The sequence below is a fragment of the Phalacrocorax aristotelis genome, chromosome 23 (assembly GCF_949628215.1).
Source record: "Phalacrocorax aristotelis chromosome 23, bGulAri2.1, whole genome shotgun sequence".
Classification (NCBI taxonomy): domain Eukaryota; kingdom Metazoa; phylum Chordata; class Aves; order Suliformes; family Phalacrocoracidae; genus Phalacrocorax; species Phalacrocorax aristotelis.
Window position 1 is genome coordinate 6,827,553 of NC_134298.1, and position 69,744 is coordinate 6,897,296.

The following is a 69,744-nucleotide window of genomic DNA, read 5'->3' on the forward strand; positions in this document are numbered from 1 at the left end:
CTCCACTACCTGAGAAATAGTTCAATTCTGTAAGTTTTCACGTGCATGTCTGCTGACAATGTTTGGAATTGCTCCGTAACGTAACACCAATGATTTGTTAGCATGGTGGGGCTTTCGGGAAATAGAAACTCTCTAGCAGTCAGCACAGGTACCATCTGCTGTGGAAAGTTCTGTTCTCACTTCTGCCAGCTGCGGCTTTCCTACGGCGCAAAATTTACACCTCTGCTAAGTTTGCTTTCACCTGCATAACAGTGAATAAGTCTCTGAGTCATCGAGCGAGGCCTTGGCTGAAATGACAGGTTTTTTTTCTCGGTTCATCCACGAGAGCGTGGAAGCTAAGGCTCTCCGCTGTTCTGTAGCGACCGGGAAGCAGCACAGCGCGAGGAATTTGGCTCATTGTGGGGTTTTGTAGAAGTTGTGGTGATGCTCCAGCCACTGGTTTTCACAGCGCTGCTGCCGCAGTGCAGGTTCCGGCGCTGCACGTGACGGTGGAAGTTAGAGCTCTCCATGGGTTAGATCGGGGAGTGATTAAAAATCAGAATGAGGCCTCGTGGGGGAAAAAAAAAAAAAGGTGCGTTTGTAAAGTTCAGTTTAAAAAAGCGTCTTTCTTTGGCTGCCTGAAGAATCGCAGCTCCCGCGCTCGGAGGGAGCTGCCCTCCGCTCGCGCCGCGGCTCACGCAGCTGAGCGCCGAGGCAGCCGCAGCGCAGTCTCCCGCAGGGTCGTAAACGGCAGGAGGTGACTGGAAAAGGCCATTTGTGTTTTTTTAAAGTTGTCTAGGAAATCTGGGGACAAAGTTTGTGGAAGGTGATACATGGGAGAGGTCATTTCTCTGGGAAGATGTGGGAAACGTTATGAAGATTAGTGTTCAAAAGGGGTTACTGAAATCACATGGAGAAGGCACAGGCAGTCTGATTCAGAGGTAGAAATAAAGTGAATCAAAGCCATTTTAAAATCACTTCCAGTATATAAGGTTGGAAAAGACCTCTAGGATCATCAAGTCCAACCCTCACCCCAACCCGCCCCGTGGCCTCCTAAGCCATACCCCCGAGTGCCACATCTACACAGTTTTTGAATCCCCCAGGGACGGTGACTCCCCCACCTCTCTGGGCAGCCTGTGCCAGGGCCTGACCGCTCTGGCAGGGAAGGCATTTCCTTAATATCCAACCTAACCCTCCCCTGACGCAGCTTGAGGCCGTTTCCTCTCGTCCTGTCGCTGGTGACTTGGGAGCAGAGACCAGCCCCCCCCTCACTCCAGCCCCTCTCAGGCAGCTGCAGAGAGCGAGAAGGGCTCCCCTCAGCCCCCTCTTCTCCAGGCTAAACCCCCCCAGCTCCCTCAGCCGCCCCCCAGCACACTTGTGCTCCAGACCCTGCCCCAGCCCCGCTGCCCTTCTCTGGACACGCTCCAGCCCCTCAAGGGCCTTCTTGTCCCGAGGGGCCCAAACCTGAGCCCAGCATTCGAGGTGGGGCCTCCCCAGTGCATTAAATTAGACCAAACTAAAATGACTCTACTTTTTAGCCTGATTGCCCACAGAAGACTTTAATATGATTCAACTAATACCGTTTGAACCCATGCCTTTATTTCAGGGGTAAGTTTTCATGAGTTTTTCCCGGAGTCCCGGCTCGGTGGGCACAGGGTGGAGCGTCTGTGGTGGAGCATTTCTCAGCCTTTCCCACACGGTGTCAGCATCTCTCAACGAGAGGACTGTGCTTGGTCCTGTTCGCTTGCGGATTTACGCAGGCCATAACCAGAGAGCAGAGGTTTGGATGGGAGCCTTCTCCCAAGAAGAGCGTGCTTTTTCATCTCCTGGGTGACAGAAGGCAAGAGGAGAGGAGAGCAGCTTGGGGGAGGACGCGGAGGAGATCATGGCGCTGGTCTCTTAAGAAATCACAGCTTTCTCTCTTGGCTCTCTGCCGGTCACTGGCGCTGTGCGATGATCGCAGCCAAAAGGGGACTGTGACCGTGGACTTGTTCTGGCTGTGCCATGGGTCACTTGGAGCACGGGGAGGTTGTGAGGGTGCCTTCTGTTACCTGCTTTTGCAGATAATCTGTACTTTTTTGTGTCTTCAGATGGCTTCCCCTTGCAGGAAGGAGGTGTTTTCATCTTGGTTACTCGTCACTGACGCTTCATTTCATAGTGTGCTTCAGGCAACGTGCCATGACCGGCAAACTTTATGCACATCTGAAGGAGGAAATGCCATGTGAGGAAAGACTCCTTTTGTATTACTGATTATAAATTTTGAAACCGAAGATCACCGTTACTGCTTGGCAAGGAGATACCTCCCTCCTTCCCAGAGGGCCGTACAGAATCTGGAGGGCATGGCCAGTTGTTCGGGCCATGGGGCGTCTCGGACACGTCCAGGCTCCCTCCTGCTTCAGCTTCTCCTGCCCCTCTCCCGTCACACGTGTTTTGCATGGCTGGAGGGAAGCTGTGGTGTTACTCATGTGCAACGGGTCTGAGACACGGCTGGCTTTTGGCTGCTCCTCACGGGCTGGCTAGACCATGATCCCGAGGGAGGAAGACTAAGGCTCCCCAGGGAGACGTTACCGCCGCGCTGTCAGCGGGCCGTGGAGCCGAGAGCTGTCTGCTCGGCGTGAGCTGGTGCAGACCAGGTCACGATGCCCTGCGTGCTCCCCGCCGTAGCTTAGGAGCCGGTCTGCGGGGTGGGCACGTACCAGAAGCCCTAAGTCCCCAGGGAGGAGCCGCAGTTCCTCTCGCTAGCGCATCGTCTCCGCGCCCTCTTGTGCAGGAGCAGCAGTGGGCCTGATGCTGGGGCGGCTGTCACGAGTGGGGGAGAGCTGTGCGGCACGGCCGCGGTGCTGCAGGACGATGCTCCACCACCTCCTCAGGAGCGGGGCAAGCCGGTGCGGCGGGTGCACGTCCAACGGGTGCAGCCCACGTAATGCCCCAGACGGGGTGCCTGGCTGAGGAGGCAGGCTCTGGCAACATTTCAGGTCTTGCTTGTGGTGGCGTGGAGACCTTTTCTGTTGATTGTTATCTGTAGCATGCTTCAAAACAGCCTCCACGTCTCTGGCTACATGCCTCTCGGCTGTTTGCTAGGTGGTGCAGGCAGTACTGGCATGTGAGGGGTTGCTCATTTGTAGATGGGTGTGGAGGCCCGCCAGAAGCTGCTGGCAATAAAGACATTTTGATGAGTCTTGCAAGGACCCGGTTACTCGCCAGGTCTGCTGCAATCGCACCCACGGCCTGGGGGGAGCTGCGGCTGTTGGGGTACAGCTCTGTGACTTTCAGTGACCCTCAGTCTCTGCAGGCGGTCGAGTCGTGGAGTTTGAGCAGAAGCACCGTAGCTACCCGTGACCCTCTGGCAAGGCAGACAAGAATCAACTGCGAAGGTGTTAACCTCTTCAAAGGAGTCTTGTGCAACTCCCTGTTGAAGAGCAGGGCTGAGCTGCAGAGTGGCAATTGCTGCTGGCTGTGTTAGTCATCCAGAAAGAGACTTGTTTTCCCTTCTCCCCCTCCCCGCCCTGGCACAGGGGTAGAGAGTCTTTCTCACTGCTTGGTGCTGCCAAAACTTAGAACAAGAAACGCGTTATCTCCAAGGGAATCGGTCACCTCTCCCCTAAAAACACGAGCTTCTATTTGTGCAGCTCTGGCGGTGAGATTTTGCTCCGGTGGTGCTGAATTTTGCTGCGGTAGTCCCCGGAGCCTGAAACCAGTTCTGCTGGGAGCCGTATGCAAACACGAACACATGTGTGCCTTCACACCTCCTTCCACATTAACGTTCGCGTGTAGCTGGGTGATTCCCTGACAATCAGATGCAAAGCGGTGGGTACGCTATAGAAACCTGCAAGGTTGCGCTGACAACCTGTGCTAGTTACGCCAATCAACCAGGGAGCGGAGGCTTTGTACCCCCCCGTCACCGTCTGCGGCGGGGTAGCGTGCTCCTGCTGCAGGGGGGGGATTTTTACTTTATTTTTCTTCTAATTAAAATTGGTAAACCAGAATGCCTGAATTTCTAGACCACAAGAAGGCCCGCGGGATGAGGATCTGAGGAAGTCACCAGTGGTAGCTTGGTCAGACAAAGGTTTTTTTGGGTGTCCGACCCAGCACCTTCACTTTCAGACAGTTGGGTGGGAAACAGGGTGCCTTTGCCGGGTGTGTGACATGTAAATGCTCTCGTGTCTCTTGGAAATGAAGGCTTGAAAGAGTCTTTCGGAAAGGCACTTGGACCGGTGAGTCACTTCTGCCTGCAAAGATTTTATTTTTTACAACCTGGTTAGTTAAGGTCATTCTTAAAGCACCTTTTTTTCCTTCTCTGGAGCATTCGGCCGCTTGGAGTGTGGTCATTATACGAGTACAAGCCAGGACATCGTCCCAGAGGAGCGCAGCTGTTGAGTTTTACACTGCTGCGTAGCCGCCAGGGCAGGTGGGGACTGAAAAGTAGCTGCATCTGTCACCGTCCTGTCACTGCACGGGGCTTCTGCAGCACGGCCGGGGTCCTTCAAGCCCAAACAGACACCTGCATGAAATCCATCTGCTCTTGCTGCAAATCCAGTAAAACTCTCAGCACCTAGGGGAGAACGCGGTGGTTCCTCTTTCCTCTGTTTTTCAGGGGTGCGCGCGGTTGCGTGCCTGTCGCTGCTGGGGTTTTACCTCCTCCCCTCTCTCATGTGGCATAACAAGAAAAATTCGTCCCAGCTCCCAAGGTAATGCAGGGGCTTTTCACAAAAGGTCCTGTTGCTGTCAGTGGATTTTAGACCGTGCTTCTAGTTAAAGAAGAAGGAACTAGAATCGATGGGAGAAGTTCTGATTTTGGTACAGGGCAGCGCACGCAGACTCTGAATCCTGGAAGGCCTTTTGGACTGTTTATTGCACTGGAAATTACTTGCTCTTTTCCTGTCCTGCAGGATGATTCTAGACATCAGAATTGTCCTTCAGTCACGGAAATTTCCCAATAAAGGCTTAATCACTCAAGAGTTAGGGTTTTGTGCAACAGCGCTCATCAGCAAAGAAAGGAAAGTAAATATCTGCTTGCCATCTTATTTTAGACAATTGAATTAAAAAAAACAAAGCAGCAGGAAGGGAAGTTAAACTTTCGGTTCCTGCAAGCTGAAGATTTGCATGGGTTCAGCAATGACAAATACATGAGATCATGCCTAGATTGGCTTTGCATCTGCCATGCATGTGGTAAAGGTGAACCAAAAGTCTCTGTACTTGTTAGGACCTGAATAAGATTTTTGTGGCAGTGACAGGTGTTTGTGTAATATCAGGAAGATTTGGCTCCCTGCTTTGGGTAACGCTCTTGGCCCTGTAAAGAACTGGGCTCTTACTGAGAGATGGAAGCAAAAAGCAGCTTTCAGTGCAGCTCGAGGATGGGTCAGCCGGCTGCCCAGAGCTGTGCGTGTGCTGCCCTGAAAACTTGCAATTTCTGCAAAATCTAAGCACGTGAGGTCTGCTTTTTTGCTCCAGCGTGAGGGCGGGAAGGCTCCCGCCCATGGCACTGGTAACAGAGCTAGGTACTCCTGTCACTACTTTTGCAAAGCGACATTTTGTCTCTGGTTTAGTGCTTGGGGGAGAAGCGCAGGAGCGACTCGGGTCCCTGCGGAGCAGAGCTAGGGATACGACCCGTATTTCCTAAGTCTTGTCTGAAGTTTTAACCCCTGGATTGGACTGAGCTTCCCTCCCCCTTACAGCACCGCTACCAGGAGCGTGCAAACATTGACGGTACCGCGGCTGCGTGTCCTTTGGGTGGGATCGTGCCGCGCTGGTCCGGAGGGTCATGCCAGCACTGAGCAGGAAAAGGCCTGGTAGAGAGCAAATGCTGCTAGGTAATTTTTTTTTTCTCTAGTCAGCCACCGTCTTTTTTTCATCTTCTTCCACCTTTCTCATCATTACCTTTTTGCACTGCGCATTCAGCTATGAATGCAGATCACCACGAGAACTAAACCGCCCGTTTTGTGAAGTGTGTCGAAGAAGAACTCAGCAAAACCCTGCTAAGATCCCATCCCTGTGTGTATCTTCTGTTTTTATGGTCAGCCACATCCGAAGCTAGAGAGTTACTCGTCATGTTACGCGTCCATTCTCTCCTCCAGCCCCGCCAAGCGTACTCTCATCACACTGGGGGCTGTAAGGGGGGTACGGAGGTCCAGCAGCGGATTTGCTGCTGTCATTAAATGCAGCATGACGCTGTTTATCTAGTTATTTTTCCTTATATTCCAACAGCATGTCCTTGGCCCGTCCTTTGGGCCAACAACAGACTCAGAGCTGGTCCCGCCACCTTCTCATCCATAAAAAGTCTCTGCTTTTCAGTCTGGCCCTTTGATCGACTTGCTTTGAGGTTGCGACGCTGCTTGTGATGGTGCAAACACGGGGCAGCTGAGGTCTCAGCTGGCTTTAATTTCCCCAGATCCATCTTACGGCGACTCAGGTAGGAGGGGAAAAATCCCCTGGAGTGGGGAGAAGGCCCACCCCTCCACCCCTGCCCCTCTGGGGGAGGCAGCCCCCGGGCAGGGCAGCTCTGCTGACGAGCTGGGGAGGAAAGTAGGCGGTTGTGCGAGAAGTTCTCCCCTGAGATCTCACACCTCCACCCCCAGAACAGGAGTTTGGGTTATTTTTCCATATAAAAGAAGGTGTGGGGAGAGGAAACCGTAGCCCACTCTCGGCTATTCTGATTGTTGCAGTATGCCACCACCCTTCCTCAGCAGCCACGTGCGTTATTTCTAGGGTTTCTTTGCCTCATTTAACTCCAGCTTGATCTTTCGTAGGGTGAGGAGGACTTTCCTCCTGCAGCTGCCCAGGTGGCACATCAGAAACCAAAGCCGTGCCTGGAGGAGCTTCTCCCTCACCGTCGTATTAATCAGTTCATTCGCCAGCAAGCGATGGGAAGCAGGGCCTGGGCAGCACCAGAGGGGAGAGGACAAACCAGTGCCTGCTCTGCGATGGGTGGAAGGGAAGCGACCGCCCTCGAGGCTTCGTTTGTTTATCCCCTGCCCAGCCCAGATCTGCTTGGCACGGAGGGCTTTTAAACCGTAGCTTAAAAATAACACTAGCACACTTGCATAGATGAAGGACTGGCGGGGAAGGAGAAATTATTAGCAGCGATACTTTATTTGCTGCAATGAGGAGTCTGGGGCTTCTGAGCGACCAAGAAGAGGGTTGCAGGAACCACCTGGAGTCCACGGGATTATGACTGGGTGGTAGATGCCTCTCCTGCTGCCTGGCCGCTTTCTGTAATGAGGCTTTATTAATTAACTTCTAATTGAGACTGAGATTGGTCCCAGTCCCCCAGTGAACTGTAAAGGGAAACGTCTTTCTCTGTCTTGCTGGTAAAGGGTACTAAAATGGGTTAAATCTGCCCTAGAAATGCACCTTTTTTTTCTGTAATAGAAGCTGTGTGATATGGCTGGGATATTTGTGGCCCAAGCTGAGATCTCGCACGGTTGCTTGGTGGGCTGAGTTTTACTGGTTTAAATCAGGGTTGTAAGTCAGCGTTCCTGATTTCTAAAAATTCAGAAACTTTCCTGTTTAAACATTTTTTTCACGGTCACCTCTGAGAAGCGTAGATAATTGCTAAAAGCTTTCTTTTACCAGAAGTGGCAGCTTTCTGCAAGATGCAAGTTCTGGTTCGTATTCTGTGCGCTCTAGCTCGGAGCTCCTCCTTCGGCAGGCTGCAGCTCTTGCACAAATGAGCTCCTTGGCCGCGGGGCAGTCGTGACCTCTGACCTAGTTGTGGTAAGCGAGACCTAATGTTTATTTAAGAAGCCGGGGAGTTAGACTGTTATTATCTAGAGTTTTACTGTGGTGCCATGGGCTTGAGATGCTCCTTATCGCCACTTGAGCCTCTGGGCTGGATGCTGAAACTAGCCTAATACTTTCTCTCTAGCGAGAAACCGCGAGAGGGGTGTGTTTGGTGAAAGCAGACATGGTCCTTAGTTTGGCACTCAAACGTCAAGCTTCACGTCTTCTGGTTTTCTTTGAGGTTCTTTTCTCTTTGGTTCCATGGCTGCAATTCTAACACGCTTTTTGTAAAGGATATTGATCACTGCCGTGTGCCTTGAGGCATAAATTGTCTGGGGAGGTCAGGAAGAACTGTTCTGTGCACGTTAGTCGTGCCACCTGGGCCTGCTTGAGTTGCAGGGCTGGATTAGACAGACAGCTCCTCTCAACTAGCCTGGCTGCTACTGCTCTGACCGTGTTTGTAGGTGTCCTGGCTGTGGCTGCTGCCTCCCCCCGTGAGCAATTTGCACAGTAACGTGGTATTTCATTACTGACTTTTTAAAATTAAAAGCGAACAATAACATATGACAACATAAAAGCTTCTCCCATACCCATGCACATCAGGTATGTGCAGTGGTGGAGCAGTGATAAGGCAGTTGGGTTAATCATTAAAGTAGATATTACTACTTAATCTATTGATGACTTGTTTACTCTAGAATTCATCAACAGATGAAGTGAACCAACTTTACTCCCAGCTGGTTTATTTTACGCCCTATTTTTCTGCAGGGCAGTACTGAAATGAAGCTAGGATGATCAGCAAACAGCTCTTGGCAGGACCAGAGGGGTGTGACACAAACCGTTATGATCCATACAAGATATATCGTATGGAAGAAATAAAATGGAAAAACAAAGGTATTTTTTTTGAAATTGTTATAATTTATTTTACACAAACAGCAAAATACAGTCAATTTTCAGACTTTAGTGGGGAATCTCAGGTTAGGGTCCTATGCCAATGTTAACAGGATTCATCTAAGTAAGTGGCAGATTTGTCCTGTCCATTAAATAAAAAAAAAAGCCACACACTCTGAAGTCACCACTGTCTCGCTGAGGAAGCATGAGATGCAGCTGTCCCAGGCGATGCTTTCAGTATCTCACTCGCATCGAAGCAGCTGCATGTTTTCCTATTCAGAATGCTTCTAGTCGATAAAGACCTGGAGAATTTTCAGTTTGCAGAAGGGGACTGGCTTTTATCAAATAGGAGACAAATACAATTGCGTGTTCTGGTGAAGCAGTTTTCCTTGCTAGAATAAGTTAGGTGAATGTGTTTTGCATAAACGGTTTTAGTTAAAGCAGTGTATTTTCAGGGTACATTCATGTACATATTTAACTCTTTCTGTGTAAAGCAGCTTTGCATATATGAATACACGTTAGGAATATATTATTACTGATGAAGAAAACTAAAAAGACCCTGTCTTATGGGTGTTCCTTGCTCTGGCAAAGTTCTCGTGAGCCGAGTGTCTTGCCTGGGTAAGGACTGTAGGAACAAACCAAGAACAGATGATTCAGTGTCAGTCGTAACCCCCCATTTCATGTGACAGAGAAGCAGCACTTCTGTACGTGTTACATGGATGTTATAAAAGAATACGCGTTGAACGGCTGGATGGGATTGTGCTTCTGCACAGACAGGTAATGCAGGGCAGAATGTGCTTTCTTCCCGAGTCCCAGCTCTTGGCCAAGTCCCGTACCCCAGAGCCAAATGGCTTATGAAGAAGAATTTATTTAATTATGCTGGCAGCCGGCTATATAACTGGCACCATCATCTCAGAACGAGTTAATTGAATTCTTTCCCTGGAAGGCTGATTTTAATTCTCATGTCTCTAAAGCAATGTTTTCGACCTACGACCCAGAGAGTTCTCTGTATCACACCTAATGGAGCCACGTATGGCATTGCAAAAATATAAATGTCTTTTTAGTAAGTGTGTTTTGCTCTGCGTGGCTCTGTTCGTCCACCGCAACGTGCCTTACAGGTTCCACCAGGCTGCTGCTCTGGAGGGTGAGGCTGTGCGCCTCCGCCTGCTCCTGCCCAGCGCCGAGAGCCGTCCTTGGCCAAGACCCTTCGCGCTGACGTCTGGCTCTGGGGAGAGCTGAGCGCTGTGGGGATTAGAGCAGGCAAGTCAATAACAGATGCAGGAACAATTGCAGCAGCTCCTCCCCAGTGACATTCAGATGTCCCGTGACAGCAGTTCCCAGGGTATTCATCTGTCAGTAGGAATCTTTGCTCTTCCAGTAAATGCACCAACTGGTGCTACGTTCTGGGCTTCTTTTCAAGGTCTTATTTTACATGACAATAATCTGTTGTTCAGCTGCCATGTTCCTTTCAAGTACGTGACCCTGGCAGTAATCTTCAACACGTGACTGTACTTCGCATTTAAATCAAACCACGGTGAATGGCATCCTTATTAGTACTGACGGTATGAATGCAAAACACGTTTTCGATAGCTTATAAGTGAAATGCATATCTGACTCAAAAGCCAGCTGCTAAAGTCCTTCTAGAAAGACACGTTGATTGGGAAGGGAGAAGAAAACCCACATTCTTGTTTATCTTTTGAGGTCAACAAGCAATAGCGGAGAAGGCCCCACACGTATGTGAAAATCAGCAGACTGTGTCCACAGCAGCTGATAAAGCGAGGTACAGGCAAGCTCCGGGTACCGGCAGACTGAAGTGCTTGGAACGTGGGCACAACTACCTCCTGAATTTGAGAGTCGTGCCTTGAGGAATGCGTACGGATTTGCCCTGGTCTGGCACCAGTCCACTAAAGCACGCGCTTTATATCAAGCGAGTGAGCGAACGGTCCCTCAGCACATCAGGAGTAAGGATGACATCGGGACAGGCTGGATGGCTGAGTGTTGGAAACATACATTAAGCACCTGGCTGGATTGGTGTAGAAGCATCTGTTTCTTAGTTTGAGTTTGCATGCTTGGCGACTGGAAAGACATCGGTTATTTGGAGCTTGTAACTGATTTGTTCGTGTGCAAAAAGTTTGACTCTAAACTGTGCTTCCTACCCCTGCGTCAGCCTCATGCAGGCAGGTGCCCTTTCAGAAGCTGAAGGAGACTTTATTTCCAGAGGGGAGCAACCTTTCTAAGCAATTCACGTCAATGTCGGGATGCAATAGCTTGTGCTCCTTAGGATGCGCCTTCTGAGTGGGCGAAACACCAGAAATCATTGCTACAGGCAGAAGCGAGGTGGAATTTGTACCTTTCCTGACAAATGTGTAGTTGCCACACTCATACACCAAGTTATGGAAACGATGTATGCCATGCATATGATTCAGTATGAGCTATGGAAATTTCTCACTTCCCGCGGGGGAAGGCAGAGCAGCGCGCTGTGCCGGGGTGCTTCGCAGCTTACGTTATGTGCTGCATTACGCTTGGCGCTCGAGGCCGGTGGTGCTGCTTGGTCTTGAAGACTGAGCCAGTGCAGCAAGCGTAATTTTTGTAGGTATGGAAGAGCGATAGGTAGTCTTGTTGAAAGCGACGTTCAAAGCAAGGACGATGCTCTCGGAGGTTCAGCTCTGAACCAAGCAATTCCGCTGCACAAACGTCTGTTTCTCTTGGTGTTTGTTGCTTTTAAGGAAAATGTTCTATTCTGAGCATTTCTTATTTTGATAGGAAAGACTAAAATAAAGGTGAAACGGCATGATAAATTCTGGACTCACCGGTCTTCCTGTCCCTTGCTTTGCTGTTAGTCACAGCTTTATTAAGTCTCTTCATCCACGGAGTATTGGCTAGCGGTGCGCGTTGCCTGTAATGTGGGGAGGCTTCTGGGTTTCCCGCTACGGCTGCCTTTCCTACAGTAGTGGCAAGTCTCGCTCTACCAGTAATTCAGAATAGAGGAAGTGTAAAAAACTAGTCCAGCCTCCAGCTTGGTCAAAGCCTGCCTGGAGCTCGGCTTACGGGGAGAAGGTGGTGGTCGTCTCTGTCTCCATGGCAAAGGAAAACCTCTTGCTCTCGCGGCAGGTGGACAGCTGCCAGAGGCGCTCCTGGCTCAGGCAGCCCAGCCCCTTCATAAGCTTGGAGAGGTCGTTGCGGAATTTGACGCCGATGAAGGCGTAGAGAAAAGGATTGAGGCAGCAGCGGAAGCAGGCCAGAGTGTAGGTCACGTCATCCGCCACGTCGAGCTGCTTGCTCTCCTCACACGAGCTGGTGTGGTTGAAGGCTGAGATGGTCTTGGCCAGCATGACACCGTTGTAGGGCAGCTGGAAGACAATGAAGACGATTACCACGGCGATGATGACCTTGATGGCTTTATTCTTCTCAAAGTTGCGGGCCTGGAGTAATGTTTTGATGATGATGAGGTAGCAGACGGACATGACCAGAAGGGGAAATAAGAAGCCAAAAACCATTTGGGAAACTTTGATGCCGGTGTTAAAGGCCTGCAAGTCACTAGCGATGATGGAACAGCGGGGATGGCTGTCTGACTGACTTAGACCACTGTGAACCAGCTCAGGGACTGAGAGGATGAAGGCCATGACCCAAATGAGGATGCAAGTGACCTTGCTAATGAATATCATGCGGGGACGGAAGCGGTGGGCTGAGGCAGCCTGAACGATGGCAAAGTACCTGTCAATGCTGATGGACAGGAGGAGTAGCATCCCGCTGAAGAAACTCATTCTGCAGATGCAATAGACAGCTTTGCAGGCAAACTCCCCAAAAAGCCAGTGCATGGCTGCACTTGTGGCCCAAAAGGGGAGGGTCAGCAGGAAGAGGATGTCTGCCAGAGCCAGGTTCAGCAAATAGATGTCCGTCATGGTCTTGAGCCTCTTGAAGTAGATGTAGGTGAGCATCACCAGCCCGTTCCCCAGCAGCCCCGTGAAGCAGATGAGGGAGTACATGGCTGGGAGGAAGGCAGCGCGGAAGTTACGGACTTCCTCCTTCTCGCATGGGATCTCGAAGAGGGTGTAGTCGATGGTGGTGTTGGAGTCGTAGTCATCGGTGACGTTGTTCCCGGTGCAGAACTAAGAGCAAGGAAGAAAAAAAGAGTGTATTGGGACAGGTACCGTGCCCCACGGGCCCGTGTCAGGAAGGGAGCCTGGTGCCGGCCTGAGAAGCAGGCGAGAGCACGTGGCCACAGAGAAGTCCCGGGGAGTTCCCAAGAGTCGGCGCCTGCCAACATCATGAACAGAGTTGGCAAGGCCTCGTGGCTGAAAACGTTCCCCATCAGTATGTGGGGTTTGGGGGTTTTTGGGGGCTCAGAGTGGGAATTCCACAAGAAATGTTTAGTGCTCAGCCAAAGTAACACCTGCAAACTCTCAAATGTGTGGCTGCTTTCCAGAGTGTTTCAGGACCCACATACAGCTATACGTACATAGCCAGCTGTCGGACGAAATGGGAAAAATAATACGTCCTCCAGCGTTCCCCTTCTCTCAGCAGGGATAACGTTTCCTCTTGACTGGCTCTACTCCTTAGCCATTTTCTACCTTCAGTATTCCCTCCCTTTTCCCATCTGAGCTGTTCCTGTTGCTCATGTCCCCTTCTCACTTGCGACAGGGCTGGAAGAGGGTTGTGTCTGTGAGTGGCAGCAACCTGGCACGGCGAGCGCCAGCGTCCCCCCGCGCCTCCGGGTCCCGCTGCCGTCCTGTCCCCCAGCGTGGGGTGAGCCTGCCGAGTGCCGGAGCGGTGCTGCGAGCAGAGGGCCCCGTGGGAAGACAAAGCTGGAGCCTCCCTGGGCTGTTTGCTCTGCTAAATTAATAGAGGTGTCAATGAAACTGGGAGGAAACACGGAGAATGAAGCAGGAAACTGTTACTCTGCCGGCATGGACACGTTGCCGGTGTCTCATTCAGGCCCCTGCCCCTGATTTAAGTTCTGATTATTCTCATTTCATCTTCCTACACTGCCATAATCTACAGGGCAGAGTGAACTTGTGGTATCTGTGCCCTGCTTTTTTGTGACTTATTAGTCTCCAGTATCTTCTCTCCACTGCACAGAGATGAAAGGTTTCCCCTGGATACCTCTGCTGTTATCACCGAGTATCTTAGCGCGCTCTCCATCTCAGGCAGGCTTGGCTTTCACCACATCCTGCCTGCTATCTGGAGGCATGCCACCAGAAGTGAAAGGGAAAAGAAACAGACTGCAAAGCTCTCCCTGCTCTGCTCATCTCAGAGCCTGGGCTGGGGGCCATGGCATGGCGGAGGCTGCTCCTGTGATGTGGGAGAGCGAGTGCCGGGGCCAGGCCCGTGGTTCCGGAGCAGGTCACGGCGCAGCCCGGTGCTTTGGGTTACTGGTACTCTGAGCAGGAACGGGCGGAGGAAGACGCGGGACTCTTCCTCCCTGGGCATGTGGTCGCTTCAACACCGACCTCCGTTAATGCCCAGCACTGTCCAGGCATTTGCAAAGAGCAGCGAGCTGGCTCTTCACAAGCACTCGGCGTAGGGTGCTCTCGTCTTTCCTGGAAATGATCATTTTGGTGCTAGAAGGGGACTCGGTTGTAACAGTCCAGGCTCTCTTAAAATCTCAGTGTATGTCATTGTTTCTGTTCTCTCCCTGTTTTCACTCCTTTTGTTTGTTTTTTTCTCTGGCTTCTAGCACTGCTCGGCTGTCTCACCGCCCGCCTCCGTACGGGCTGGATCCTCACCGTGAGCAGCCGTGTCCCCACACATCGCTGCAGGGCTGTGGGTGGCTGCTTTTACCCACAACACAAACGCAGCTGGATTTCAACAATGTTGTTTTTAACAGCTTACCTGAAAAATTAGGGGAAGGCTGAAAACAAGGGTGACCTTTAACTGCTTGCCTGTAGAAGAAGGAGACACTGTGTTAGCGTTAGCAGTTGAGTGGGGGTTTCCACACGATGCTCGCTTGGGAAGAGCAGGAGCAGCATACTTGACCATGGCATTCCCAACCCTGCAAAGCTCCCAGCAACTGGGTAACCTAAAACCCGACGAAGATGCTGACGGGATAACCCAGGATCACATAACAAGTTACTCTCAGAGCCCAGATGAAGTCTCAGGAGTCCGGTGCCTCCAGTTCCATCTGTAAAGGCTGACAGCCAGAGACGGTTAACTCTTGCATAGTGTAACAATTTTTATTTTATACATTTTTTTTTCCCTCCAGACGGTCAGCAGCCCATCTCCCGTGCCTTGTTCTGAGCTGTGAGGGTGTAGCATGCTCAGCCCATGTAAAAACATACAGCTGTGAGTGCAATAAATTTGGCCCAGCTGTTCCCTGACAGCGCGGTGACGGGGCAGCAGAACAGGAAAGCTCTGCTCCCTGCAGGATATACAGAACTGAAGCTGGCTGAAATTTATTGCTTGTCTCTAAATGTCAGAGTTGGCTTCTGCTGCCTTTGGATATGGAGATACAGGATGGTGACAGCTGGGAGGAAAAATTAAATTCAGAGCCACATGTGATAATGGTGAGAGCAATCTCAGACAAACAGCTCTTCCTGCTGTGGTTAGCAGAAGCAGAGAGGCCAGTGAAAGCTTTCTCTTTGCTCTATTTAAAGCACATACCAGCACCTACCTCAGGCAGTTGCGACTAAAACTGTTCAGGCTAGAAGGTGATCTGGCAAGTGTAAGAAATCCCTCACCTCCGCTCTGGCGTGAGCAGATGTGCCCTTCCTCGAGGGGGGCTGGCACGGGCTGTTCTGAGCGTGATGCCGCTGGCCCTGGGATGCCTCTCCAGGCACCGGCTGGTGACCCCTGCCGCAGCCCCTCACTTCCCGGCTCCGGGATCACTGCACAAGGCGGGGGCAGAGGCAGGAGATGCCTTTGGCTTCAGCTGCCTCTTTCTTTTTGGGGGTATGGCTTTCTCTCCCTGTGGACAAGCCTGTTTGCTCATAAATTTGGCCGATGCCTTTGCCCCCCTCGTGCTCAGCAGTCTGTTGTACACAGCTCTGTTCTGGTTCTTTGCAGAGCTCCTTTGCAGCCTTTCCTGCTCCGCCAGTCTCCTGCTCAGGTGCTGCACTGGAGCAGGGTGATGGAATTCCACTACATCAGGAAACTGCGACCCTTGTGCCAGTGTCCCCCCTTTAAGTCGCGTGCAATAGCGTCATTAATAACAGAAATAGTTACTTTGGTATCTGTGATAGGAGATGCTTGTTTATATGTGAGCGGTGATGTGTGGGTGAGAGGTCCTCAGCCACGTGTGAAAAAAAACCCTCCTCGCACTTCTGATGCCCAGCGCCCGTATGCGAGCGCCCCACTATGTCTCGCGGAAGTCTGTGCCTCGCCTTCCTCCCTTACGTTCGTCTTTCATACTCGTGCAGCTGGGTGCTTGTGCTCAGACACCCCTCACCTCTGAATCCTCCTGGGGGAACCTGGAAGGTGTAACGGTGCGTTAGTGCAGCTCACAGGCAGGAGCGGAGTACGCCCAGGTTGGGCTGGAGGAGTAACGGGGAGGCTTGACTATGTGCCTCTGTATTTTCTGTGTGTCCGACGTCTTTCACTCTGACCAGTCCCAGACTGCAGGAAGAGGTTTGGTGAGCATCTGGTGTAGTTATCTCTCCCTTCGAGCTGCTGTCTAACTTTTGCATATTACACACAGGAAACACACTGAAAGCCCAAACCACTTAAAACTGCCGGGTGAATTTAAGCAAGCCTAGACTGTAATTGCCCTCGTGGTCTGGGATGCAGGCGTGGGGTCCGTGACCTCTGCAAAAAAAAAACCCAGCCAGTGGAGCCTTCAGTCCGTTCCACCTCCTTAACAGCCTGGTTTCCAGGGGACTCCCTGGTGCTTGTGTGCCCGCCCGTGCCTGTTGGTGGGCAATAACCACCTCTGCCGGCGCAGCTCGGCCGCACCGGGCAGGGGCTGAGGCCTCAAGGGCAATTAACCACTAAGCCGTACAAAAGGAGGCAGGGGAGAAGAGCCACTCGGTGCACAGAGGAAGGGCCCCAACCTCAATCCCACCCCACCAGTGTTTTGCTCTTGGCATCGCTTGGTTTGCATTTTCCTGTCGTCTCACGCAAAGGACGCGGTGCCGCCTAGTGCCAGGCTGCTGCACCAGCACGGCCCGCCCAGGGCACCCGTCCCCCAAGCAGGTACCATCTTGCTCTGCTTTTTGCTTTTCGCATCAACCCTTCAAGCCCCAGGACCAGCCCAGGCCTTGCCTGATCTGAAAAGTCATGAGTGCACAGCCCCGGTGGGTTGCTGGTCTTTTTTTTTTTTTTCGTTTCTGTGAAGCACCTAACGAAATAGGACTGATGAAGTGACTCAACTAACGATCCTGAAACAGTTTAGCTAAGTATCATTCCTTTGAAGATCTAAACGCTCCCCCCACCACCTCCCGGTTGCTGTTTCAAGTGTCTTAAATGTCAAATGATTTTTCAATATAAAAAAAGCTTGCACTGTTTCTTCCCCGCTCTCTGTCCCTCCACCTCAGCTTACGCAGATGCAAAGGCATAACCAGAGAGGCTTTGTGGCCTTGTGGTCCTCCCGCATGGGTCTGCTGAGCGAGTCCTTGCGTCACCAGTTTCAGGCAAACTGGACCAAATGCATTTCTCCCTGCGGTGCTCTCGGGGGTCCAGGGCAGCGGTTTTGGGGGGGGAAAAGGAAATGAGCTGCAGAGGGGAAATGAGACACGCTCTGGGAGTTTAATAGGCAATTTTAAGTAGCTTTCTTTTCTTTTTCTTTCTCTCTCTCTTTTTTTTTTCTCCTCTGGCAGTTCTCTGCTGTGGGTATTTTCCTAAAGTTTTGTTCCTCAAAATATTAAGAAAAAAAAAACCCCTCTCAAAAGTCCCCACAAACTGTTGAACTATAAACCTCGTTTATAAAAAAGGCAACAAAACCCCATTACAGCAAATGAGTCAGACACGTTATGAAGGCCCGTGTCAGCCCCCACATTCCTCAGCTGGCGATGCACTGGTTTGCTGCAGTTCTCAGAAGCATGCTGCTGCCCTGCAGGACGTGGGAAAAGGCGGAAAGGAGGACTGCTCCGTGTGAGCGAAAGAGGGAAGGGGTCTGCTCGCTGCCGCTGGTGGCAGGGCATGGGGAGAGGGGTCAGCAGCCCGTCACTTTTGCAAATCATCCTCCGCAGAGTAAGCCCAAGGGGTGGGGTTCATCCCCTGAGCTCCAGCCCTTGACATCGGGTCACTTGTTCAGGCTCCCTCGATAGCAAAGGGACAGAAACAGGTGTTTTTAAGGCATGGCTCAGCTGCCGCGGGGCAGGCGTCTGGGGTGCAGTTCGTTCCGTGCTATGGCGGAAGGGCTGGTGGGTGGGTTTGGACAGATGAATCCCACCCCGTTTATCCGAATCTCCCTCAGCGACCAGTCCTAAGCAAGATAAAAGCAGCCCCGGGGGGAGCGAATCCCCCCAGGCGGGCCCAGAAAAGCTTCTGACAGCAAGAAGTAGTTGGTAGCGGAAAGTCTACCCAGAGGAGGAAAGAGGGGCCGGACCACGACCACGCAGGATGGTTAAAACTGGACAAAATCCTGCAGAACGGAGCACTAGGCCAGCTGCTACCCAAGCAGGCCAGGCTCTGACCAGGGCCAGGGTGGAAGAGCAGCTGCTCGCCTCTGCTGGTGCCCGGGGGCGCACGGAGGGGAAAGCCGGAGTCAGGGGTGCTTTAGGGAGCATTGGCAAAGCTGAGCAAGCCTGCCCTGGCCAAACCCTCGTGGTGAAAGTATGTTTTTCTGTTGGCCAGAACTGCAAAGCAGAAGTTTCAGTCTCGAGCACCTCAGCACATGTGTAGGCAGTGAGTAACATACTGTTTATATCTTTAAACGTGTAACAGTTTCTGGTGCCTCTTCACCATCAGCATAGTAGGCTTTTGGGGAAAGAACCGGATATTTCTGAGAAAAATTAATCATACTTACATGATATAATGACTATTGGCAGTTAACAGCTCAGTGCCTGCTCTCCCCCCCTTTCCCCTATGCTTCTCACAACTGGCAGAAGAAAGATACCATCATTTCAGGAGTGAGCAGACCCAGTGAAACCAAGTTGTGCTTTTTTTTCATGTGTTCATAGGTCTGTTACAGAAGAAAGTTAATAATTTTCTGCCTCCACCACTTTTAGGAAATTGTGAATCAAAAGACAAGATAAGAATGAATTTTTTGACTTGCTTAAGTGAGCCAGTCATGTTTCCTATATAACTGCTTGAAAAAACACAAAACAACAAAACAAAACAACAAAAGTAATGCTGGGCATCTTCCAGTGCTGTGAGATATTCTTTTAGAATACAATAGTAGGACAAAAAACCCGAAAGCAGGAAAATTATCCTACTCGTCTTGTCAGGTTCTCACGGATTCTTTTTTTTCCTGTCACAATTAGCCCTTACCAGTTAGCTAAAGTCAGAGTAACCGCTGCCCCCCCAAATACTGAACCCCTTAAAACAAGACGCCTACGGAGCACCCACATGATGTTGCAGGGGCCGAAAGTTTAAATACGAGCAATGTGTGGTGACCAGGTCCAGCTGGGTTGTGGTGTGTTGGTTTGGGTGCAGGGATTCCAAAACGCAGGGGTTTTGCTAAGCCACTGATTGCCAGAGGCTGTGAGGATGCTTCGTCTGCTCCTGCCCTGCTTCTGCCTGGTGGGTCCTGCGGGACCCAGTGCCTCCAGCGTGCACCGCACAGGAGCGTTCTGCTTCTCCCGTGTCGCCTGAGGGGCTGGGAGAGCCCCCCGCTTCCTAACCCAGCGCAGGGTTCAGCGCCGGCTGCACCGTCCATGGCTTCCCATGGAGACGCTGCCCGTGGGCCACCCCTCTGCCTAACCCAGAAATCACTGCAGAGCCTCCAGGAGGAGGAATCCCTGCCTGGAAAAGGGCAACTAGTTTGAGGGCCGAAACAGCAGACAAAGACACAAGAAGTGGTTATTTTCCCAGCTGGCCCAGACTAGCTCTCTGTGGGATTTTCCATGAGTCACTTTTGGTTTTGCATCTTAATTTCTTCAAAAAAAGAGAGGGCAGTACTCCCCCTTCTTGTGCTATCTACATCTACACCTCTCACCCCAGGGAAGCCTCTCCCATCCTGGTTAATTTAAGGCTTTGATTTGAAAGTGTCACAGAGAAAAGGCAGCGACATCTCCCATTTCATCCTGTTACAAAGCTTAATTCATTAGACCTGGAACAAGGCTTTACTGGGATGGACCCTGCGGCTACTGCCCATCCCTCTCACCACGCGAATGACAGCTCTGACCGTGCTCTCTGCCACGGAGAGGTGTTGGCTGTACTCTAGACCCAGTTTGGTTAATCTGGTTATAAACTAGCTTACCCACCTGAGCTACTGCAGGTGTCCCTCTCCCCTGCACCTCTGTCACACTGCGATTAGTGTTTGCAAATATTTGAGCAGTAAAAAGATAAAAGTAAGTAAAAAAGGAATAAATCTTACAGTCTTAGAGGAAAAAGAGCCTGCATCTTAGCTGCCACACCTCCAACCCACAGTGCCATTTCCCTCCTATGGCCACCCACCTACTCAAGCTCCTGGGAGCTGGTGCCCGCGGAGCCTTGGGTGTGGAAGAACAACAAGTGGCAAAAGGAAATTTTGAACTTTCAGCAAGAAACAGAAAACAACTGTCTCGTGCCTCCTGGGCTAACGGGATGTCATGTGCCGAAGAGAAGATGCTTCTCTCGCTTACTCGCTCTTCCCGCATGCTGCGTGCTGGGGTAACCCAGGGGAGGACAGAGCCGTGCAAGCGCGCCGCACTGGGCAGCAGGGCTGTTCCAGCTCCGAGCAAACGCAAAGCCTTCATTTTCGCAGCAAAGTTTTGTTGCTGCAGTGAAGATATTCATTAATAGAAACAATTTGCATAAGACTAGAGAGACATAGGCATCAATAAACTCAGATATGCTTGCTCCTAATTCCTCGATTTATTCACCGAATTATAATATTGCGAAGGAGATGGCATTGCCTCTCTTATTTTTTATGAAGAACATGGAAGAAAAGATGCTATTCTTGCATAATGTCTACATTTGCTCTGGGAGAGAGCAGCCCCTTGAAATAGCCTCCAAGCCCATTTTTTGTGTGTGTTTGTTTCTGAAGTAATTGAGTTTTTTTAACCTGTAAAAGAGAACTTCGGGGTTTTTTTTTTAATAGTAAATAGGAGGAAGATTAAAACCTTTTTTATTGTCTAATTACTCTGCAAAAAGTGCTTCATCCCTGTGCCATAGGGCATGAGTTTAGGCATTATTAATAAAGCTGAAGACAAAGCCAGGGGCTGCAGAACAGGTACTCACCGCCATCCATGGTCTCGTTTCGAGCGGAGATGAAGTCACAAGGTTAGCAAGAGCATCGCATGTTCCTGTGCAACCTCGACACGCCGCAGCTCCTGCCAGAGACCCTTTTTGGGAAACTGACTTTTATACTTCCTGCACCTCTGCCAGAAGCTCGTGACACGCCCTGGCATCACTGACATTTAGTAGACCCTCCTCCTCCTCCTCCTCCTCCTCCTCCTGGTTTCACCAGCGCAGGAGAGCCGCGCTGCATGCCACGCTGCCTTCAGTCACTCGGGCTGTTCAGGTGCTTCCTCAGCGCGCAGCTGAGGGCTGCACGCAGGCACTTTTTACCAAGACTCTGAAATGAAGCAGGTTCTGCTTTTGCACTGACACGTGAGAAATTGTCAGTGGTGAAGGGACAAGAGGAGAGAGCCTCCCTTCTTGTTAGCTCTCCTCTCCACAGCAGATCCTGCTTCATCTGCCAGAGCGCCCACCAGAACCCAGCGCTGTAGGAAACGGGGAGGACTCCCACCTCCTCGCCAGACCCTTTCTGGGGAAGGCGTTCAGCTACCACATGGAAAACCTCAGCGTGCAGGACCGCCAGTGCCTGGCATCCCTTTGCTTTCTCCCACATGCCTGCAGCATCCTCTCTAGATTTTCTGCAGCTCAAGCCAGTAAGTGGACTTCCCCCCACTCTTTCTGCTTTTGGGTGTTTTTGTGTTACCATCTGCCGGGTGTCAGCATGCACCATCTTCCTCAAAAGGTTTTGCACTTTGCGGTCGTCCCGCGCCTTCCTCACCATCACATAACTGCAGAAGTTTCAGACGTCAGGAGGTAGCCCTGGGAGGACCTGCAGCACTGTCAGCTCGGGTCCCTGCCTCCACAGGGAGTCCCTTCATCCCACCCTGTTCCTAAACGGGTTGGCTTCAGTACAAATCAGTGGCTTTTGTTTTGCAGCTCTCCAAGGTGGAATGGACTCCTCTGACAGGTAGAAACATCACCAGCTCCTCGCTAACTCACTGCCCATCCAGGGTGACTCAGAAGTATTCGCTTTGGCATCTTGTCCTCGGCACCTTCTTACAATATGTCAGTGCTGTTACTGCAGCTGGGACAGATGAAAAAATAAAGCATCACAGGGTGGGTCGCAGGCTCACAACCCCTAGCGGGTCCAAAAGCAGGTGGCACTTTGGGGCTAATCCTGGAGTTATGCGTGCAGGGAGCCTGCGCGGTGCAGGGGGAAGGTGAAACAGCTCAAGACGGACCCAAGACCAGCCAGAAAGGCCTCTCTTGTGGGAGAAGGAAAGAGAACACAACTAGGCAACGTTTGTGTGGCTCGAGACACCCAAAAAGGCACTATTCTGCTTCAGCAAATTGAAATAAAGGAAAACCTATCCTACCTATGTTGCATTTAGGTTAATTTAGAGGAATATATTTACTCTGCATCAGACAAATAACTGTGTAATTAAATAGCTGTCATAATAAGGCACCTGCGCCACACAGCCCCTGTCTGGCTCTCGTAAATCACTGCCCTTTTCAGGGTAATCTGATCAGTGTCTTAGTTATCTGACCATTACAGGGGATACCTCTTACACGGAACAGATAAGTGGCATTAAATGAGTTGATCAGTAACATCAACGCCCGCACCTCAGCCCTGCCGCTCGTATAATCTTCAGAGGCAGAATCCAGCTCACCGCGAGCGCCTTCAGCCAGCACCCATTTCCTAAGTGTGAAACACTACGACCAGTGAATGTTCGTTAGTCCGCGGCTCCTGGGGAAAGCACATGCTTTTCACTGCGAGGGAGAGCCCATTTGTTTCCCTCTAGCATAGTTTTGCACTGGAAGATCTGAAGAGTTTGTGTTGTTAAAAAACCAACATTACAGTGGGATGTTTCTGTTTAAATTACATTAAGATAACAAAATGGGTAACTACAGTCAAAGCAGGACTTCAGTAGGATTTGAGTAGATGTGAAAGTCTGATCCTAGAACCTTCAACACCAGCTACTTCCACGCGGAGCCAAGTGCCCCACTCCCGAGCGCTCTCGAGCTCAAGTTAAACATAGCTGAAGCCGAGGATCCTGGGGATGGTCTCAGACCCTGCGTAAGCACCCAGCCACGGTTTCAGACCTTCCTTAGGCATTGTGTCAGCCCAGCTGTCACAACAGGCCTCTCGGGGGATTTCCCTCTTCCCTCAGTACCCCAGTGCCGCTGGGGTCTGACCCCATTCAGGGGAACTTAATGCACGGGGTGCCGGGGCTTGAAACTCTCACGGCTTTTATCTGGCTCCACAGAAGGGGCCTGCACTTCCCTGAGCGCTCCCTAAGCACACCTCACTGGCTTTTCAGCACGCTCGCTTTTGACTTATCTCGGTAGGCAGGTGCAGTTCACATCTCTGCAAGACTATTTATTGCTCTGTTTTCCTTTTGTTCATCAATTATCCAGGCAGGTACGCTGCCTTTGAGAGCTTTATCTCTTAACCACTTCCGCCAAGAAGGACTAGAGATGAAAGACTTCTCTCAGGTACAGGCAGAATACTCAGAAATGGTGGGTGTAAAGCCTTTAAGCCCAGTCACGGTGCTGGCTGTGGGAGCGGTGGGTTTGCAGAGATAAGCATGATCACCCAGATTTGCTCTGTGCTCCCGCGCTGCCGGAGAGAGGGGAGGAGGCGTCGGTGAATCCGTCCCTGGATCCGCCGTGGCTGAAGCCAAAGGCACCAAGGGGAAGGAGGCAGGCAGAGCTTGCGGTTTGTTTCCTGCACCTACCCCCAGGCTTTAGCTTCAGAGTTTTGGTACATGCTGAGTTCTGTGCTCTCAGAGCCAATTCAAGCAAATTGTTTTCATTAAAAAAAGAACAGGAATATTTTGAAATAAACAATTTACTATGTCTTTATGACACTGAATCTTCTTGTACAGTCATGTTTTGCACCTACGGAGTTCTCCAAACATTTACTGAAGCTTTGCTTAATTTCATTGGGTTTATTTGCAGTCCATTTCATGCCTTAGTGATTCTGCCTCTTTGACGTATTCCCTCGAACAAACGCGCCCCATGAGCTATCTTTTACAAAAACGTGATCCTGCGCGAACAAACACACCGCGCTTCTCAACGGTGCCAGGCCTGATCTCTGCCCAAGAGAGCCACACTGTCTGTTTGCTCCCTAGGACACATTTGGTACCCTAAAGTTCAATTAATTTTAACAACAACAACAAAAAAAATCAAGTTACCAGGTATTTTCAGTCTCATGTTAGAACCTCGGTCACTCTGCTCACCTCTACTTCAAGAGGAGTGGAAATTGGTGATTAAGGTTTATTTCCCAGGCCGCAGTGCTAGAGCTTGACGGCAGTTGTTCATTGATATGACTTCTCAAAAGAAGACGCAGTTCCTAATAAATTCCACAGGATGTTAGCTCAGAAAGAAAGATTTCTGTTCAGGTTGGCTGCACTTGAACTGAAACGTTGAATTTGCTGAACCGAATTGAAACGTGTAATCTTGAATTGTTCTGACATTAAATTGCAGCTCACTCGGCAATGAAATCTCACAGGAATTCAGTTCCTGTATTTCACATCTATGTCCTGTGTCTAAAATTGGACTTCTTGCAGTCTCTCCTTCAACTAAGGCACGCAGGCGTCCCAAGCTGGGAAGGGCCCCCGTGCCCCACCAGCGATGGTGCGGGGCCAGCATGTGCAGGCTGCACGATCTTAGAAAGCAGAACTCCTACGGCTCTAACGCGCTTCAGCGAGGGGTAACTCATTCTGAGAAAAGCACAACACAAGACTTTGAATTCAAAGTCTTCCAGTATTTTCCACTCCTTTGGCTTTAAGCGAATTGAGATGAAAACAGACTCTGCCCCCGGCTGCACAAGAACCCCCCGCCCGGCCTCAGGGGCCAGCTCCCACGCTCAGGGAGCGGCGCGAGCCGTTTCAGGTAGGCAACGCGACCTTACTGCAGTCCAGCGTCAGGCTGAGCACTGACGAAGCTTTTGCATGCAAGAAAAAGCATCACAGGCCTGACGCTTGGGCCAGGACGTCCCCCCACTCTCAGCTCTGTCCTGCTCTTTCGCTGACCTAAACCACCAGGAGGGGTTTCTCCCCTCCGCTGTAGGAAGCCAGGCTCACCCAGAGGGAAGCGCTGGTGAGTTAAGGGTGAGCCTTACTCCACTGCCTGCTTCCCAGTAACGTCCCTTCTCTTACGTCGAGGAGGGACCCCGATGCCTCCCCTGCTGTTTCGCTGTGCCCAGCAATGCCAAACCACAACACTCGGCATCTCCCACCTGCAGTTTTGCCTCCCGCCCAAACACCCCTCTCTGCTCACAAGCTACTGAGCTGGCTCTGGGAGGGGTGCGGGGAAAGTCCGTGTCTCAGCGTCGGTAGGTTTACTCTGGGGGGAGGCTTTGGCACAGTCGCTCCTCACACAAGCGAAATAGCAGAAGTGAAATTGTGAGTAAATTCCTGACATTAAGAGAGGTACCAGGCTGGGATTCTTCCCCGAGAGGAGTTCTTAGAGCAGTTGTAGGGGATGCCCTGAAAAAACAATCTCATGATTGTGATCTCACCATGAGGTTATTAAAAGATCCTTATCCTCCCAACAGAGGAAGTAATCTGCGCAGCAGGCAGGCTATCGGGGACGCGCAGTTGCCCATGTTGCCTGTCAGTGAGCCGCAGGAGGGAAGGGCACACGCGTGGTGTCACCAGGAATTCACCCTCTTCATGCCTGCGTCGTGTCACGGGTGATGGCCTTTCTCTCTTTTCTGGAGAAACAAAAATAAAATTAAAAAAAAAAAAACCAAAAAAAGCATTTTACCAGACTGGCATCTGCTCTGCGCTAAAGGAGCTTCCTCAACCCGCCGTCCAGGAGTCGAGCTGTGACGAGGGAAACGTACCTGGAGGCACGAGCGGGGAGGGGTCAGGCTGGCAGAAACGCAGACGCTCCGCTCGCCACTGCTGAGGGGCCGAGGAGAGGCCCGGTCCTCGCCCCCCACCGCCCGTGCTGCTGTCCCCCCCTCCCCGCAGCCCTCGCGAGACCTGCTCCGCTTCGCCCACGCCACCGGCTCCGTTTGTGTACGAGGGGCCTGGGCCGAACCAACGGATCCTTTCTGGCCCGAACTAGCACGACGGAGACAGTGGTCACCCCCCAGGGATAGGTGGGGAAAGGAGAGAAGATAAGAAATAGGAAGAAAACGCTGCCGGGACGTTACAGGGACCGAGCTGGGCAGGGCGCGCGGCCGCTGGTTGTGTCCGGAGAGGGGTTCGAAGCCTCCGGCACACGCGGGCAGCTCTGCGGAGCTCCCCCGGGATATCAAACACTGGCGGGCAAAGAATTGTTTAGGGAGATGAAGAGGTAGCATTATGTCTCTTAAAGGACTTGAGGGTTAAAGCGCCTGCTGACCAGAGAGCAAGCATCTTCCCCGCGAGCCTGTTATCATGCCCAAAAGGTGTAAGATTTAACACCAATCCCCTGCGGTCTCTGAAACAAGGCTAGATACAGAAACAGAGAATAAACCCATCAGTGGTTCCTTCAAGAAGAGCTCATCCAGTCCTCACCATCACAGAGCTGACACACTCGCTGGGCTTATAAAAAAATAACAAAAAAACCATATTGCGATTTTTCACTTGGTTTCTGTTGTTACTGACACTCTTTCTTGTTTGGCTTTTATTTTTTTCTCCCACTCTGGAATTGGTGCCAGGATTAAAATGGCTGTTTCTGGTTTTTCTAATAGAATAGAGTGGGGGGAAAAAAGGCAAATTGAAACTAGCTGTTTACAGAAATTATAGACTTTTATAACTCACAAGTGGAGCTGTACGTGATAATTCACAACAAAATAAGACAGCAGCCCGATAACTGCAAAACCACTTCAAAAAAAAAAAAACCCCTTGAAGGCTGTGGAAAAAAAAGCGTCAAAGTGAAAGAAGGGAACTGAGAACAAAAACAGTGAGGCACAGACCTAAACCAGAGCAGGATCCAGGCTTTCATCCTATAGACTGATACCTGATCTCCACCTGGTCCCAGTGCAAATCCCACCGGGGAGAGATTTGCACGAGCCACCGTCAATGATACCCTGCACACACTGGGGAGGCCTCAAATCCGGGAATCAAAGCACTCGATTAAGCATTTGAAACCTTGATCAAGGGTTGCTGGCTCCTTCAAGGCACACGGGTTACGGCTGCAGTCGGGCTGGGATGAAACCGGGCCTCGCTGGGTGCCCGCCCGGGGGAACGGGGCGCCGTTACGGTTCCCTCCTCTGTCTAACACGATTAACCACCGCTCCTCTGCAGTACGGCAAGTTCTGCTCATACCCGAGGAGCCCAGCGCGCTTAAAGCTGATGTCTAGCCTCTGCTGAGGTTGCGCCAGCCCCTCCGGCAGCACTCCCACCCGCGTTTCGCTGCCTCGGTAGGCAGCGGGAGTCACCGAGAACAGGTGCCGAGGGCAAGGTTTGAATCCAGAATTCCCTGCCCTCCATCTCCAACCGCATGAAGAGGTGCTGCGGACAGCGGTGGCTCATTGAACACCACATTCACCTGTCCCCTTTCCCAACAGGAAGCGATTTAGCAGAAGTAGTGCCACGTTTGTTACACGAGTGCTGAGCTAAAGATGTGGAGCAACGCTCTGATTGCCAGCTCAGTGGAAAAGCTACTGCGAGGCAACGCTAACAGGCTGAAGATGGTTTCTGCTCAAGGTGAGACCCAAAACAGTAACAAAAACCACATGCTAGCCCGCGGCAAGTTCACGTGCGAGCACAGAATCTGCAGTGGACTGAGGAGAGCCGTTTGCAGTCGCACGCTTCCAAGCGCGGCAGGCTACCGAAGGGAGAGAGCGAAGCCTAGTGACTGCAGCCGTACTCACGAGGCGCTGCAGGTCGCTCACACGCAGCAGGTCTCTCCCAGTAAAATCCTGGAAGGGCCCAGCTCTGTAGCTTTTAATGCAATACAGGTAAGAGACAACAGACCTGGACTGTTTTGCACTAACTATTGCACCCACATCTCTTGTCTCCACAGCACCGCTCGAGCCAAACCACAAGCGCATCCACGTTCCTTTGTGATAAAATCCTGCCCTTCCTCAGCAGAGGAGACAGTCTGTGGTACAAAACATGGATAGTAAATGAAAGTTACTTAACACTTGCACCCAGAAAATCCCAGAAACCGTCACTAACAAACTTTGCGCCCTGGATTAACTTTCTTTCCTTAAGTGAACAAGGATATACTGATAAATTAACGTGCACGGGCTGAAGTGGCTTGGTTAAACTGCATTAAGCCCACACAAAGGCAATCTTATTCAGAATTTACGTGACGTTAATTCAGCTTAGCTTGATTCATGTTGAAAGTTAAACTAGTGTAACTATAATTTATCCCTATTGACTAACTGAACCAGTGGCAGGATTACTGAGCAGGGTCACGTCCAGTTATCCAAGAGCAAAGTGGAAATTAGGACTTGTTTTCCCAGGCAGAATGACATATCTGCGGAGGCTGCCTGTTTCCCCTTCCGAACAGCAGAAAAGATGTGCTGGGCTGCTGCAAGATTCTTGTGATCAGCCCATCCAAACCTTTTGCTGGAGCAAAAGCGGTTTTACAGCCTTTCCTTTAGTCACGTTGATCCAAGAGCAATTTAAAAATTAAACCTCAGGCTAATATTTGAATTTCTGACATTCGTGCAGGGGATGTGGTTTCAGATTGGTTCTATCTTCTGGTTCAAGGCAGGGAGAGACTCAACCCACCATCCAGTGCTTTCACGAAGACGGCGCTGGAAGCCTGAGCCTCCCCCTTGGATACACCACCTAACGCTTCACCTACGCTCCAGTAAAGCGCTTCTCTCCTCTTCCTCACCAGGCATCTGGTCTGTAAACAGCCTTTCTCAATGCCTCTGCGCACAGGATTCTTCCAAGGGATCCCTTTGCCACAGGTGAAGCACTTCCCATTTCAGCTCCTCCTTTTTAGAAAGCTGGAAAAAGGAAGAAGACAGATTCCGAGTTCTTTTTAATGCCTTTAATTTCTATTTGCCATAATCTCTATGAAGCGAGAAACCCGTAACTGCCACTCGCAGTCATAAACAGGCACGCAGGTGAGAGCGTGCAGGCGCTGCGTGCTGCGCGGGTATAACAGCAGCCTTACAAGGTGCGGGGCTTCAATTCACAGCCTGGGTAAATGTGTAGTTTGAAGCCCTGATCACAGTCATAAAAAACGTGTGCTGCAACAAATGCCGTCACTGTTGGCTGGCGCTTACTAGAAGTTAAAAAAAACCCCAAAACAAAGAGCAAAAACTACGAGCAATTTGCCGCCGAGGGTACGGCTGCGTCGTTAACCCGCAATCCGTCGCTGGGAGGCTGAGAGAGACGCCTGGTGGCAGCGCTGGTTCGGCTGGAGCACCTCTGCAAGCGCATGGCCTGCACCGACTCATCCCGAAGCAGTGACGAGCTGTATTTTTCAGGATTTTCCAGCAATCAGGACTAGTGGGAACACTTGTCAGTTAAAGGGATGGAAGGAGAAGAGGTAAGCAAAGGCGCAGAGCAGAGACAGTGCAGTTTTAATGGCATTGTGTTGGCGCAGGGTTTTTAAATTCGTGGCCGATCCGAAGGTGTTTTCTTTAAGTAGCTTTTGGTAAATTGAGAAAAAAAAAATCCAAAATAGTTTGGGGTGTTTTTATTTTCTTTAAATAAAAAGCAAAGCCTACCTAGCTGGGGGTTCAGGACAAAACCTAAGGGGAAGAAAAGGAGAAATGAGCCATCACGGGCTGTTTGAGACAAGGTAGGCACAGAAGCTGGGCTGCAGTGGGGGACCTGCACCTGGTGGGAAGTGAGAAAACACATCTCAGGGCAGCTATGAGAGCTCATCAAACGCCTGCTTTGCACCGCGCAGGGAGAGCGTCCGACCCCTGCTCCCCGTAGCCCAGAAAACACGCCGCTCCTCAGCACCCGCCTCCTCTCAGAAGCACCCTCGGCCCGGCTGTGTTGCCACCCCAGCGCGGGTGACTCCGGGTGAACCCCCCGACCGGGCTCCAGAGCCGCTCCACCTCCACCCGCGCCGGCACAGGGTCCTGCCGCCTCTGCAGCGATGCTCTGAGGCAGCCCGTACTCCCCTGCACCCAGCGAGCTGCCCTCTGCCAGGGCATGGCTTTACTTGGGTATTTCATCCCTCTAAAGCCCTGTTAATCTGTTTTATTTCTTTCTATCATAGGGATAATCCTTTATGTAAGCACAGCTTCTACAGCTGAAGTCCCCCTGTGGCTGGAAGCAGATTAGCTTTGCAAAGACCATCCCATGTGATGAGCAGGTGATTTGTTTCTTTTTAAACCTTTGTTTAGTTTCTCCAGAAGCTTTTTTTTTAAGTTTAGCTGCTGCATAAACATGAGACTTGCCTTTCACGGGAAGCGAACCCCAATCACATACGCAGGTTAGTGCTCTCAAAGGATGTTTAGGTGCATAAAGTTGTTAAGGAGGTGAGACCTGGGGATTTCACTGGCAGCGAAGAGCTGTTCAATTGCTTTTGAATGATCTCACAAGGTGCCTAGTTCATATTTTAACACCCAAATACCACTTAATATTTACCCCTTGGGGCCAGATCCATGCTATGTAGCTGCTATTGCATTTTAGTTTTGTAGGTCAGAAGGTTTTGGGGGGTGATGAAACGTGATAATTACATTAATGCAAAAAAAAAAAAAAATCCAGAAAACTTTAAGAGCAATTTTTTTTAACACAGGCTTCGTAATAACTTTTACTAAGTGTATTTTTGTGCTGAGATAAAGCATATTTTTGAGAACTGCCCAATGCAGAAGAGAACCTTTGCCTACTTGATTTTACCTGCAGAACAAACCGAACAGCGGAGCCGCGGCCATGTCAGAGGTCACAAAGCACAAGTCAGGCTCTCAAAAAAAGCCTGTTTTTGCTTGAAGAGAAAAACAAACCAAAGAAAACAACTCCCTCCCGGTGATGCAATGTTTTGGATTTGCCTCCGCACTTCCTTGTCAGTCCCCCGTGGGTGTGAGAGGTTCCCCAGCTCCCCGGCAGCCGGCAGGAGGTGGCTCAGCCCCCGCGGAGGGGACCCCAGCCTCTCTCCCAGCCGCACGGGCACCCTCAGCAGTTCCCACACCTCCCCAGCTCCCCAGCCTGCGCCCACGGCTGCGCCCCGTGCCAGGGGACGCTCACCATGGCTGGGGGAAGAAGCAGCCCCAGGGGTGCAGGAACTCGCCCCCACTCGCCCAACAGGGCGCACGGCAGAGCCGGACGGCTACCTCCAGGGAGCCCGACAGCACCACAAGCCTTATCCGCTCCATCTTCCTCGTGGGAGGGTTTCGGGTCCTGGCGAGCACCTCCAGGTGGGCACGCCGCCCCAGCAGGGGCTGCGGTTAGCTGCTCTGTCCGAGGCAGGCGGGAGGCGCTCAGCCGGAGGGGGCAAGCAGGCGCCAGGCTCCGGGTCCCGGCTGCAGCCCAGGGAGCAGCGGGGCCCAGGCCAAGGAGCCCGGTTTCTCGCGAGGCCAGTCCCTCGAGGAGGTCCCTCTCCTGGTCCCTGATGCTCACGTCCCCTGCGGGCACCTCTGCCAGGCACCACGGGGGTGGTCAGCGGTTCAAACGCGAGCCGCTGGGCATTTGTTCAGGGGGTTTTCATGTGCTTGGAGAAGTTACTTTACCCTTGAAGATGACACCCACTCATTCAGGTACACACCCTTAGCTGCGACACACCCTGTCTTTGCCAATAATTACTGCTATTTACATATACCTGGAGAATATGTAGCAGATGAAAAGCACAAATGGCCTTCAAAACGTTGCGCAGATAAAAGCTGTTGCACAACAAGCATTTGCAGCACCTGAGGTGTGGAGCCTCCTCCTGCTCCCGCACCAACCGATCCCACCGGAGCCCCGGTGTGGTCAGGCCCCCAGTCCTGGCAGCAGCTGGGATCATTTAAGAAATCAAAGCTTTATGTTGGCAGCACCAATCGTTCAAGAAAATGATTTTTCAGGAGAGCAAAATGCAGTAAATAAACCTTCAGGTGTGTCACCTAAATGTAAAGCAATCTTTGTCTATAGTCGAAATGGTTTGTTAAAGGGAGCTCAGCTGACGGGAACAACACTTCCATTAGTCTCTGCGTGACCTGGAGCACTAACATGGAATTCAGGGAATAGAACAAACAGGAATGAGTGATCCCATTTGTTCTTTTAAATCTGAATAACCTTTCTGAAAATGCAACGTGGTAAATAGAACTTCAGCTTTAAACATAAGGGCAACAGCCTTGTCTTTTTATGGCTTATGTAGTTAGGATAACGTGATTTTAACAAAGAACTCACAATTTCAGCACAACTGCTACCTGTGTCTCAGCTGAGGTCAGTCACGCCATGGCCTCCGCAAACAAGTTGTGTGTCTTTGAGCAACCGAACAGGCTGAAATGAAAGGAAAATAAATCAGCTCGATCTTGCCGGGGGTTATTGCACGAACGTGAAGAGGCCAGGCCATGGTACAGATTAATGATCACAGAGTTTTTAGGCATAAGAGTCTGTGCTCCAGCAGGAGGAAACCGAAGACTGCATGCTCCGCAGGCACCCGCGATGCCGGCGATCCAAGTAAAATGCTTGTGCCGCCGGGGGAGAGGTTCCAGGACTGTGATAACTCAGATCGTGCTGTGAAGGACAGCCTGCACAACCTTTTCTGAGTTCTGCCTTCAGTTTTGGAAATCAGAAGGTTTTACATTATTGGGAAGAACTGCGTTATTCCATGAAACAAGAATGTATCTGATGCCTGCTTAATCGGTTTCTTTTCTACCCAAAGCAGGAGAATATCTAGCTGAAGGTACGGGCATATCTACATTTTCACACGTCGTATTTCAACCTTCATCTGTTATTTTTGGTGATGTGAGTTTCCTCAGACTGATGAGTTAGTGGGACAACTAACCCTCCTCTCTTAATTACCAGCTTTTCAGCACAGTTAGTTATGAGATGTAAAACCAAAACGGGTCACTAGGCAACCCCCCCCTTCTTGTAAGTGCCTCAAGATGCATTTTCCTAAAAGCAATCCATGTAACTGCTGGAAACAGAAACTCCCATGCTGCGGTTTAACTAGTACAACTGCAAGTCTTCAGCACAACGCAAAAGCAACTGAACTTTTACATTTATATTTAATTTTTATGCATGTTTTACTGCTTCAGATTTTTAAAACCCAAATTAAGGAGCAGCCATGGTTTCCGTTTCCTCGTAAGAGGGTTCTTTCTGTGTCCGAAGTAACACCTTTTTTCAAACACCTAAGTACCAGAACTCCTACTCTTCCTTAAAAGAGGAGGAAAATACAAGCCTTCCCACTTACGTCGCTCATTGTGTGACAGTGCTTGTAACAGGAAGGCTGCCATCGGCGATTTCTCTTTTTCCCTTGTTTCCATTGTGTTTTGCAACCACCTTTCCAGCAGCAGCCACGGTAGAGAACGGCGACGGCGTGCTTGCAGAGCTGAGCGAGCCGTAACCCCGTCCGTAGGAATTGGTTTGGTGCTTCACACCTCCGTTCCCCGTCAGCACCTGAACGGGCACGTTCGGATTTGCCCTCTGGGGAACAGGAGGCGCAGCGCGGAGCCTGGCACGCACTTGTCTGCGGGCCTAGTCATCACATCCACGGTAAGGGATTCAATTAGTTCTCCAGAATTACGCTAAATTATACTATTTCATAGAAGAACCAGCACATTCTAAGAACTACAGCACCTGAACGAGGAAATTCCACTCAGCACCAGCAGGTTTACTTATCTTAGAGCATGAATGACCTCGTGAATTACGAGGCTGAGACTCGTAAGCTATTTAACATGTATACGAGGGCAGTGACGCACACGCTGTCTACACGAGACAGCGCCTGATTTAGTAACCGCTTCCAAGCGCCAATAAAGGCCCAAAGCAGCTCATGAAATCTTGTGAACTTGGGGAGAATGCACAGCAGTTAATCAGCAGAAAAAACTGGCTTCAAATACTAAGTATTTGGACCACAATTGCATCTTCCTTGTATTTTGCAAGTATGATACTTTCTGTAAATTCATACCTCTTGGCCCTTTAGGTGGGAAATTTTGCTTGGGTTAAAGTAACAAGAAAACAATTTCTGGTAATTTGGAGGGAGGTGGTTAGAAGTTTACAGGCAAAGAGATTGCAACTTCACCAATACTTGTATTATTTCCTCTACAAATTCTCCCGTTCGTTGGCTTCTGAAGTCAACAGCCATCACCAGGGATCACTCTAGGCATAACCAGGCATTCAAGCAAAAGCCAGGACCGACTCAGGAATTTTTACTTTGGTTGTCCAAGTGCTTTGGCAGCACAACTCCTTGTATGTAGCGTATTTCAGTAATGAATTCCATGGTTTTATTCTCCTCTGGCTTAAGATGGAGAACAGGCTTTGAAAGCCCTAAATCAAATACAGGCACTACCTTCAGAGACAAGAACCAGACAACTGTAAGTTTAAAAAAACCCCAAACGTTGGATTTTATTATTTTTAGACCATTTAAAAAAAAGACCAAAAGGATTTAAAAAAACATTGTGATCTGATATACCCACTATTCTGTAAAAACATACTAGTTTATTGAAGCATGTGCATCATGTGTTCTCTTGTATTTGTAAAGTTGCGGAACGGCTTGTATCAGTCATTGTGATTAACTGTGTTTTTCCTTCAGTAGGGCTTCTGCTTACATAGGGCAAAATATGGCATTTTCAGTACATTTGTAGAGCTCCCAAAGGTTTTAAAAGCTCATGGCAAGAAAATCCTATTTTTTACCATTTGTGGCCTGTTAGCAACTGCCTGCTCAGAGAACACGCCTGTTTGAAGGCTCTCCCACCTTCTTTGCCATATATGTGGCTGAGGTCATATCAGGATATCTTAGTAGCAAAGCGAAGGCTGTGGTTGAAAAGAACCCTGCATCACAGAAAAAACCCTCAAAGATACGTCCTTTACTTCACAAAGACTATACGCAGTCCCTTGGGAACGGATCTCCTGAAATGCTGCATGCAGAACATGAGCAAGTTCAGTTTCCACGGCTACCCTATAAAAGACAAGAAAGATTACACAAAAAACCCCCAAGACCACGTTGTCTTTCAGCCTTACATAGGAGCACCACCCCCGAGCACTGAAATATTTCATTAAAAGCAAAGAACTGGGCAGCTGCCGTACACATCCTTGCTGGCAAGAACTAAGAGAGCGGCAGTAACACACGCCAGGCTGCCACGGGGCATTTTGGCTTTGTTAGATCAAGGAAGTGCTCTAGGTTATACCCCGTACTGGTGTCATTTGCTTAATACTGATGACAACTTTAAGACACCTCCGTAACATTCTAACCTCTCTATAAAGCGAGCGCTATTAACCGTGCTGCCTCCTCAGCCTCCATGACCCCAGCATTAGCGTCCTGGCTGCAAACGTGACGTCACACTAACCCGACGCGGTGGGGCGAGTCAGTCCCTCGGCGAAGCCAGGTCAGGAGGGCTGCAGCAGGGAGGTGATGCACATCTGCGTCTCACTTCAGTCGCAGATGAACAAGAAGGGCCTTGGAGAAACACTGCATTTTCATTGTGGTCATCTAACTAGAAGAAAGGGAGAAGGCCTGATTTCTGATATAAAACCCAAACCCAACGCTTCCTTTCTAGAGAAGAAATCCCAAGCAACAGCGTCTCTCCACACTGTACAGCTGCATTTAGACACGAGGTTTCCTTTTCTGTCTGTTGTACTGTATCCTTTGCCGCTAAAGGCCCCTTTAAGTCGCTATGCTGATCATCTGACAGGTTACTAAAACCCAGTATCCTCTGGAGAGAAGCGATACAGGCAAGGAAGATACAAAAGCCGCGTAGCACATTTTGAAATCAAAACAGAACTTCATTAAAAAGAGACACATGAAATGAGTCAATATTTATTCTTTCTTCTCGCTATCCTCAGTGATAGGGTCTGCGGGAGGCTCTTCGACTGTTGCGCTATTGCTCTCTGAACCAGTGTTGCTATCACTGGTTCCCTCCTCTGCAGTGCTATCGACCCCTTCTTGGCCACTCTCCTTATCATCCGGGGTAGATGTTCCTTCTTCACCATTCTGCTGGTTTTCTGTGCTCTCTTCTGGGTGAGGCTCTTCTGTAAGAAGAGATTTCTCAGCGTCATTTACATGGCCATACATTACTTAGGTCATGCAGTCAGAATTCAGGAAGGAACAGAATCTGCAATAAATGGAGCATTCCACAGCAGTTATTTCTGTCACTTTGAATGTGCAGCAACGGGCACGGCTCTGAGAGACCTCTCAGTGCTTAGGACATACATGGTCCTGCCGCGCGGCGTCCTGGAAGTCTCCGGCAGCTGCCTGACTCAGCAGTCTAGCCACAAGAAAGCAACGTGGCTGGTTAAACCAGAAGCACTAGAATTCAAACTCCTCGGTCCCCTTTCCCTTAGGCTCATGCTGTTACAGCAAGGACTCACTGAGGTATTGGCCACTGATACTCTTAAATACAGTCACATTCTTAATGTCACTGGCCAGAATACAAAAAAGCCTGCAAATCAGCCTGCAAGAGCAGCACAGAAAGATGTGCCCTTTTATCATCCTTGCTAGACGTTGACACTGGGACAAGGAAACCCTCTCAGTTGCTCCTAGCTAACCGACGTCTAGAAGCACTTTTTCCCCCCTCGGGTACATCACACACAAAGCACTGCAGATGGCTTTGCGGTACTGTAGCCTCTCCCCTTTCTACAAGGGGCAATTTAATGAGAAGAAAGCAAACACCTGCGTTCACCAAGATGAAGTTAACTATTCTGAATGTTGTTCTTGTGAAGCCTTTCTTCCTACTAAGAGCAACAATAGAGGGCACGCCTCCTGACTAAGCTGAGCCTCTCCACAGATACTTCAATGCTGATCCTTCAAGGATTCTGATGCTGTTCTTCAAATGCAGTTACCTGTCTCCATTGGAGCACTCTCCTCTTCCTTCTTCTCCTCTATCTTGCTAGCTGCCTGTTCTTCCTCAGCTGCTATGTTATTCTGACTGCGTTCGGCTTGCTCCGCTGCTTCTTTTTCCCTTTCCTCCTGCCTCTTGCGAGCCTGTTCCTCAGCTTGAGCAATTTCAGCTGCGATTTTCTCCATGTCCACTTCCACCTTCAAACTGCATAACTAGCAATTAAAAAAAAAGGAAAGGTCTTTTACTACCCGTGACACTGAAAAATAAAACATCAGTAAAACCCAGTTATGAGTTCCATGTTTCTACATGCAGCGTAATTCTCTTGATTTGACTAAGTTTATACTAAAAGCTTCAGTAACTAGGGAGGGAGATACAAGCTTATCAACAAAAAAAAGGGGAGGGATAAATAAACAACCTAAACCTTGTTATTAGAACGTGGCCAAGGACAGCACAGTAAGCTCTCCGTAGTGGCTTTAGCACCTTCCTTGAGCTGCTCTCCAGTGAACTCAGCCAGTCAAGCCTGAAGGCACTTTTGAACTGTACTGGCTGCGCGTCACCACTAAAGGTCACTGAAGGAGCATGAAATAACACCAACACTGCGTGCTTTCTAACACCCACGCACCAGGACACTGCCGTCCTCGGTTGTGTAATTACACATAAATGAATGCAGAACGAAGCAGAAGCGGGTAGAGCCCTTGTACAAACGGGTAACTAGCAGATTCCTCAGAGTAAGCGGAGAAGAGTGAAAGTTGTACCCTTTTAAGCTCGTTGTTAAAGGATTCTGTGCTTTCCAAAAACTTCCTCTTCTTTTCCTGGTGACGCTCTTCAATTTGCAGAAGCTCAGCTTCTAATTTACGCTGCAAAGGAAGTGGTAAGAACCTTACTATGCAGTCATCTGAAGAGCAGGACAAAGTTCACAGCTACGTACAATATTTAGACCAGTATTTTACAATACACCCATAGAGTACATAAACACCCTTATGCCTGCCTTGGCCTAATACGCAGCAGCTAAGGAGTTCGTATGGAGAGGTATGAACAATAAATACATCTATGCAGTAACTGAGGGTTGGCTAGGCATATTGTAAGTGACAACCAGTATGTACTTGAGGTCAATCTTCCAGCACAAAATCTACACATTTTCTTTCATATTAGACACCCCACAGGTTATACAGACACACACCACACCAATTATATTATCTAATGCAGAAAGACCTTTTGAGGGAAAGAAGGGATACCCTTCTGGTAAACAAAGCAACAAATCTCTCCCTCATTCTGGTGTCTCGGTTTTCTTCACTTATGTGCACACTGACTATACCGACAGGGTTCTTCTGGTAACAAGCTTGTTTGGAAAACACAGGCATGCGCCCAGTCTAAGCTAGGTGAAGCGTGCAAGTGCGACCTCACCGGATTTTGTTGTGTGCGTCTGTCAATGAAAAATGTCACGATAGGGACACTTACTGTAAAAAAGCATCACTACAAACAAGATGATGAGTCATAAGCTATCTGAAAGTCACAACTCTGCCTGCACCTATTAAACAGAAGACTCACACTACATACAGAAGGGTTATGTATAATCATGAAGAGCTATGGAATTCATATTTAAGACATCCTAAAGAACAAAACACAGCTTAACATGACTCTCAGTAATAACAGAACAGCAGCAAAGGTGGAGTCTCACATCTTGCGACTCCCAAGAAAACCCAGAGATCAGCTATTCGAGCATACAGAACATTGACACCCAGCAAGAACGGTCGCGTAATGATCAAATGATCTGAGACCTGGAGTACAGCCCAACACCATTACGTTTTAGCTGCCTTCATATAATTTGTCTTTACCTGATGAACCATTAAAGATTGAACCTGGCGTTTAAGAACTTGCATTCTAGCTGTAGTGACAACAGAGCGGACATCGGGCACCACACTTTCACTCAGTATCTCACTGATGAGGCGATGGTTTCTTTGGAAACGAGCTGTGGCTGTGTGCTTCATAGAAAATCCATCGTCGTAATCTGAAACAAGAGTTTTACGTACAACTGCTTTAATTCCATAAAATGATTTTTTTCCAGCCCAATGACAAAAGTCCAGCTTTTTTCCAAGTCTGATGACACTACCCACATTACCACTCATTAAAAACAAAATAAAAGCCCTAACACCACTTGCTGTCACGTCACAAGGTTCATACTAACAAATATAGAGCACCAGAAAAAAAATATATCACAAGAAAATATCAAGAAAATATCACAAGAAAATATCACAAGAAAAAAGACAGTATGAGGACAGAACACCATTTACCCCGGCCCAGCTGTAACAGCTATGACTTTACATGCATTTCCTGTGTGTCTGAAATTTGGAGCTTACTGTGTTGCTTTCCATGTTTCCAGAGTAAGAGGGACTATTAACAAACAAACAAAAAACCCCCAAAACCAAACCCAAAACCCCATTCCTGATTAATCATGTTACCAGAACAATATCCAGTGCAAAATACCGACAGGAGAGTGACTCCTATAGAAATTAAGTTTGTAGCACAGATCAAAAAGACTTATTTTTTGAAACACTGAGGAAAGAGAGCACGAAGCAGTGAGACAGGTTTACTCATCACTGAAAATTCACAGTAACGTGATAAGAAAATTTGCTTATTTTTTTTTTTAGTAAATGCAGTTCTCTAAAGAACAGTTACTGAAAAAAATATTTGCTTCAGGACAAAAAGTACACAAGCACATAGGTCAAATGCTGGTCGCCTTATAAGCTTTATGCACAGAAAAGAAATTAAAGGAATCCCAACAGGAACTAAACTGCCTTGTCTGACACGTACCTAAAGGATTAAGTAAAAAGATCTAAGAATATTTCAGGTCAAGGATTTTTTTCTTCTCTGATCAAATCAAAAGAGCTTCCAGTCTATGGCAAGATACTGAACTTTGGCAATCTTAATCTAGTTACAGAATTTAACATGAACTACAGCATTACAGATTGGGCTAGGTACTCATTTTAAGAGTAAAATTCAGTTTGATGCTACAAAACAGAATAAACCAAACGTGTTTTCCTGTATCTGGCAGCACTCAAAAGCTTCAGCCCATAGAAGACAGAAGTTTTTCTATGCTGTGGCTTTCTATATTTCTTCAAGGAAATCAAGGAAAGCATTATGCCCTTCAACATAATAAAGATCCAACCACAGTCTGCAGTTTTGGTATCAAGAACCTAGCCACAATCAGACTCAAAAAAATTCAAGTCAAACTAATTAGAAGCTAAAGCACAGTAATTAAACAGCATTAAGTACTGGGGAGGAAACAACCTTAGAAGACAATTCTGTGACTATAACTCATATTTAGTTGAGTATTAAAATTTTAAGAAGCAAGTATGAATTATCTTCCAGAATAATATAATTTAGAAAAGTCCAGAAGCTGAATTTATTTTACATCAAGCTTTCCTAATGGAGATTCCTCTCCAAGTATTCGCAGAAATCTTAATGAGAATCCTAACGTGTCATGCCAGAAAATAGCACCAAAGAGGACAGCCAGTTTAATGGAAGTTTCTATCCGCTTTATTTCAAAGCGTTATGTTCCATTTCTCACTGAGGTGTCTGATTAAATGAAGAGAAGCAGTGGGAAGACCATAGATTTGCAGGAGACAAAGTACTAAGCAAATTGGTGTCCTTAAAGTTGTGCCTTTGTCCTCCTAATAAGACTCCTTCATGCTAAAAGTTCTTGATCCCAGCAACACGCAGGATCAGACAGAAGCAACACCTCTGCCACAGAAACTAACTCGCTCTTTTGCCCCAGCTGCAAACAGAAGCACCTCAAGGCCCAGCGCGGCTGGTTCTGGCCGAGTTCGCTCGGCCTGGGTAGCACGGAACCGAATGTGAAGTCCCAAGATGCCAGCTACTGGAACACTAAACATATTTACATAAATTTTGCAGTTCCTTCACACTGGGGAAAGAGCTGTTTGTCATGAGCTTTATCTCAAGGGTGTGCTTTTACAAGGGGGAAGGAAAAAAAAAAAGGGTGTAACTGACTGAGTACATTTTTCACCCTCAGGTTTCAACAAGTATCTGGTCATGAATTTCAAAGCAGACGTTAGGTGTATGAGCCTGAGTTTTCCCACTGGGTGGGGTGTATTTCCTCGCAGTCAAATAAACTTTCAGAATTTTCTCATCGACTGTCAATAGCAAGGGTAACTTATTTTCTAACCAACCTCAAATGACAGTTGTTGAACATATTCAAAGTTCAGGTGCTCTTCATCACACCAGAATTATGTGCTTCTGGTAATAAGGCACAGAATTCTGGTCAAGTGGGATTAAATCAGGCATCTAAGCCTTTTATAAGGCACATTAAAGACACTGCAGAGCTTTAAGCAAACTTATTTGTTTTGAACTGTAAGCATTACTTCACACATAATTAAGGGTTGGAACAACTTTTGCCACTGGCTTGCCACCTTAGCTTTTGGAAGCAAGACGAAGTCAGCTGTTAGCTGTATGAAACAAAACGTGATAATGAAGATCAGTATTAGAGGTACCAAAATAGAAAGGAAGTCATGTTAAGCATTGTGGAAGTTGCGCGCTGGTAGTTTTCCCATATGTGGTGTCCGTTTCTCTCTGCTGTCAGTGCTGTAACAAGACTGTCTCACTGGAGGGGCACACAAATCCCTTTCAGCTTACCATCTGGATCTTCTGCTGGCTGTATGCTCATGTAAGGTTCACCTTTCTCCATGCGTGACTGCCTCTGTCGGCTTTCTTCTTCTAACGCAGCCTCGGCACGACTTTTTGCGTTGATGTAGGCAAGGTATGCAGGAGAGTTATGGTAGGCCTTCATGGACTCATTGTACTCTATCTGAAATGTGACCAATATTGTTTGATTGCACCATTGGACGATGTCAGACTTGACATAACTGCACTCTGTGTAACTCAAAGTGTAGTTATACAGACAAAGCTATTTCGAATCATCTGGCTGATGCACAAATGACCATATTCTTTCAGGCTTTCTTTTTACAAACCAGAACTTCTTCCATAGTCATTCATGCTTTGAGAACACTGGCTGGGCTTTTAGGTACATTTCAGTGTAATACCTGAGACATCTTACCATAGCTTTGTTTTTTGAGACTTAAAAATCGAACACCTCAGAACAAAGCATTTATGATCAGACGAACTCTGATAAGACAAAAAAAGTTAACCTAAAATATTCTCAATAATTCTCTGGAGGTCTAACTAGATCTTTGATTTTGATTTCTTCTCTTTCCTTATTCCAGTATGTCATGAACCACTTTTCAATATAACTTGGGATTTCTCTGTTCGTTGATCCATCCCTGCACTGGGATGATACAGAATGCTGCAGCCAGACTACTGTCTCCTCCTGGTAGCAGGACTGCATCACTATTTTCACCTTCTTTGAAGTACTTTTCCCTTTGAATTGCTTTCTTTAGACCTGACAAATTTTAAAAGTGAGATTAGATTTTGTACAGTGATTTGAGATATTTCCAATGAAAAATGAGATCGAATCCACAATATTGTTAAAAGTACCTAAATGTCTTGTTTTCTTTATGATTAGGACTGGAATCCTTCTACCTAGGCACTGTAAAAATATAAACAAGTTGGCCCCTGCCCCAAGGAGCTTACAATCTAAACATCATTACCAAGTTAAAAAATAGAATTCCTTGATTTTTTTTTTCCACTAAGAGCATCCGGCTTTGAAGTACTTCTCTATTGACTTGGAAGAAAAACAGCTTAGATTTGACCAGGTTACACAGAGCCTCAGATGCCTACTGGGTTTAAGCACAACACAGCAGCTGGACAATTTTAATTTTCCCTTTTTACCTTAAGATCACAATAACAGTCTTGTCAAGGTCCTCAACACTTACCAACCTAGACACAAGAGGCAGCTGTCATCTTTTGTCACGAAGATCAACAAAACCAAAATAAAACCACAGGAACACCCTAAAAGTGGTAGCATTTTTCTATTAAGAAACAAAACACTATGCCATAGCGTGGAGTTACACCAGATCACACCACGAAAACCAAACCCTACGTGACTGGAAGTCTTTTATGAACACGTTCATGACCATAGCAGTAGTTGCAGAGCACCAGTTTTGAAAGAGGATTTTGGTGTTGAGACAATCTTTTCAATACTGATGTTGTACAATCAAATCCATTCATTAAACAGTTAAAATCGACACTCAATTATAAATACTTCATTTTGAATTAGGTCTAAAAACTGACCAGTCACAGTTGACGTACAGTTATTTAAAAAAAAATCTAAAAGACGTGTCAGGACATACTTCCATTAAGTTACATACAGGGGTCTCGTGAACGCCTCATACACCACTGCATGGGTAAGATGAATTTTTCTTCTCAGACCAGTTCCTAGAAGAATCAGCTGTAATAAACATCCCAGATTTCTTCCATTTACCTTTTCAGCTTCATATTCATTCAAATACTCTTGCTTCTCTTCATCAGTGAGATCTCGCCACATTCCTCCAATAATCTTGCCAATTTCCCATAACTTCAAATCAGGATTGGACGCCTTCACTTGGTCCCAGACCTTAACAGAAACAGCTGGAGCTTTACTAATGATATCTAAATACTTCCAAATTAAACATTTTATATTGTCATCTCAGAGTTCTTTCTGGAATCACCATGAAAAACAGGATTAAGTTAGGAATGAGTCTGGCTAAACTATCTCGATTATTTTCTGGGGCAGGAAGTCAGCAGGAAGCCATCTACTGAAACAGGCAATTGCTGAAATGGCTTTGGTTTCATGAGAATATTGCCTTTAACCCTCTTAATTCTCTTCTTAAATGCACATCGCTGCATCTCTGGGAAAAAAAAAAATGCTACTGAGTAAACACATCCAGCGGTAGATTACGATAAAGAGCACTGAGCTTTTCAGATCAGAATGTAACATTTCAAAATATTTTTCAGTCTTGCTGATCAATTTGAGTTCCAACAAGTTCTGACTCCACCAAAAAAGTTTCTAACTTTATAGGGAAGAAAAAAAAACAAAGGAGAGAGCTGCCAGTGTTATTTCTTGCTGCGCCACTTGACTTTTTTTTTGTTGATGGTTTTTTGCCTAAGACAGACATGCTGGTAAAGATACTTTACCAGAAGTGGAAGAATTTCCTTCTGGCTCACCCGCTTCAGACAGGCTGACATGCCCTCCCCATGCCCCATCAGATTTCAGACTCCACAAGAGTCTCTCTCCTACTTTCTGTCAAACAGTTCATAGAATAGCGAAGCAAACGTTGCCACAGGCTAGGTTGGTGAAGGAGAACATGCAAAGTCCACTCATTGCTACTCTTCAGTCCAGCTACAGCACTGTACCAAGCCCAGTATACCGCAAGGAATACTTCCTTTATATAAAAAAGTTCTGTCAGTAAGTCACAGGCACTTCTGAATGTGGCAGGGTGGATCCTTGTCAGCAGAGACAGTGGTAGCAATTATCATTTTAGGGAAAACTTTCCCCCCAGAAATTGGAAACTGTATGGACAGACTACTGCTGCCTTTATTCTGAAGGGCAATGCATCTGTACTTTACAATTCCCTTAAAAGAATGTGCAGGCTGTTAGAAGTAAAAGTTTAGAAGCTGAAACTAAGATAATAGCAATTAATTGTTAGCACATACGAACACTAACTTTTATTATTACTTGTTCGACACTGTATACCCACCTTCCGGCTGTACCTCATGTAGGGCATCAGGGGCTTGTCTGGGGGTTTGGGGGGCTTTGGAATGGTAATACCAGAGGAAGCCTATAAAAGAACCGAATAAATCCATTTGTTAATGCGATTGCCGGACAGTTTCCATATACACTAGTTTTGGAAAACACTCATTCTTGGGCAGTTAACACAAGCAAACTAGACCCCCCCCTACAGCCTCCCCACCAAGAGAAACAAGCAACACCAGCGAAAAAGTCACCCAAACTGCAAACAGGTGTTAACTACAGCTGGTCCTCACAGTAATATTTTTCCAATTTTAAGTTTGTCCTTTTATCTGTAAGTTTACAGAGTAGTAACTAGATAAATCTTCAGAAGGGCTCCATATTCTTGAAACTGACACACAGAGCCGAGAAATCTACATGGAAACACCAACCCCAGCAGGCTGCTTTTCTCACTTCTGATGAGCAATTTATTGTACATGTTTTAACAAATTTACTGTGGCTACTGTACAGGTAAAAAAAAAAGGTAAGTTTAAGATCATGAAGTCATTTTCAAATCATTTTAGCAATCTGTCTGCAAAATGTGTCAGTGGGAATCGGGAGCCAATTAAACTACTCATTGTGAAAACAACCCTGTGCAACTGATCTGTCGAAGGGCACATTATTTGTGTCCCAGCTGTACTCAAGTGTCCAATTAGCCTGTAACATCCTTCTGAGCTCTTATCTGCCTTTAGGTTTGCACACTGTCAAGCACGTTGCTCGCCCTGAACGAGAAGCCACTGAGCACTAACTGCTGCTGACGGACAGCTGCTGCACCCCTCTGGTCCCCTCAATCCACAAAACGCCTGCCAGGGGTTTCTCCTACAGCAGTGCAGTCAGGTTACAGCCCCGGCCAACCGCCAGTTCTGAAAGCCCCCGCTCTTCAAGCGCTTACACATGCGAGGGGTTCTACTATAAAGAGTGGGAGCGTTGTCATAAAATCATAAAGTGGTTTCAAGATTTTTCAGGACTACAGCAATAGATAAGCAAATACTTGGGTCTGGCTGAGGCGGCTCGCGTGCAGTATTCAGCTTTCAAATTTTTCCTCTTGATAGTTTGTTTTGCTGACTTTATGGAGCTCTATGAAACAGTGCATACAGAACTGTGTATCGATATAAATAATGTACATGAGGTATATGCATTACCAAAATGTATACATATATACACATACAGATGGATTTGAGAAACATCAACGGAAATTGTTTAATGCTTTTAAATTAACAGGAATTTAAAGACACCATACATATATTGATATATGCATGGCAGAGAAGGCTGTATATGCTTATGACATACAGAAACAATGAAAGTTCTCAGACAAAACCTAACTTATTCTTGTAGAAGGAAAAAGTATATATTCAGACAGTACGTTCAGTCAAGTCCCAGCTTGTACAGGAAGGGTCTTTTCTGGAAATGTGTTAACAAACCAGATGAACTTCATACATGAAGTTTGAACGAAGGTTTATGTAAGGGAGGCATAAAGAGAGTTCACTTCATTAAAAGCACCATGTATTTGTTCATTGAGAAATCATTTTCTCACGCTCCAAACTGATCAGATATTTTGAGATAGAAGTTTTACACAAAAAACCTTATAACGTTGTGAGAATTACAAAAACTTAAAAAAAAAAATCAAGGCTTTACTCCATTTCTGTTGTGTTAGCTGTGAAAATGTTACACTTCCACAGCCTATTTTTGTTCCCTAACTGCATCCAATGCTCAGGACTTTATCTGTATTCAAAAGAAGCTGTCCCCTCTCTCATCACTTGACTCCATCTTACTGTGTTTACGCCACGAAAAATGAATGTAACATCCACTTCCCACACACTGACAGAGTACACGAGGTCTGAAAGGGTTCTGTTATTATCATCACACTTGCGTTGAAAAAATAATTTCTGAACTTGGGACTTTGCAGTTCTTACCAGACTAAGACTGGAAAGAAAAATAAAAGCTTGCATCTCTTGTGTGGCTCAACAGTATGATGCAACTACTATCAACGATCTCCAGTTTGCAAAATGTTCTTCCCTATTTTTGTGCCAACAAACCTCAATAAAACGAGCGGTTCCCTCCCTCCAAGAATTTGTGCCCACACTACAGAACGTTTCCCTGAGCATGCAGTGGTCACTGAAGACCACACAGTCTGCCTTTTTGGAGTTCTGCATCATATGCGATTACCACATTTTTTTCTCTGAGAAGTAGTCCATTTTCCTGCAAAAGGTTTCAGAGCGAAAGGGAAGGGGTAGGGACGGGGAATAAGAATCAGAAGTAATTTTTTTGTTTTTATAAAGAAGTGGCAGCAGCCAAGATTCAGAAGAACCTAACTCTAAAGCCATTTCTGGTCAATTCCTGTTGTTTGCCGGATGATGTAATAGTTGATTCTCCTACCGTGACCCGGCTGTTGGTGCCCGGGTTCCCTCCCAGCCTGTAGTTGTTGTAGGCCAGATGGCTGTATGGATTGTATCCCACAAACCCTGGTGTGCTGGGCATTTGCTGATGGAAACAAATGAGACAAAAACACGAATGAGAAATGAGCTCAAACGAGGAAAACACAGAAATGAAAATGAACTGCAATATGGCATGCAAAAGCAACCAGAATTTAAACAAGCAAATGAGGTGTAGCAGTTGGTATCTTCTCAACAGACACAACTTACTCCAGTATAAACCTATTAAGGAAAGAGGATTTTTAAACAAATGTGTCACTACAAATTTCTGTCTGAAGTTGGTGATTTTATTTCTATTAAGCATGTAACTCATTTAACCAAGTATTCTATAAATCCAGCTCATGGCTAATAAAATTTTCCAACATAAGCCACCACATAATTCAGAAAGACTCTTATATCCAAAGAATTCAGCTTACAAGGCAACACCGCACACAGTAATCAGGCAGAAATCCCCCGTATCAACATTTGCTGCACCGATGGAAATCCCTGCCTGCTCTTCTGCCTTTCCAACAAACATTATGTGGTCGATAAATAGGAGAAAGGGGGGAAAAAAAAATATCACTCAAAGCACCATCCGTGCCCCACTACCAGCATGTGAAGACTTCCCTGGTGGTTTGCAAATTGTAAATATCTTGGGGAACTGTGGTTAGAAAGCTGGGAGAGAAGACAATTCAGAGATATCCTTCTGTTATGAGGTAGGCTGCAGACTGACAGAGCTGAGGAACTGCTGCAATAACATCTACAAGTTCGAAACTACAAACCAACCTTAACATATCACGGAATCAGGACAATTTTAGAAGTTAATCAACACACCTGCATTGGTTCTTGAAAGTGGATCGATTTGTTCTCACTTCAGTAACGCAGAGAAGAATCCATTTCCTTTACAATCCCTCCTTACCTCTCATCTACATACAGGCAAGTACCAGAATGTTCACTGTATTCCCCTCCCCACACATACGTCTCTCCTGCCTCTTTCCATTATCCCCCACTTCCCAATCAAGTTTTCTTGGAAAAAAAAAAGTAGATCAACTATTTCATAGTAATTGAGATCTCATCCTGACTGCGGTGGGCCTACCATCCCATGAGGATTCACGATATCCTGCAGAGTTTCTAGACATTTAAGTGTCACCTGCACAGCATCCCACTCTTTAGTGGCACTTTGGCCCTAATAAGAAACACACATTCCCTTAGTCTTTCCAAGTGATTTGCTGACTGGACCATTCTAGATTACAGTTCTAAAAATTTCTACAGATAAGTTCCAACTCCAAGGTATGACAAATACAAACACTGAACAGAAATAACCTATAAGCTAAACTACGTTCATTTGTGAAATTTTCAACTATATGTAGACACTCCATGGTTACTTTATTTCTAAACACACAAATACAGAGTAAAATTATCCTTTAACAGTCAGCCTTCAAACATGTATTTTTATTTCCAAACTTTAACTCGGTCACAGCAGTCGAATTTACTCAATCCGCATGCCTGTGAACATGACATACATTCACTATCTTTGAGATGCCATTTTATATCATCTTCTGTATTACCGTAACAACAGGTTTTGAATATGTCGAACTACACCTCTTCAGTAAAATCAGATGGCAGCTGTAATCTCCATCTGCTTAATTCTTTATTTCTGCAAGACAGCATTTAACGTTACAAGGGAACTACCTTGCATCGCATGGAACATTTTTACTCCAGATGCAATAGTGTAGTTACGAGAACTACTGGTATTTTGTCGACTTTAGTAACTGGAACTGGCTGTGGAAGAACAAGCAACTCTTTGTCTACTTTTATGACTTGCATTAACAGAGCGCTGATTACCATCTCAAGGACTGCATAAAATACAACTCATACAGAAGATGCTTGAAAGACGGGTAATGCATGTCACTAGCTGCAGTCTTGATATTTGTTTCATGTACCCCTCTGAAGACTTCTGACTTGACTAAAGAATGTACCACATCAATGCACACCGTTTCACAACATCTGTATCCATGCTACGTCCCAAAGGAATCACACGTGCATCTGCACAGCTCTCGATGCAGGAATCCAGTTGTAAGAGTGGATGCCATCGTGTTCCTTCTAATACTGGCACAAACCTATTGAGCGTGTGCAAAATGAACACTCTGAACAAACTACGCAAATAAAGTTTTATTTGTGTAAATTTTTAAGAATATAACTTATATTTATACATTATATCATTTTCAGGCCTCTTTAGGTGTAAAGTATGGCACAGGAAATTTAGAGGATCGCATTTCAACTAACTCCCATCCTGCAGTTTTCACCCCAGATCCAGAGATCAAGGACACTCTATTGGATAACAGTTTTCAAATTTTCTTTGGTAAAAAAATTTCGCTATAGCGTCTTTGCTCATTCTTCTGTACGAAAGATCTGTATTTTCTCACGTGAATATGTTACTCCAAAAAAGCAAGCTATTTAGAAACATAAACGCTACAGAAGAGGCGCATTTGCTTTCAAATGCTTTCCTGACCACAGCGTACTGGTATTTCAGTGCCTTTTTATACATGCACGAATGCAGCTGGGCATGACTCAAAGCTGCTCTGTGTTTTGCCAAGTGTCACTCCATACATTTTACTAGAAGGTAAATATTTCTCATGCCACAGACTTGAAACTACCAGTGATTTCAAAAAATTTGGGTAACACTGCCATCATGAGTGTTTTGTTATTCTGACCCAGTGTAACAGAATTTTGCATGCTCCTGCATTCCAGCTAAGTACAACAGAAACGTGAAAAAATGCACTGTTTGCCCAGGACTTGGGCACAAGTTGAGTGGGAAGTTTTAGAATTAAATATATCACTTTGTTCTTAAATATTCCAGTGTACTATTGTGAACCACTGAGAATATAATTTTAGACCAACTGACTGCTCACACAAAATTAACTATCTGCAGGATCTAGCCTTAAAGCTTAAAGGTGAAACAACTTTATTCAGCTTCTCTTTCACAAACTGCTTAGAAAAAAAAAAAACCAGAGAGATTAATTTAAACAACGCGTATCATATTAATAATGAAATGCAACTACTTTGTATTTCCAATACAGGAAGGTGATGCAACTCCATAATTATTGCTCTGGTAAGTTATTAAAGGCTGTATTACCAGATCTGTGTTAATGAGAAAAATCACTATACTTACAGTTGCAGGAGCTGGGGTAGGAGGTGGGGCATAAGATGGCCTTTCTGTTAAGATATAAATGTAAGCAAAATTTTTTTTCTTAAAAATTGGAATGAATTCTCTAAGGCATCTGCTGTGGCAAACATTTTTAAGCCATTTACAAAAACAAGACAGAAATCCTACTCTCAAAGACTTTGCATTTTGCCACTGAAGAGCTTAAAGCAAAGAACAAACAATAAAGAAAAGAATCAAGATCACACCACTGCTATACTGCTAGCCTTTTATTTAGGTGTAAGACTGAAAGATATGAAATCCATTTATATGTACATCAATTAGAAATGCAGTGAAACAGGATTTGGGGGAAGCTGTGGTATCTGGATCTTCTACAAAAATAACATGCCAGAAATCTGCCACAGCGAGACTTAAGGCCAAGAGTTTGGCCAGAAATGACTATCCCTCATATCATTCCTTTTAACACAAGGAACCTCAGGTTCTGCTGAACCAGACCTTTAAGTCATCAAGTTAAAGTAAGAAAAATCTGAACTTACTTGACATTTTGATAGGCAAATTTTCAGCCACCTGACATTATATTTGTATTTCTGAAAGACAAAAGAATATCATGCTATTAAATCATAATATCATATTATGCCTTTGCTTCCCCAGATCTTTGAAACTTCAGTTTTCGTAATTAGAGTTACCAGAAATTTTACCAATTTAAAAATAAAGACAAAAAAAAAGGTTCTAAAAACCAAGGTGTTATCTCCTTGGAAAATGAACATACTTTCCAGGTAATCTGGCCTTAAATAGCTGTGAAATCATAAACACAGGTTTATGTCACATTCAGATTAGAAGTTTTAAGTGTATTTTTTTCCCCCTTAAAAAATACAAAGAATATCCCCCAGTATTTTAGACGGACCATTTCAGAAAACTGGTATGAACTCATGAATGACCCCATTAAAGAGGTTCTCCTTTGCACGGTGCAAAAAAAAAAAAAAAAAAGGGGCTAATCACGGAGCAGGCAGCAGCACAGGCCGTGGGGTTTACGCACGGCTAATCTTTTAGCAACAAACCCATCGGTGCGTACAGAAAACAAGCGCTGTAACAAAGGAATGGCTTTTTTCGGCCTTTCTCTTCAAGTAACTCCACCGAAGTTTCAGCAGAAGCCGGATCCCCGCTGGAAATGCCGGATTAATGACGTGCCTCGCCGGGGCCGGGCCGGGATACCGGGAACCGCAGCCAGGGCGGCCCCAGCACGGCCGCTCCCCCGCGGGGCCCCCGGCCGGGCCGATCGCACCACGGTCCCGAGACCGAGCGAGGCCGGACTACCCTCCTCCCCAGGGGTGCCCACCCCCGCGGCCACCGCAGCCCCGAGCGAGCCTCGCCGGATGGCGCGGCCCCCACCCCCGCCACGGCGGCCGCTAACGGGCCTGGGGGCCTAACCCCTCACCCGCACGGCGCGGCTGCTCCCGGGGCCCGCCCGTCCGCCCCGCAGGTGCTGGGCCTAAACCAGGCCTAAGCTAGGCCTGGCCCAGGCGCCCCCTCCCCGACTCACCCGCTCCGCCGCCGGCCGCGCTCCCTTTGTTCCCCACCAGGCCCCGGAGGCGGCGAGGACGGCGCCTGCGCGCTCTGCTCCGCACTTTCGACACGCCGCCCCAGCCCGCTGGCGCCTGGCCTGCTTTTTAAAAGGGAGGCGATTTGGCCTACCCTGCTCGCCCCGGAGCCCCCGCCCCGCCGAGGCCCTCCCCGCGCCCCTCTGGGGACGGCGGAGGCCGGAAGGTGTTTGTAGCGAATCTGCGGGACGCGGAGGGCAGAGGCGACCCGGGCGCTGCCGTGCCCGGGCTGGAGGCGCCGCCTCTCACGGTGGGGCTGTTACCGGCGCTGCCGAGGCGCTGAGCGGGCCGGGCTGTCCCCGCCGTCCCCGCCCCAGGCTTGCAGCGTCCAGCACCGGAGATTTTCCCTCGTCCCCTTCGCCCCGCGACAACGACGGGAAGGTGCGGGCGGAAAACTGCCCACCTTCACATTCCTGTCAGCACTTTCCCCGGGGAGGGTAACCCGCTTCCCGCCCCTCCGCCGAGCCGGCTCCCCGCCAGGCAGCCCCGGCCGTAGTTAGCATGCCCGCAGCGGTCGGGCCGGGGACAGCGGCAGCGAATTCTCCCGGTGGCGAATCTGCGGCGGAGAACGAGGAGGTGCTCGGGGCGGCCGTTGGCGCCTCCCGCCCGCCGCCGTTTGGCGCCTTTTTTCTCCTGAGGTAGCGCGCGGCGGCCTGAGGCGCCCCGGTCCCGCTCGGGGGGGACGACAGTGTCTGGGCCCGAATAAACCCCTGAAGGCAGGCGATAAAACCAGGCGAAGAGTGCCGGGGGGCCCTTTGTCCGTGTGAAGCCCAAAGCGCCGTGCGGACAGGGTGGTCTGGGAATGGCGTCTCTGCGAAGGGAGGATGAAGATGAGCGGGACGAGGCCGTTGCTCAGGCCGTGCTTCCCGGGCCGTGAGGAAGGCCAGGGAGGTGTGCGTGTGTGTCCATGAAAGGGCGCAGAAGAAGGCCTCGAAGAAGCGGGTCAGCCTGCAGAGTGGCGTGAAGGAAGGCTGGTCATGGGTTACAGGAAAGACCCTAGGTTATAAATCTGTGTGGGTTGTAATTAGAACTAAATCAGACTGACCAACTCGCACACTCTGTCACAGAAGATTATGACTTAACAAAGTACACTGAGAGCAGTGGAATTGTCTAGAATGGTTTCTTGCAGAAATACATGAAGGTGTCGCACGTGGATGTAAAAAGCTTGCAAATACAAGCCATGGTGCGCCATGTGGCTCTGAGTATGAGGAAGAATTTCAGACCTCAGCATTCAGTGTGGAGGTCTTTTATACAGTGAAAGTTGTTGAAGTGACTGAATTAAAAATGAAAATGTAAAGTTTGGCATTGAATTGCTGTCATATGGCTAATACGATGAATTTCTAGACATCCATAAAAGAAGATTTTGGTGGATCTGGTGGATGTGGCAGCTGAAGGAAAGCTAAACAGTGAATGTTAATAACAAGATAATGGAAATATCTTTGATTTTTTTTTGAACGGAAAACAGTAGATGGTACCTACCTAACACAAAAGGATGGTAGAAGTGGAAAAGAAGAAAAACTAACTGAATATGATACCGGGTTGCTGCAAGGTAGACCGAATTTTCCTTGGTGCCGACAGTTTGTGTAGCTCAGTTTACTTTTGTTCTTAAATACACACATTTTTATGAACAAGTAAAAGAGACAAGAACTCTGCCCTCATCCGGCCACCGTGAGCTGCCTGTGGCTACAATGGAAATTTGTTGACACACAGCAAAATAATGTTACTTTGATTTGATAATTAAAAGAATGTAAGAATTGAAAATATTCCTCAGTCAGCCAGCGGAACGGGCCTCTCTCTTGTCTACAGTTTCACCTGGGCAGAACATTTGTAAAGAAAAGGTGAGAAAATACCTGTTAAGAGGTGAAAAATAACCTGGTTTCCCCCCTGGTTTTGACTGCTTCATGCATTCATCTCTAGTTTATTAATAAACATGGGTTTGTTGATAGCATTAAAATGCAAGTAATGTTGATAACATTAAAATAAATTCTAAATCTGAGCAGCTTATTGAAATATTTATTATGGTGTTCAAGTACATTTACTGATACTCACTTTCCATGCTAATACTTCTGAGCCATTATATGTGTTTTCAAAGCCAGCCACGTATCCCTGACTTCGTTTTATGGGTGGGTTTTTTTCCTTTGCTGTTTGCCCAATTTCTGTGTAGTGAAAGGTTTTGCCCATGTACACTTTTTAATAGACTGTATGACATAAGTAGTTTTACTGATTTAATAGGATTGTTTATACTGCATCGTACTAACCGGGGGCTCTGAATAGTTGGCTCTTACTCAACTGTTTTAATTAGCAACAGTTTCATAAGCTTTGTAATGAGGACATATATTCACTGGAAAGTAGGTTGAGACAATGAAACTCCATTTTATGGCAGACATTTGCAGGTGTTTGGTGGCAGTCGCTCAGCTGGTCTGAATTTAATTAGCAGCACAGAAGTGAAGAGTTCTTTGCCATTTTATAGGGCTTCAGTGTTACATTTTTTAATTCAGCTTTAAAGTGACCTAAAATCAAGGTGAGATGTTACTGTAAATGCTTCTTTTTCCTATTTTCCTGTCTCCATGTGGAGTTCACACTGACACTAGGAGAGTTCGAGTTTTGAGTAGTTTATGAACGAAAGAGTAAGTGCTTTACATTTGGAGAGATGGAATTTCTGAATAATGCAAAATATATATATATGTACTGCCAGGGGAGAAAACATAGTTAAAGCCAGGATGCACACTTGAGCCAGGTCTAGAGTAGCAGCAGTTCTTAATGCAGCTACTGAAGTCAGTGTCAGGAAGTCTCCCAGGAAGAAAATAGCTTTGGACAGGTAAGAGTGGGCTGCTGGCAGAATGTCGTGTGTTAACAAAAACAGCTCTTAAACTGCAAACTTTTTTTTTTTTTTCTGTACAGCATCAGGTTTCATGACGGTAAAACCCTATAACTGGGTTTATGCCAGTTTTTCAAACTTCAGACAAGCTGTATGTGTTGTGAGCAGTTCAGTCTGGTGTTAAACAATGGCAACTGCTGTGGGTGGAACAAATTTCTCATGACAGGACAGCGCAGGATGAGCATGTGCTGTTGTTGGGGTCAGGGAGATGGCTTCAGGAACCGTGAGGTCAGGCCATTATACAGATGAAAAGACATATATGAATAATGTCAACATTATTTGCTAGTTACTTAGTATCCCAGATGATGTTTATTATAGATACACAGTAATTTTTCTCTTCTAAAGTAATTTGGAGGTTATGTTGCAAGGTGAAGTCGGGTACCTGTTCTGTGCTGGGCGAGGTTTCTGTCATGAAGGAAAAAAAATCTAGAGTTACGCTAGAGAAGATAATACCCCAAGAAGTACTGTAAGTCAGCAAATAAGCCAAACACCCCCTGGTTAAAGGAAAAAAATGTGTAAGATCATTCCCCTATTGTTTACTGTAGAGATGGCACTACCTCCCGTGTATTTGTATAGTGATTTTTGTATGCTTGTGCAGGCTCTTCCTGCATGAGGAAGTCTGCCTGAGCAGTTTTAAAGGTATATGTGTTAAGCTAACTTTCTGTTACGTATTTGCTTGCTAGGTATCCTTGCCTGTCAGCTTATCTTTCAGATTGTAACCTTTGTAAGCCAAATGGTGTCTTCTGTTCTTTCTTGTGTGCTACTTGGAACAAAGGACTTCAGCTCTGGTCAGGGCTAACAGATTTACCAGAAAAAGGGTAATTTTTGTAGCAGGAGGACACTCACATGTTACGATAAAGATTCTTAGGGAATTTGTGTCTTTCTAATTGTAGAGGAGAGCTTAGAAAACGCTTGGAGTGCTACAGATTTTCTTATCTACCTCTTTTATTTTGTATTTCTGTGTAATGTCTTTCCTTTTAAGGTATACACATTAAAACTCACAAAATATGCATGGGCAAACTCAATTTTAATATGTTTTTTATTGTAGTACTGTACTTTGGTAAATTCATATCCCTGTTTAAAGTGCCTTAAAGCAATTAAAACTTAGTTTAAATTCAAGTATTGTAAAATGTACAGAGTATAAGCACAAAAAAAAGCTGCATAGTGAAAATGCTAGAGCAGGCTAATACATTCAGGATGCCAAATACTCAAGTATTAACAACACAAGATCAGTATTAAGGTTAATGATAATGAGCCAGCTTCATACAGCAGATACAGAACTATGGGCAATATAAATGCATCGTTCTTACCATTAACAAAAGAAGCAGAACTTAACGCGGAAAGAATTTGTAGTATCGGTTTTTGTAACACATGCTGTAAGTAATAAGGCAAATACTGACACTTAAATTAATCCTTCGCATGCTGCTGTGAATCCAGCAAATAAGGTACGTGGTTTTTCTAGGTTCCGAGCCCCTGCAAACCCAGGGGTTTCGGTGAGAGTTTGTGACATCCACGCCTCTTAAAAATCCTCATAAACAATCGTTCTCATCTTAATACAACAATTTTGTTTGAATTTTTGTTTGAAATTTGCCTCATAACGTTATAAAGAAGTATGTCTGAGTTTGCATTTCTGTTTTTTCTGTGTACAGAATCAAGATCACCTCCTGCACTTTGTATTTGCCCGTAGCTACTTTGAGTAGCAGTGGGGGATGCTTATGGGTGTGTTAGAATTTTACCTTGAATATGTAGCCCTTATTTTGTCCATTTAGTACAAAGCTATAATAGTTGCACCCTGGCATAATGGTGACTTGTTAGGCATACTAGATCAAGAGCAAAGCTTACCTATAGGATTTGCCAGAAGAGGAATTGGTTGATAATATTTTAATTTGCATTGTTATAATACACAAAATTAATTAAATACCTGCATTAAAATGGTGGATTGACTCCTTAAATTTGAACAATTAAAGGGTATAATTTCACTTGCTAAGGCTAGGAAAGTTGTAGTACAGGTATGTGTGGACAAATAAGAGAATGATTGATTTTCAGTGGAAATTACTGCTTCAAAATCAGTGGAACAATATGGCTAAAATATTTTTGGTTCCTAACAATACTTTAAAAAATGTTTGTGTATTTATATAAGGGAAAGACATTTTTGCTCAGTCGTTGCCTAAAAAAAATAATTTAAAAACACCAGCCACTTTAAAAAAAATTCTTCGTTAATAGTTTATGTATTTTAAGAGCATCTTTGTATGTAATTTTTGCTGTTAGAAAGTGTTACTTTAAAATATATTTCAAGAAGTATGATAATCGTGATATAAATTATTACAAGGATTCATCAGTCATTATGTGTATGCAATATTGAATAATTAAGAGAATGAAATATGCAGCTCTCACTTCCAGAAAGAGAAGACAATTTCTCTTTTACAAAGGCAGAATATGTCAAAGTATAAAGTTACAGTTTAATTTTTGTAATATTTGGTGAAATTCTACAAAACAACAACAACAATGAGAAAATTAAAGGGCTGCACCCAGAGTATAAAACTAGAGGAAGTTAGGTTTCTTGGAATCTTATCTCCCTCGCTCCTCTCCCTTTCTTTTAAAAGACTTGTATGTTCTTATTGTATTCACCAAAGTACTTGGTAAGGTTTCGTAGTTGTAGCAAGACGGGAGGCCCTGTATGTCCATCTGCAGTTTATTTCCAGAGCCACTTGGAGATGAACTTGGGGTGAATTTGCTGTAGGTTAAGGTTTGATTGAAGGAATGCTGCAAGATCTCCTCATTACCAGCCTGACTTCAATGTCGGGAAGAGTTTTCTTCTTAGTATGTAAACATCCTTCGTCCGTTGCTGCTAGGTGGAGATCAAAGCGCAGTGAAACCGATTTTTTCCTTAAGCGAGGGTTGTCCTTAAAGAAAGATCCTTCCCATTCTTTAATGACTTCATCCACTTTTTCTGTCCTGAAAAAATAAAGCAAGTGTATTTATGATCCTTAAGGCAATGTGAATTATCTATCTTTAGGACTGCTTTTAAAATGTAGAGAGAAAGTGCATAATAAAGCATCAAGTTATTTAGATGGGCACTGGGACACTAGAATTTGTCCTTTTTTTCACAGGTTTATTCTCCAGAGTAGCTAAATAAAGGGTGAGGGTTTGTTATATTCTTGGTTTTGTACTTTGAAGTAGACATGGATTCACAGCCACTGCTGCAAACACATCAGGCAGTTTGTTTCCAAGGAGAAAGCTCGGAATCCAAGCTCCAAAACTTTGCAAGAAACCTCCGTGCTGTAGTGGGCAGGACAGAATTCCTGCATCTGAAAGCCTTCGAAATAGGGAGGAGAAAAGCTGAGTTGGGATCCAAACCTCAGAATGTAGATCAAGATTAAATGAAAAAAGAAGGGTAGAGGTAAAATACGGAGAATTGAAACCCCAGCTGATTCAATGATATTTAGGCACCTGAGTCCTCTTGATTTAATCCTCTAAGTATGTGCCAGGATCCAGATCTGAAAGTCCGACGCCGGGGGCCGTACTTGGGTAGAGTGAGCAGTGCCCAGCCGAGCAGCCCCGTGCGAATCGGACTGACTGTGCAAGGTGAGCAAAGCTCATGTGTGCAAATAAGCTTCAGGTGTGGAGTGTCTCTGGTGGACCGTATGACGGCATTAGTTTTTAATCTGAATTGCCATGTTTTCAACAGCTGATTACAGTTCAGTATTAGCGACATGGCACACTACGGTTTGTTTTGAATGTAACGTTCAGCGCTAGTCTACAAAAGAGCTTAAAGAGCAGCAGACAAAAAAAAGAATAAGGCAATTCAATACTATTAAAATAATTCAAGGTGAAAAATACATACTAACAGATTTTCACAAGCCTGTTTAGGAGCCAAGCTTTCCGTTCCCTCTTCGGTAATTGGTGAATGTAGGAGTTTCCAAATAGCAAGTTAGAGCAGCCAAGGCTGCATTTATGTGCATGAATATGCCCCAGAGGGACTTCACAAACATGGTATGAGCTCTTTTGCTTTCAACCTTAAGTAGATGAATTATTCATAGTTTCATTCTTAACAGAAATAGCAATTACAAATCAGAAGCATCATCATGATATTGTTAGCTTATGAAGTAGATGCTAATAAAGAGAGCTTTAAAATTTCATGTATTGTTAAAGCATGCCATTCGATATACCTTCAAGAACTGTCACTGTTATTCTGGAGCTTCTTGGTTCTATGGGCAGGATATAACATACTAAAGAAAGGAAAACTCAAAGCTACTGAAGTGCAATGCCCACCATTTACTCTCAATTGTTATTTTGTTAAATTCATGTTTATCTTACTGTACAGTGCCATGAGCTTCAGCGCTTTCCTTCGTAATATTTCCATCTAGGATTGCTTGTTTTGTGATCAGTTCCACCTTCTCACTTTCGTGCTTCTTTACACCATCTGTGAAAGAGAACGCAGATATACTAGGTGTGCGGGGTGTAAGGTCAGGACACAGGACCTAGAGGTGTTTTCCCTCCTGCTGCATTGGAAGGAGATCCTTTGTAATATCCAGCAATTTGTCAGTAGTCAGGAACCTCCTCTAGGGCTGCTATCCCCTAAGGGGAAAGTGGCTAAAAACTCACATGGAGGCAGCGTAAAGGCAATCTTGCTAGTGGTAGGCTTTTTGTCATCCTTCTGGTCAGGTATAGAGCAACGAAACCTGCAAAAGTAAAAATTATTAGAGTAATCTAATAATGTTGAATTACCTTAATCCAAAACTTGTCTTATGAACAGCTATGAAACATCTGAAAATATGAGAATCATGAGAAGTTCTGTTTGACTGTAGTAACTATTTGTTAGTATTTCTCATTCTGAGTATAGAAATGAAGAAAGTTACCAAAAATATCTGTGCAATTTCATGATTATTTTTGGACAGTCTTTAGGAAGTTTATTGTGTGCTAGGAAGAGTTATTGAATTTTACTAGTACTGAATTGCATGTATTTGCGCAGAGTTAGAAGCATTAAATGGGAAACTGACCCCCCTGTTTGGAATCTTCCTACACAAATGTGTGAGGTTCCTGGGCTGAAACCCTCTGTTTCTGTAGAAAGGACAGAGGGAGACAACATTCCACTGGCAGATTTCAGAGTCTGGCAAACATCATGGAGATATGCCGCTCCAGGAGTGTGGAATCAGTGAAGTTACAATGAAACCATTTCTGAGGATTTTATACTGTAATTTTTTAATGGTTGGTTCCTGTATTTACAATTCTGATGATTATTTCAATGAGAAGTTCTGAAATGGAAGATAAATATGAGCACTTCTTCTCTAAACAAGAAGTACCTGTTCTCTTCTTGCTCAAGCAGACTGCGATATGTCGCTATCTCCTCCTCCAGTTTCATCCTCGTGTTCAGGAGAATTTCATGCTCTTGAAGCTGTTTCTCAATGCCTCTTCTTACTTCCAGTAGCTCTTTCTCTAAGCATTCGATCTCAGCTTCTAAATTTTGTAGCTGCATGTGGTACTGCTGCTCTGTGGCACGCAGCGAGCGTTCCAAACCCTTTTCCTGTGAAATTTAACTCATATTTTAAGATTTGGAAGGCATATGTGTAAAGATGTTATACATACTTTTCGTTAACAATCTGTGTATTTTTACATCAGTTCTTCTAAGAATATTCTGTAGGAGCAGGAGTAAGCTTTCAAGATAATACTTTTGCTGAGAAATTTTCCGGTAAAATCTGTAATAGTTTAAGATGGGATAAAAAACCAGAGTCTTCTGTGGTACCAGCAATCCACTACCAGTGATTTTACAGATCTCTGATTCTACCTGTATGGTTAAAACAATGCCCAGCTCAGTACTGTGCGAAAACTGAGTGGTCTGTGTGCTCATGTAGCCTATCTGTGTTACTGCATTCAGTAAATTGCTGACATTTTTTCTCATGAAGGAATTGATAGATTTGGTCTGCACATTCAAAAGAAGTTACAAACCTGATGTGAGTTGGTGAGGCAGAACAACCGGCAACTTGAGGGAATAGCATGCAAATGTATGTTTGGCAGGTGTGAAAACATGAGAACACGTGTATATTGAATGGATCCTGAATCAAAAGATGCGATGCTCTGACATGTGAGCAAATGATGGGGTTTTTGCATGTTGGTTAGTGCTCTGTGTGAGGAGCTGAAAGTCCACTGCAAAGCTGTGCATTCCTGTGTTTGCTGTATGTCTGCTCTATAGTGCGTGTGATTGTTGCATAAACTGAATTTTGGAATAGCTTACATCAAGAAAAAAAATTATTTTTTCCAGGAGATTTCAAGTTTCATTTTATGGTGCTTACCACAGCGTGGAGAGACTCGATTTCGATCTGCATGTGGTGCCACTGCCGCCTCGCTTCACAGAGTTCTGCTCTGGCTGCCTTTAACGCTTCTGCGTCTTTGTCCATTCTTCTAATTGTAGCTTCTTCTAGCTACAAGGGGTATAAAAAGATAACAATATTTAAAAATATTCAAATAGTGAAAATAAAATAGATAAAGATCTCTAGTTGGAATTTTTTCAAGTCACGTAAATTTGTTAAAGCTAACAGTGATGATTAATATTTCACGTACCGTGTAGACAGGCAGCCCTTATCCTGCTGTGTTCGATGGGAAGTGGTTAGCCACATCTTTATCTGTAACGTATTTGTTGTAGAGGAGTTGCCATACAAATGAACCCCTTGTATTTAGACCTTTTTCACCTCTACAGGAAATGGGCTTCATGGAAATTTTTGCCTGATCTAGTCATTGACTAGATTTCAGATTGTCATTTGAGAGCAAGTACCTCCATTCACTTAAATTATGAATTTAAACACAAATAGCATCTTTATCCAAATCTACAGCTTTTCCTTGTCCTCTAAAGACAGGTTAGTTAAGATTTACCTATCATAGGAAGGAAAAAATTGGCACGTTCTCTGAGTATATGCTGTCACCCACCTTAAATTGACAATTCAGAAGTGAAGTGCCTGTCCTAAGCTTACTCTGGATCTAAAATACTATTTGAGATAATTTGCCATCCTTAAAGCTGAAGCTTATTCTTAGAAAAAAAGTAAATAGTCAAGCAAGGACTGTATTGTGTTTGCAAGAAAATGTGGGGTTGAGTTTTTTTTTTTAAATCCCATTGAAAGTATTTTTTTAAGCCAACCCTGAGCATGTGTGGGGTCATTATAGATTTGGGCTCATCATTGGTTTAGATAATATGTTCATGCATTTAACTTCCAGGATGATTGTTTGGCTTATGACAGTTATTTTTCTCTTTTTGATTCTGAGTTTTACTGCAAGTGGTGAAGATGCCATAAGCACTTGAAACCTTACATGCTCTTTTGCATATTTCACTGCTTTATGCAGGTCCTTATGGTGCCATCAACTCTAAGGAAATAAGCCCTTTAATTCAGGTCTGATGAAGCACGTAAAATAAGTTCCCCTGGCCCTGTAACACATTGGCCTATTATAATTACACCATGCCATCATTTTGGTGAAAAATCTAGATTTGGCTAATCTGCAGGTGAACACTCAATATTCTTTGCTTGCCCTTTTTTGCCTGGGTGCTGCAGAATTTATGTGACAAGATGACATCAATACACATTGGCTGCTTTGTGCAAAACACAAATTAAACTTGGCTTAACTGTCTAGTTTACGGCTGCCGTGTGCCATTGGATTACTGTGCAGATCAGCCAGACTGCAGCAGTAGTCTGGCCTGTGGTTAAAAAAAACCTCCAGAATTTCTGCAATACCGACAAAGTACAACAGGGTGATATAATACCTAATCTTCACCCTGAATTTCTTGACATTTGATGGCCAAAAATTGTTTTGCCATTTTATTTCAAAGTTCAGTTGAGTTGCAGAGATGTTTTGTATGTAAATCTGTAACAGTAGCATTGTGTGTGGGTAACATTTAATTGATCTGTATGAAAGAACAAATTATATTTGCTGAAGAGACATAGTTTTACTGTGAACAATATAAAATAGTTCTTGAAAAGGTACAGTTTTCTTTAATATAGGTGCTAAAAATAGTAAAGCTTTCTGTTTATAAACGGATTTGTTACATTGCCTTAGATTTTCAAGACGCTCTTTTCCTCTGGGATAACTAAACAGTGCTAGAGGCTACCATGTTACAGCACATGTCATCATTTTTTAAATCGCATTGCTATCACTGTTGCAGGTACAGCAAAACATCCAGATGAATTACACAGCATTCGCTCCATGTGAATTTCATACCCTAAGCAAAATCTACTTCCGTATCTTCTAGTTCACATCTTACTGCAGTAAAACCAAAATCCCTTCCCCAATAATATGCTGCATTGAAAAGCAAATACTGTACCTCATAGAGGCTGAGGGAGGAATTGTATAGACAGGGATTGTCTCCTTCCTCTGGAAGGTGCATGTCTGTATGAAGTCATTACCTGGGTCCTTGCTGAGGTGATGGTCTTTATCTGATTTCGGGTGATGAGCGTTTCATACTTTGCCCTGATCTCATTGAGGAGCTGGGACAGTTCCATTCTCCTCCCATCCTCCACCTTGGCTAGCGGAGCCTTATTGATAGGGTGAGCCGGCTGCTGCAGAGCCCCGGCTGCCTGCAGGGAGAGGGGCGAGAGAGAGAAGCTACGGGCGGGTTTTAAAGCTGCAGAGCTTCATTTCTGAGGAAGCACTGGAAGGTCAGAGGCGTCCAATCGTTTCTACAAGCACATTTAATAAAGCAAAGGTCTGTCATTTTCGCAGCGGCTCAAACAATGATTTCCAAATTATGTGCTGGAATGAATATATACAATGTCTTTATGTTTTTGTTACGCTATAACTGGGTTTTTTTATAACCTCAGAAACGTGAGGTTAAGAGATGCAAAGCAAAGGACAAAACTGCAGCTGCGGAGCACATGAGTGCAGTCGCAGAGGGGAAGGGAAGGGAGCAGCTTCCAGCAGTCAACCCATGTTGGTGGCAGTGCTGCTGCAGTGTGCCCACTGGGCAGCCGTGCAGCACTGGAGCGGCATGTTTGGGGATCTTACAGAATTTCCATCCCTGAATGTTTTTAAGACTCGGTGAGGGGAAGCCTCAGGTGGCTGACCTGACCTAGCGTTGGGGACTGCCCCATTCTGGAAAAGAGCTGGGCTCCTGAACATCCTCTCACCAACATTTCGGTGTTTTTATGGGCAGGCACACAAAAAGAGGGAGAGGAACTTTACCACTACTAGTGGTAAAGAATGCTTGTGCGCCTTGTGGTAGGGGGGTTGGTGTAAGAAGTGTCTGGTTTGTCTCTGGAGGTGTTTACGATACCTCTGCCCTGTGTCACTGTGTTCAGTTCACAGAATATGCAGGTTATTTAAGATTCTTATACCTTTCCTAACAGCTACCTGGGAGAAAGTAGAAGGTGTAGGTTGTCTGCTGTGCCGTATGTTCTGCAAATAGTTCTTCATTTCCTGGCTCACTGTAGCTGCTGTATGATCCCAGTGATCTTGTCTGCTAAGAACCGCTCTTACCTATTTTTCAAAGTTTTTTCAGTAACGTGCAGTACCAGACTTCTAGTAAAACATTCAGATTTCAGTAAAAAATAAAAATTCACTAAGTAGAATTCATTTTTAGGCTCCAAATAAGAATACACATTAGTACAATGAGAAAAAAAAGGCAGTAAACTTTTACAAGATACTAGTCTTTTTAGAAGTCAAAGTATTATACCACTTAAAAGTCTGCTTGTGTGCATAAGGCTTCCTTGTTCTCGCCTCTGTCTGCTGGCACGTGTAAAAGGATCCTCTGTTCTGATTTTATTTTTCTTAGCTGGCTGTTTTCAGCTGACCTGGACTGAGATGAGAATGTTTTGTTGTCCGCTCTCTTTCTACAAGTATCTTGATTATTCTAGTTTTATGTAGTTCTAAAGCCAAAACATTGACAGTATTTTTCATTGATGGTATGAGAACAGTCACGTAATAAAAACATTAGGAATCCATCAAACAAGTGTAAAATATGATACCTTAGGACAGCATAAGCATTAATGGGAAGAGCCTATGTATTTAAGCAAATAAGAACTTGAAATGTAATTTAAATTCTTCCTTTTTCTTTGCATTGCAATACTGATTGTTTACAGTTTGCTTTCAGTTCCCTGGGACTCAGAATGCCTTCTGTTTACATCAGGCAAAGTCAGGGCTGACTAGCATCAAGAAAATAATCCAGAAATGTGTAAGATTGAAATACAGTCTAGAGTTCTGCAGGGATATTGGCTTTGGTCCCACAAACCAAGCTTTATGCATCAACAAGCATCTATGGATGAATCTTTGTATTACCAGGAGCTAAACACTTGCCAGTTGATAAAAATTTTTAAAGCTTTTAAAAAACTACTTAGCACTAATGCTTTCTTTTCCCTTCTTTTTTTTCAGGTGTAGAGGGAACATCGGGCTAGGAGATCCCTGAAGACTGAGGTAAGTAGGTGTAAGTAATTATATCTTTACTAGGATTTATATAACATTGAATTCAAGCTACTCTCAGTGTTCATATTTTATTACAGATCATAGAATCGTAGTATTTTAGAATGTCCTGAGCTGGAAGGGACCCACAAGGATTACTGAGTCCAACTCCTGTCCCTTCACAGGACAGCCCCAAATTCACACCATGTCTCTGAGGGCCGTGTCCAAGCGTTTCTGGAATATCGCCAGGCTGGTGCTGTGATGCCTCCCTGGGGAGCCTGTTCCAGTGCTTCACCACTCTCTGGGGGAAGAACCTTTCCTAATATTCAACCTAACCCCCCCCAGCACATCTCCCTGCCACCCCCTCGGGTCCTGGCGTTGATCACCAGAGACAAGAGATCAGTGCCTGCCCCTCCTCCTGCCCTTGGGAGGAAGCTGCAGAGCGCCATGAGGGCTGCTCTTGGCCTCCTCTGCTCCAGCTGAACAGACCAAGGGACTTCATCTGCTCCTCATACGGCTTCCCCTCTAAACCCTTCCGCAACTCCATGGCCTCCCCCGGACACTCTCCAGTAGCTTTATACCCTTAATGTACTGTGATGTCCAACACTGCACCCAGCACTCAAGGTGGGGCCGCCCCAGCGCGGAGCAGAGCGGGACAATCCCCTCCCTTGCCCAGCTGCAATGCAGGGCTCGATGCCCCCCAGGGCACGGTTGCCCTCTTGGCTGCCAGGGCACGCTGGTGGCTCGTGTTCAACTTGCCATGGACCAGAACCCCCAGGTCCCTCCCTGCAGAGCTGCTCCCCAGGCTGGCTGTACACCCATGGCTGCCGAGCCCCAGGGGCAAAATCCAGCACTTCCCTTGTTCAACTTCATATGGTTGGTGATTGCCCAGCTCTCCAGTCTGTCCAGATCTTTCTGCAGTGCCTCTCTGCCCTTGAGAGTGTCAACAGCTCCTCCCGTTTTGTGTCATCAACAAACTTAATTAGTATTCCTTCCAGTCCTGCATCCAAGTAATTTACAAAGACGTTAAAAGAGTACCGGCCCCAAGATGGATCCCTGTGGAACCCTGCTAGTGACTGGCCACCAGCCCAATGTCACCCCATTTACTATGAGCCTGGCCCATCAGCCAATTGCTCACCCACTGCATTACATGTTTATCCAGCTGTGTGCTGGACATTTTGTCCAGGAGGAGACTATGAGAGACAGTATCGAAAGCTTTACTGAAATCCAAAAAGATCACATCGACTGGCTTCCCTTGGCCAGCTAGGTGGGTAACCTTGTCATAGAAGGAAATCAAATTTGTTAGGCAGGACTTTCCCATCGTCAACCCAAGCTGGCTGGGACCAATGACTGCATTGTCTTTCAGGTGTTTTTCAGTAACTCCCAAAATAATCTTCACCATGATTTTACCAGGCACAGCAGTGAGACTGATGGGCCAGTAGTTACTGGGGTCATCCCTGTTGCCCTTCTTGAAGACTGGGACAACGTTTGTCAGCTTCCAGTCGACTGGGACCTCTCCAGATTCCCAAGAGCATTGAAAAATCATTGAGGGAGGCCTTGCTATGACATCAGCCAGCTCTTTAAATACCCTTGGATGAATCCTATCAGGCCCCATCGACTTACAGGGATCCAGCTGGAGCAGCAAGTCCTGCACAAGTTCAGGGTTGATGGGGAGTTTATCATTCCCACAGTCATGGTTCACTAGCCAAGGGCTCTGGGCATCCCTAAGTCCACCATCGGTGTTGCCACCAAGGCAAAGAAAGCCTTAAATGTCTCTGCTTTGTCTCTGTCCCTGTTTGTGAGGTGACCATGCTCATCAAGCAATGGGCCAATGTTATTTCTAGCCTGCCTTTTTCTATTAACATATTTTGAAAATCACTTTTTAATGCCTCTCACAGTATGGGCCAGCTTAACTCTGAGCTTTGGCCGCACGAATTTCCTCCCTGCAGTGGTGAACAGCACCTCTGTAGTCTTCCCATGTCACCTGACTTCGCTTCCACTGGCCATATACTTTTCTTTTTTTGCCTTATTTCTAGAAGAATATCCTGGGCAGCCAAGCTGGCCTTTTGCCTTGCCCCCTTGATGCCCTACACTTTGGGGTTGCCTGCTCCTGTGCTCTTAGGAGGTGGTACTTAAAAAGCGACCAGCACTGATGGACCCCAGCACCTTCGAAAGCTTTTCCCCAGGGCACCTTACTAAACAGTTCCCTGAGCAACCTGACATCTGCTCTCCTCACACCCAGAGTTCAGGCCTTGCTGGCAGCTTTCCTCCTCTTACCATGGATTTTAAACCTGGCTACTTCATGGTAGCTGTGACCAGGCAGCCACCGATCACCACTCCACCCACGCGGCCCTCTCTGTTAGTAAGCAACAAATCAAGGAAGGCACCTTTCCTGGTCAGTTCCCTTAGTACCAAGAAATTATCGTCCAGATGTTTAGGAATCCTCAGGACCTGTTAGTCCCAGCTGTGCGGTATTCCCAGCTGACATCTGGCAAGTTGAAGTCCCCCGTAAGGACAAGGGCGGATGTTGGATTTTAGTCAACTTTGTAGTTCAGATACTGGGCGTCAATTATTTGGGTTCTGTGATACAGTATGATAATGCCACAGTGATTGCGGACTGCTTCGGTTTACCACTGTTGCTTTCCCAAAGACAATAGCTAGAGCAGCTTCTACATTTTACAGATGTCAAAGCCGCACCCATGGCAATTCTCAGTTGTCTTTATATCATAATGTTAAATTCAGCTTAGTGTGCATGTAGGCAAACTGCATGATTATTCAGTGGAAATCTGCCTTGAATGAGGTAGGGAATACTGATTTCACAGCAATCACAGTTGCAGTCCTTGAGGTATGCACGTTATTTCATATGCTTTGCATACACTTGTACCGAAAGTATATGTGTCTTTGGAGGAAGACCAGAGAGATGCATTTTTCTTTTCAAAATGGAGATGATGTCAATAATGGGGAAAATAATATGGTTTCAGGTTTTCTACATACGGGAAACCATTATGGACAGGCAAGAAAGATGATGAATGCTGTCCTGTCTTAGGAAGAGAAAAAATTTCCTTCAATCTGTATTCTGACAATTTCTCTATAATAGTCCAGCTACATAAACAACCTCAATTCATCTATTTCTGATAGAATTATTTTAATTTATGTTGTAATTATTTTAATTTTTAAAATGTAATCTGCAACAGTAAAAATCTTACTGCAATGCATCGCATGTAGTAAGATTCTTTGCATTTATTTGTCAGTACTGCTTTTAAAGGGGAAAAATAACGAGGTACACTTGTGTTCCGTGCCTTTAGAGAGGAAGTTACTGCCTTAAACTGTTGAAGATGGTGCATTTACTCAAGAGGTTTTCAAGCTCTTCCCACTTTGTAATGGCATATATAGAAGATTCTTCTATTTCATTCCTTTGGGTTATTTATCACAGTGCCTTTTGTTTAACTGACTGCATTTTAGATGTTGTGGTTCTACTGTGCCGATTTAGTTGTTTGATTATTGTTTAATTACCCTGGCTTTCATTGGTTCCAAGCAGGAGGCATAAAAAATGCTACAAAAGGCAGAATGGAGGCACAGTACGAAATCTGCACTCCCGTTAAAATTTTAGTTTGGGTCAAATGTTTAAGGCATGTGATAGAATGTGCAGAACATTTGTATTCCAGAGATGCAGTAACCTACCTGTAGGAGGTCACAGTAACTTCCTTGTCTTCTCTGAGAATCACACAAAAAATCATCAACATTTTGGCTGAAGAACAAAGGCTCCGGTGTGAGTTGTAAGGGGACTCTATTTTGGTTCTTCATTTTGTTTTGGATGAGATTCCTTGAAATAGTTTGTTTGAGCTAGACATCCGGAAGCCAAATTCAGGATGTGAAAGATCATATTGTGCTCCCACCAGGCGGCACTCCGGGACGTGGAACCAGTGCTGCGTGGAACCAGCGCTGCATGGCTGGGGTCGCTGCCTGCCTCGAGGCCTGGGTAGCCCTGCTTTTCCACTGCAGCTGCAGACTACACAATGTGTTCTGTTTGCAAAACCTTCTCTCTTAAATTGATAGCTTTAAATTATAAGTTAGCAAGTATTCCTTTAATCCCACATTTAAACAGGTTTTTTTAAACATGTGCATGTTCTAGCATTGGATTAGTTTCTCTAAATTGATGGGGGGTACTATACCACACACAGGGCCTACAGTAAAACAGGATACCTGACAAAATGGCAGATCAGGAGCAGCAGTCCTAAATGAAGAATAAAGGGAGGCTAACATCTTAAAGCTTGCTGAGTCCTTTTTATTAGTAAAGAAAACTAGAAAATGAGCTTAGAATAGCAAAATGATTTTCTCTATTAATTATTAAAAATTATAAACCCCCATATCTAATTAAATGCGTAATGTGTACACCATATTTCTAGTTACTGAACAAAGAATTGATGATATATTTAAAGAACACCATGAATATAATACTGGTAATACCAATAGACCGAAGCAGAAAATAGATCGCATGCTGGCTAAGAATGAAAATGCAGGCTTTGTTTTGTGTAAAAGAATCTTAGTAAAAAGCCATCCTATTTTTATCACTTCATACAAAAGAACAAAATTATTTCTCCATTTTGGCTTTGAAAACAACATGGAGTGACCAGATGCTTTGCAGTATCAGACCGTGCCTTATATCTTCTCTTCAACTTCCTTAACATGGCATGCAACAACTTTTCCATCTACCACTTCTTCAACAATTGTCTTGATCTTTCTAGTTTTGGTAGGATCTAAACATCGTAAACAAGACAAAAAAGATATTTATAAAAGTGTTAAAAATTATAAAACAGAGCAGCACGCATACACGAATAGTTACATCCTCTTCCTTTCAGATTCACTTCCTGTTATGAAGTCTAAGATGCAGTTAAACAGAGTAACATGTATTATTTAATTTATAAGAATGATTTTAGAAACAAAATTTTATTCAGTCGAGATC

The 69,744-nt window shown here is 46.1% G+C and overlaps 4 protein-coding genes across 9 annotated transcripts in view; all 4 read right to left on the bottom strand.

Annotated features, from left to right (window-relative positions):
- Positions 1-8,600: 8,600 nt before the first annotated feature.
- CCR7 (C-C motif chemokine receptor 7) lies at positions 8,601-20,970 on the bottom strand. The gene is made up of 3 exons (XM_075116901.1): positions 20,845-20,970; positions 14,419-14,468; positions 8,601-12,695 (listed from the first exon to the last, which is right to left on the bottom strand). The coding sequence occupies exons 1-3, from the start codon at positions 20,852-20,854 to the stop codon at positions 11,631-11,633; spliced, it is 1,125 nt and encodes a 374-aa protein (XP_074973002.1). The 5' UTR covers positions 20,855-20,970; the 3' UTR covers positions 8,601-11,630.
- A 13,247-nt stretch (positions 20,971-34,217) lies between these two features.
- Positions 34,218-53,537, bottom strand: SMARCE1 (SWI/SNF related BAF chromatin remodeling complex subunit E1). Of its 5 annotated transcripts, XM_075117091.1 has the most exons (12): positions 51,367-51,402; positions 51,004-51,093; positions 50,468-50,518; positions 49,941-49,984; positions 46,734-46,838; positions 44,329-44,409; positions 43,074-43,205; positions 41,330-41,501; positions 38,515-38,687; positions 37,435-37,536; positions 36,681-36,891; positions 34,218-35,870 (listed from the first exon to the last, which is right to left on the bottom strand). In XM_075117091.1, exons 3-12 carry the CDS (start codon positions 50,472-50,474, stop codon positions 35,659-35,661), a joined length of 1,239 nt encoding a protein of 412 aa, XP_074973192.1. In that variant the 5' UTR covers positions 50,475-50,518; positions 51,004-51,093; positions 51,367-51,402; the 3' UTR covers positions 34,218-35,658. The 5 variants fall into 5 exon arrangements, with proteins under 5 accessions (XP_074973192.1, XP_074973193.1, XP_074973190.1 ...); XM_075117092.1 differs by lacking the exons at positions 51,004-51,093; positions 51,367-51,402 and adding an exon at positions 51,933-53,537; XM_075117089.1 differs by lacking the exons at positions 51,004-51,093; positions 51,367-51,402 and adding an exon at positions 51,472-51,601.
- Positions 53,538-54,778: 1,241 nt separating this feature from the next.
- Positions 54,779-62,965, bottom strand: KRT222 (keratin 222). 2 transcript variants are annotated; one of them, XM_075117093.1, is made up of 6 exons: positions 62,795-62,965; positions 60,698-60,826; positions 59,711-59,931; positions 59,013-59,089; positions 58,725-58,830; positions 54,779-57,362 (listed from the first exon to the last, which is right to left on the bottom strand). In XM_075117093.1, the coding sequence occupies exons 1-6, from the start codon at positions 62,888-62,890 to the stop codon at positions 57,149-57,151; spliced, it is 843 nt and encodes a 280-aa protein (XP_074973194.1). In that variant the 5' UTR covers positions 62,891-62,965; the 3' UTR covers positions 54,779-57,148. The 2 variants fall into 2 exon arrangements, with proteins under 2 accessions (XP_074973194.1, XP_074973195.1); XM_075117094.1 differs by having other exon boundaries at positions 62,713-62,838.
- A 6,082-nt stretch (positions 62,966-69,047) lies between these two features.
- The window catches only part of KRT12 (keratin 12), a 4,042-nt gene continuing 3,345 nt past the window's right edge, over positions 69,048-69,744 (bottom strand). The window contains exon 8 of the mRNA XM_075117095.1: positions 69,048-69,538. Within this exon, the coding sequence (XP_074973196.1) occupies positions 69,441-69,538 (98 nt within the window). The 3' untranslated portion in view covers positions 69,048-69,440. The remainder of the gene's footprint in view (positions 69,539-69,744) is intronic.

Excerpts from the sequence above, each read along its gene's own strand:
- KRT222 (XM_075117093.1), bottom strand. The coding sequence starts at position 62,890 with ATGGAACTGTCCCAGCTCCTCAATGAGATCAGGGCAAAGTATGAAACG. Across the intron at positions 58,831-59,012 it reads TGCCTTTACGCTGCCTCCAT|ATGGTGTAAAGAAGCACGAA; the intron begins GTGAGTTTTTAG and ends TCTCTTTCACAG. Across the intron at positions 57,363-58,724 it reads GAAGCTCATGGCACTGTACA|GACAGAAAAAGTGGATGAAG; the intron begins GTAAGATAAACA and ends TTATTTTTTCAG.
- CCR7 (XM_075116901.1), bottom strand. Across the intron at positions 12,696-14,418 it reads GCCTTCCCCTAATTTTTCAG|TTCTGCACCGGGAACAACGT; the intron begins GTAAGCTGTTAA and ends CCTTGCTCTTAG.
- SMARCE1 (XM_075117088.1), bottom strand. Across the intron at positions 43,206-44,328 it reads ACATGAGGTACAGCCGGAAG|GTCTGGGACCAAGTGAAGGC; the intron begins GTGGGTATACAG and ends GTTTCTGTTAAG. Across the intron at positions 37,537-38,514 it reads AATCTTTAATGGTTCATCAG|CGTAAATTAGAAGCTGAGCT; the intron begins GTAAAGACAAAT and ends CTTCCTTTGCAG.